Source organism: Cyanistes caeruleus, chromosome 3 (genome assembly GCF_971803275.1).
Source record: "Cyanistes caeruleus chromosome 3, bCyaCae1.hap1.1, whole genome shotgun sequence".
NCBI classification, from domain to species: domain Eukaryota; kingdom Metazoa; phylum Chordata; class Aves; order Passeriformes; family Paridae; genus Cyanistes; species Cyanistes caeruleus.
Genome location: NC_141703.1, coordinates 8,182,848 through 8,253,842, shown reverse-complemented (window position 1 = coordinate 8,253,842; position 70,995 = coordinate 8,182,848). Strand labels below are relative to the sequence as shown.

The following is a 70,995-nucleotide window of genomic DNA, read 5'->3' as shown; positions in this document are numbered from 1 at the left end:
AACTTCTCAGGGACTACTTTACCTTCAGCATTTTTAGTGAAGCAGCTGCCATATTAGATCATATTCAAATAGAGCCCCAAAGAGGTCAGGAGCAGCGTATTAGCTGAACTGTTTATCTGCAGCCAGCCAAGGGGGGATGGTGCTGCTCAAATCAATTTTCTATGCTCCGACTGGCCCATCTTCTTGACACTTAGATGTCACTGTACCACTGGTGATAAAAAGGCCTGCCAAAAAAGGATGGATTTGGATTCACGCAGGGTCCTACAGAGCCAAATGAGAATTGACAATATTAGTCTTTAGGACAATTTTACAGATAAAATTAACCAGAAGAATAAATTTTCAACAGTTTGCTTAATCTAATCTGCTTTCCATTGCATAGAATCTTGCTCTCATCCACAGTTGCCATTTTAATACTTGCAAGCAATGTTGGCTTTTTTCTTTTTTTTTTTTTTTTTTTTTGTTTCATGAAAAAAATCAGGCACATAAACTAGGATTCACATTGCCATGAAATGCCAGTCAAAAAATAACCCACATCTGGTTTCTGTAAAAAGGAGGAGGAAGTCCCTCACAGAGTTTAAAAGCAAGGAGAAAAAGAATCAGCGTGTTAAATTTGGGCCTGAGGTACAGTCACTGATATGATCTGAACCTTAATTTTCCCTAAGTTCATCTGTCTTTGGTCTTAATTTTATTATTTGGGTAACTAAACAGCAAAGGCTGAATCTCAGTCCCAGATCTGGTTTTGAATTAAAAATAACTGACAGAAAGTTCAAGATTATGCATATTCTATCTTACCTTTGTTATAAACTATGCGGGCCCTTGCACATCTGTGACTATCATTCATGGTCCTAGAAATCAGAAACTCTCTGAGTTAATAATAATACATAACACATGTGTAACACTTTCCACCCTTCACTACTGCACAAATGACCAAGTGTCACAAGGAGCCTCTGGAATGCTTTCCCCCTGGCAGGGATAGTGATATTTCATCCAGAGGCTGGGGCTGTGCTGGTCAAGGATACCCAGGCCATGCAGGGGCTGGGGCTGTGAGGCAGAGCCAGGGCAGGTGGGGGTGGCTGCTCTTAACCCTGCACTACACATCAGAGTCCTTGCATGCTTTTCTTTTTCATATTTGTACAGAAGTTTTTCACATCTCTGGATGAATATTTAGGAAAGCATTTCAAAAAAATAATTCAGCTGGCTCTCCAAATGGATCTGGAAAAAAATACTTGGGGTTTGGCTAGGCTGAAATTATTCTGCCAGCACCTCCTTTGAGCATTTTCAGGGCTTCAGTCAGGGATCTCTGTGCTTGCCAGGGAAAAAGGAATCATTTTGTGCTGGCCCTGTGCAAATTTACCCTCATGCAGGTCTGCTCTAACCCTCTGAAGGACAACCTTCATTCCTGTCCCAGCACAGCCCAGGGCAAGTGGTGGCCACAGTCACACAGGTCCAAGGCTGCTCTTGGCCCCAGGGCAGGAGCAGCAGAGCCAGATTTTCCCAGCACTTTCTCCTCTGGGGTCTCAAAGGCAGCAAAGGAGCTGGATGCTGGAGATATAAACATTGTCAGGATGACATGGATTTTCAGTGCCAGCTTCCTCCTGGCATTGCCTGGATAGAAATGGGAAATGCCCAGCATTAGCAGAGAGAGGAGGTAAAGGAAGCCCCAGGCTGGGATGGATGAAGCAGGGCATTAACACAGGGAGCAGATGAGGGTGAAAGCCACACTAATCACCCCAGGGGACAGAGGTCATTTACCACCTGTTAAGAGGCCACAGTCACCTCTTGACCCTGACAATGTGCACATCTCTGGATGCTTGGTGAAGGCTGGTTTGCTACACCATCAGCTCAGCTGGTGGAGACCACTGCCAAAAGCTCTGCAGGGCCAAAGCACCGTTTATAGGTTGGCAGCCGTTCTTCTGCTTGTCTCTTTGCTTGCAGAGGGGTTTCTCCCTTTTGCTTTCCAAAAGCTGCTGACAGTACATTTGGAAAAGGAAGCAACTTGGACCATGTTGAGGATGCAAAAGGAAGTGCTGTCATCAATGCAGCTGCATTTGGTGCCTCTGGGTACAAACCCTAAACCAGCAGCCAGGGTCTGGGCAGGTCCTTTGGGGCACAGGACCACATTCACTGATGAATTTTTACCTCTGCTCCTTTACTCTGACCAGAGCAGATGACAAACACCACAGCAGCCTGGGCTCCTCCTGCTATCCCCACTATCTATCTCCAGTGCTACCCCAGCAAACCTTAAGCCTTTAAGCTGTACCTCATGCTATGCCATAAATTTTCATACCATAAAAGTCAGCTCCGGTGCTGCAACACAGCCCTCCCGTTACTTCAGTTGTTTTAAACTGGAGAAAAAAATAAAAAAAATGTGCAAGGGGTCACAGTTATATTTTAGGACCACAGGGCCTTTGGGCCCAGAGAAGACCCAGTGCTGTATTATTTATGCACAGCCACTTGGCTTTACAGGAAATACCAACATACAAACTATTTAGTGTCCCTTGTCCTGGGGACATGAATCAACTCCTGCACTATTTTATTTAGCAATACTGATGTATGCTTCATTTCTGGATTACAATACTGGGAAAGCAGGAAAGGCAGCCAGGTCTCTTCAGCCTCCTCAGTCCCCATGGCTGGGGGCTGGACTGAGTTCATGTCCTCCCTCAGCACCATGCAGAGAGGCAGCAGGCAGAGAAACTGAGGAAGGTCAGACACTGCTATCTGAATCCCATTTACAGAGCCAGCAGTCAAACCACAGGCACTTCCAAAAAGCAAAAACACGACTTTCAGCCCAGAACTGAACATGTGTTCACTTGTGCACTTGAAAAAAATGCTGCTGTTAAGGGAAAAATACCTTAAAAACCACTGTCAAACAGTTGTCATCCCCTGGTGCTCAAATGGACAGTGCTAGAGGAGGCATAAGGGTTTGTGCAGAGAATTAGGCTGCTGCTAATTAATGAGGACTGCTGCATCCTTCAGTGCCCAAAATGGCCATTGGTAGTGAGGATGACAGAAGGAGGTCTCACAGCTGTGGGATTATGGCAAAAGGCTTGACACACTGATTAGTATCCTTCACCACCACAGGGCTCAGAGTGAATGTTAAAAAAGTGTTTTAGCCCAAGATTTGTACAGGTAGTCAGGACCTGGATAAGGAAGTCCTGGTTTGTAGAGTACCAAGGCTGTGAGATGAGGGGTTAAATGTGCACTCTGTGCTGTGGTGGGAAGCAGAGGAGCTGCAATCTGGACATGCAAAGTGTGAAATACAAAGGAAAAACAAAATCAGACACCTGAAAATAGAGACAAAATTTTCCAGTTTCGTCTCCTTTCTCTCCCCTGTACTCAGCACTTTCCAAAGAGAGTCAATAATCCCTGTGGGGGTCAACCTCTGGCTGCCAGCAAAATGTCTGTGAGCTAAAGTGGTGAGCAGCCTGGCTTTCCTCAGGGACAAACAGTGATGCTGAGCAGCTGCCCACCAAGTGACCATCCCACAACCATTCCCAGCATAACCCACTGAACACTGTGGGCTGGTACATGATAAGAAATCAAACCAGGAAGAAGGGAGAGCTGAAAGCAAGAGACTCCTTGGACAACGTGGTAGAAAAAGGAAGAAAATACCCTTTGCAGTAGATGGAAGCGATTGCAGCAAGTGGACCAGGCAGGCTCTCATTTGCTGCCAGCTCCACTCAGATTGACTTTCCTGCCTCTGCTCTGCCAAGGAACAGCACAGCACTGGGCTCCTGGACTGTTCAAATGAGAAGCACGCCTGTCATGGATTGCTTTTCCTGGTGCTTTCTCCTCCTTCTTCTGCCAGCATGTTTTTCCCCTAAACTGGAGTTCCTCACAGGTTTTGGCAGCACAGATCACCCCTGGAGGGCTTCACCTGTCCTGGTAGGAGCAGTCAGAGGCTTCCTGGGTTGGCAACTCTCCTGGTCCCAGTGTTTTTTGGGAAGGGGTCAGCTGGCAGCCAGCAGTTCCCTTCTCCTTATTGCACTTCCAGCTTCCATCTCCCAGGGTAATTTCCACCCCTGCCTCCACAGAGCCGGTGCCAGGACAGACAAAAATCAAGTCAGAGTGACTGGTCCTCCTCTAGCAGCTCAGTGTCTGTGCCTCCCATCTTGGGAATAGAGGCAGGACCCCATCACAGGCATCCCAGGTGCTGGATCTCTTGCTTGCTTTGGTTGCCAGCTTCCCAGCACGGCTTTCCAAAAGGCATCTGCGCGTCCGAGGTGCCAACAGGCAGCACATGCACATGGTCAGAGTTGGGAATAAACTGCAAGAGAAATGCATTCAGGCTGGAATAGGTCCCTTACACACTGACAAGCCCAGCTGGGGACTCAGTCTCTCTTATTTTGCTCTCCTGCAGCCCATGTTAATGCTCAGGTAGAGTCAGAGCCTGCCCTCAGAGAAATCTCTGTGTGCCTTGTTGATTTGAAAGACATCAGCATTTCCTCAGGGACAGGAGGGAAAGAGCTGCCACCCAGCTGTACCTTTATTAGTGCAATTTTCTGTTCTCTCCCTCCTGAAAGAGATTTTCTGTCTGCCAGAATAACCCCAATGTGCTTATTTTTAGCAGTCCTGACAGGAGTTAATCAGAGCTCATGCCCCCACACTTTGCCCCACTTTCTGGTTTCCAGCCAGACTCCAGGCTCAAATCAGTGCATGAGAGTGGATGAGGAGTCAGTGCTGCAGCGGGAAGGGGATGGAGACAGGCTCCCTGTTCCCAGAACATGGACCACAGAGAGAGCAAGGATATGAGGAGATGCACAAATGGAAATTGAACAGGTAGCACATCAGGTTTCTGAGGCAAAACACAGTATTTTCATGAGGAGAAAGACATTTCTGGTGAAAAATATTCAGGCAGAAACCCTACTGTCCGATGACATCCAGGCTGGCCAACCAATTCCCACCAATCCTAACCCAATGTCAGGGTTTTTTAGTGAAATTTCAGGGAATTTCCATCCTGGTTTCATGGTATCACACAGGTCTGGCAGTTTGGGTTACACCAAGCTCTTCTCAGGCTTGGCTGCATGGATCCCTCCACTCTTGAAGAAACCACAACCATTGCACCCCTAGGGGTGCCTAGGCCTTTGTTTTAAACCAGGGAAGCCTGCAGTGTGATAGGTGATCTTGAGGGGCTCAAATCCTTGCCAGGATTATCAACAAGGAGGTTGTGTTAAGACAAAGAAGTTCTTTGCCTCGCTTCATGAAAGACATGGTGTTAAATAAGACACACTGTGTTGCCAACATGGAATATTAATGGCAGAAATGTGTTGTATTTTTAAAAAAAAAAAATATTTAAGCAGGCTTCTCTTTCTTCTTTGGTCTTAATTATATGAATGCTGTTTAAAGCATAGGTAAAAGCTATTACAGAGTGGGGCAATAGGTAAAGGAAAAATCTTTAGGCAAGACAGTGGAAATACTGTTAGAAAGCCTGTCAGAGGTGAAAAAGAAGACTAAATAAAGGGATGACCACAGAAGGACAGAAAAAGCAGAAAAGATGAATGGTGCAGTGAGGGAAAATGACAACCAGACAGTGTTGCAAGGCTGCAAGTTGGTCTGGAGGCACTGTAGTCCCAGCCTGATTTACACTGGGCTTTTGAAAGGGCACCACCAGTTAATGGCTCACCTTCGAAGCCGGGCTTGACCCACCACTGTCATAGGCGATAACAGAATTACAATCAAAACCTAGATCCCATTCCCAATTTCGGAGGTGTTCGGATGTGAGAGTTTTATTTAAAGGCTCCCTTTTAATGAAAAAGTGGGCAAACTGTGATCAAGGGGAAGGAATTGTCTCTATTTTCGTGATTCACATCTCCTGGCACCCACAAGATATGCATTTCCATGCTCTGATCTGCGCCGCTGTGAAGGACACAGCTGAGAACAGAGCAGGGAGCTGCTGACTTAACCGCCAAAGAAAGAAAGAAAGGAGAACGCAGTTACATTTTATTCTTCCTTACATTTTGTTAAATTGGTTCAGCAAGCTTCCCTGAGTCTGTTGAGCTGGGAAGGGGAGGCAGAGAAACTTCATTAAGTGAGACATTCTCAGAAATAATTGGGGGGCCAGGGATAATAGTGGCAGCCGTCATTGTGCTGGGAAAGGAGGGCGCTTGCTTCGTATTTGTTAATTGAAGAAACCCAGAGCGTCTTTCTGGGGGGCCAGGGCTCGAGCTGCAAGGCTGAAGGGGATGTATATTTTTTCTGGTTTAAATAGACATTAGGGGGCTCCATTTTTTAAAAAATAAGCCTCGGAGCTGCTTTGGCAGCCGATCCAAACGAGCGCCAGCAGCACGGTCTGAATCCTCCCCCACCCTTCGCACCGCGCTCTGGTCCAGGGCACACTCGGCAAAACGCTTCAGCCAGGGGAGATGGGGACACAGCCAGGACAAAGTGGCTTCTGCAGAGGACAGGGAGAGGGAGGGAGAAGAAGGAGCTGCACAGTGGAGCAGAGGTACAAGGAATCTCAGGGAGACACGGCGTCTGTTCTGTGTGATGTGCTGGTCACTGCGTGCCGATTTTGAAAATTGAATTCTCCCCGCAGTGCAAGTTTGCAGCTCTATCACACAGACATCGGAGCTTTGTTGAATAAGTTTGCACTTCTGCTCATGGTGGAATAGATGGAAATCGGGCATTTTTCTAAAGATGGTTTTTTCTTGTAAATACCTCTGTGCCTGGTGATATTATTTGCACATTTATCCACTTGGGCCCTAAAAGCATTCAGATAAAAAGAATCTATATCTGGCTAATTAAAAATCATTCACATCATAATGTCTTATTAGTTTTATGAATACTGCCTTGCCTTCCCTGGCTTTTCCATGCAAATCAGAAACATTTTGGGTCTGATTCTCATTTGCCCTAAGGCCCATTTACTCCATGCAGGAAAAGTCATTAGCCTCACAAGGAGAGCAAGCGAGGGCTGCACCCACTGCAAGCCTTTCCAGCTGAAAGAGAAATTTCAGCATAAAAAAGGAACCCAATTCTTGAGCATGCAATGCTGTGCAATAGTCTGGGTCCCACAAACTTCCCAGGAAAGTGTTTTTGCCAATATCATTTATTGTTCCCCCACAGACCGCTCGTATGCTTAGGTCCATTGTGACAATTAGTGATAAATCACTGCTGGGAGTTTGGGACATCCACTGGAAAAAGCTCCCAACAGCCAGTCACCAGGAGAGTGCCAGGACACACAGCAACATTGTGCCTCATATTCTCTCTGTTTTTAATGGTGAGAGGAGGAGGGTAACATTTTAGTTCTGCATATACTGTGTCAGGATAAAATAATGTTCTTTTCTGGCAGCACTGAATCAGCACACATCCAAAATTTGCCTTCTTCCGCTGCAGATGCTGCCCCCATGGAAATCAGTGAAAGCCTCAAGCAGACATACAAGGGCAGGATTTAGCACATAAATCACAACCCAGATCATAAATACATGCTTGAACCCTCCCTTAATATGATTCATTAAGAAGGAGCTTTTACGGTTGGGGTGGTTTTAATTATCATTGTGTAATTTTATTGTTATTGTTTCCATTAAATATTAACAAACATTCCTTATTTTTGGTTAACAAAGATCTTTCTTAGATTGCACAGTAGTTAATGAAAACCACATAAACACATGCAGAAAGATACCAGGACTCTCATTCAATTAAATATAAAACTTAGAGTAGAAGATCTATAAAAATCCAGATTGTAATGAATCATAAATAAATATGGAAAACTAACAACTGCCTTGGGTAGAGCAGTGAATTTATAGCCCAAAGATTTGCATTTTAAGGTTTGTGTTGCTGTCTGTGTTGCATTCACAGAAGATGCACATCCCCAGTGCCAGAGCCCCCGGACTCAGCTCATTTTCCTGGCTTCTCTAGACAAGCCCTGAAAATGCCATCATGCCCTGAGCTAAATCTGCCTTCACCCAGAGTGACCTTTGAGCCTCTGAACCTGAACTGAAGCCACTTTCTAATCCATGACTGAGAAGCCACAAGCACCCCGGGTTTCCCAGGTGTTTGGCCGCTGGTGGGATGGAGATATTTCCAGCAAAGTTGTCCCCACATACACTGTGGTGGATGCAGCAGGCACCCCCAGGCAAGACTCTCCTCCTGGACTTGTTGGAGGAGGAGAAATGCAGGGAGAACAGCTGGTTCCTCATTCTTGGCTTGTCCCACACCAACAGAGGGGTCTTCAATCGTTAGGCTGAGATTGCTCAGGTTTTCCATATTGGTTTTGGAAAAATCTGCATGTAACTTCCAGCCAGCCACTGGCATTGGTAAGAAATGAGATGGACAAAAGGCTGCTTTGACTACTGACACACAGCCCCTGAACCCACTGAACATCCAAATGAATTGTTGTTGAGAGATATGAAGTGAAAAGGGTTTAGCTGTGTTAAAATAAACCAATAGTTGGGTTTACAGCTGGAAAATCCCATAAAGACCATTACCCTTGGGATAACTATCAAAGCCAAAGCACATCCATGGACTTCTGTCCATTGAATGCTGTCAATCCACTAGTTACTAACCTCAAAATTCATGTTCCAGCCACTTTCAAGATTAATCTTCACATTTTAGCTTTGCAAGGACAATAAAAAAAAATAAATTGGAAGTTCTTCCAGTACCTTTCCAAGCAACAGCAAAGCAAACTGGTCTCCAGACCAACCAGAGGCTTCGCTGGACACACAGGAATGTCAGCATCAAAAGAGTTAATGGGAGAAAGAAGTAAAAGGATTTGATATTGGCAAAACCCTGAGGCATCAGCTCCAGCATTATGGGTGTGTGTCGGTCTGTCTGACACAGCTGTTGCCATGGTGGCAGAGTTCTCCCAAAAAAACACAAAAAGAGGACAAGCTGGATGAGTGCCTGAGGAAAACAGAGGAGAGGGGAGATGGCTGTGGAGGGAGATGACTTGGCTTCTGTAGGTGGGGCTTGGTGCTGATACTGGGGGCCAGCTAATGAAATAATGAGTCTCGTGAACTCCATGGTCTTCCAGCTGGACAAATGTTCCAGGGGCTGGAGCCAGCTGTAAAAAAAATATGGAAATCCCTGGGAGTTTCACCCAACCTAACCTCATTCCCACTGTTCCAAGGAATGCAGCATGATGCAGAGAACTGCTGCCTGCCATATCCACAGGGATGGCTGTAGAGAGCCCTGAGAAACAAGGCTTTCCCAGGCAGCCCAAGGTTTTGACAAATGTGTCCGTGTGTCTGCTGCAGCTGTTTGGACAAGCAGGGGTCTAGATGTGACTATTTAACAAGGAAACCCCTCAGCTGCTGGCAGCCCTGGGAGGGAAGGGCTGGGAGCCCAGGGCACACCAGGAGCTGGGGCCACACGGGCTTTGCAAAGCCCAAGAGGGACAAAGCCTGGACATGCTGGGCAAGCAGGGAGGGGTGCACATACCTTTGGGCCTGAAGGGGCTTGGAGGGATGGGCTGGGGAATTTTGGGGTGAGAGAATTTAGATGAGAGCAATGGGTGGGGAGTGAGCTCCCAATGGGATGGGAACCCAGTGGGGAGAATTTGGGTTATTTGGACTCTAGGGCAGGAGAGAGAAGGACTGGAGGGGCTGTGGGTCATGGGTTGCTGGAGTTCCTGAAGACAGTTGCCACTCAGGCCCTTGACACGCTGCTCCATGCAAGCATCCAAGGAATTCCTAAGCTGGGGCTACTTTGGCACTGACAAAGTGAGAAGCCCCAGCCTGATGCTGGCATGGGAAGGCTGTGGAGTCAGATGGGGGATTTGTGGCCGCAGAGTAGGAGGAGACCTGCCTTCCAACACACTGGATCACCAACACCGTGTCAAATCAGGCCAGTGAGGGAGGTTTAAGCAGGCGGCAACTTTCACAACGCAGCGGGTTTTGACTGCACCGGGGATTGCACATCACATAATGTGCAGTTTTCAGTATCTTTGGCCTTCCCTCCATCCCATCCCTCTGGAAAGAGGAACTCATGGCTCAGTGCTCCTGAAGGAGCAGGCTGCTGCAAGCAGAGAGCTGCCTGTGTGACTGAGGGGAGCACTGGCTGCCGAGCCACGTGAAGCTCCGCAGGCTGATGCTGGCCGGGCTGTAGCTCCTGGCACCAGCACACGGCTTGTGTCGCTCCAGCACAGCCAGCGAGCATTACAGAACAAGCCAGAAGTATGCTCGGCAAACCACAGGCTTAAAAATAAGGGAAAACACATTTCCTCTCCTCACCAAGGTGGGAGAAGATAGTGTTTCCTCAGGCATCGTTCTGCTAACTCTGTGAGCTGGGTCCTAGCTGGTGTTTAAAAGTGAAGCCAAAGCCAAACAGCTTCATTTGGGAGGGCAGGATGGGGCTGCCCGCAGAGAGAAACCTCTGTGCTCATACGCAGCACAAGTCAGGAGCAGGCTGGACATACAGGTGAGCGTTTTCATGGCTCCAGTGCACACCTGCCATACTGTGACAATAAACACTTCTGTACTTTTTCCCTGTTCTTCTACCCTTCGATCAGGTGAAATAATTTTCTAGTCCTGTTACTTTCCTATTATGAACAGAGTTAAAAAAAGTTACCTTGGATGTTTTGCTAAGGATGTTTTAACTGTTTTCTGTTTTTAATCCAGACCTTCAGCACCAAAAGGGGACAACATTACAAGGATAAGTGCCAAGAGCCTTTTCTTTTTTTTAATTGATAGACAATTTCGTTTTGAAAGATTGTTTACAAATTATTTATTGTACTCTCTGGTATCAAATTCCAATATCAAGAAGATGGACTGCAAATCTTTAATTATACTTGTGTGTCCTTTATATGTTAAGAACCCATAAAACAAAGCACATGCACACTTCAGGCTTGTAATAGTTTGATGAAGATTTCTAAATTTTTCAAGCTGCTAGTCCATTTCAAAAGATGGATTACTTCTCTTAGGGTTTCATTTACCTAATTATATCTGTTCTGATTGTGTAACCACCCCATAGTTTTCCTCCTGCTGCTGCCCTGAGTGGCACCCAGAGTTCAAGGGAGATGGTGGTACTGCCTGGCATGGAGGTGCCAGGCAGCAATGGCTGAGCTGTATCTGCAGGAAGATGCCCTTAGGGAGGGATATGGTGCACAAAGCCCAGGGACACCCTCACAGCCCCAGTGTTTGTGCAGGTGGCAGGCAGACACGAGCACAGAAAGGACATGTGTCCAGTCAGGTGGGTTTCATAGGGGGTATCACTGTGCCTAGGGTGTCCACAGCACCTAGCTGGAGAAAAGTCACCTATTTGATTACAGAATTATTTCAGCTCATCGAGTAAAACCACTAACCCAGCATTGTCAAGGCCACCCCTAAACCACATCCCTGAGCACCACATCCACTTGGCTTTTAAATATCTCCAGGGATGGTGTTTCAGCCACAACATGCTGAGGTCCTACTGCACTCATTTTTCAGCTGGACGCTGCAGAAATGATGGGCAGCATTTCAGGTGAGACTTGGGAGCAGAAAGCTGTGCACTGGTTTCAAACCAGCCAAGGGAACTGTGGGAATGTCCAAGATACCTGTTCCACAGCACAGCTACGGTTCAAACAAAGCAGCAGTGTGATCTGAGCAGGTCTTGCAGCTGGCAGCCTCTTGCTCAAGGCTTGAGGGCACACGGATGTGTGAATCTACAAGGAGGGTTTTGTCTGGACAGAGAGGAGGACGAGTGCTTGTCCTTGGATCGTTGGAAGTCTGCATGGCTAAGGGACAGGAATGCCTGCCCCCAGGTTCCAGCTGCCAGCAAGGCTCCCCTGACACAGAGTTTCACACCAACTCCGAAGTTCCCATGTTACAAAGTAAAATATGAGAACAAGAAAGCCTTTTTATTAGGAGGACACCGCAGCTGAGATAAACTTCCACTGTCGATAAGCATAGGCAGGATTCTTAGTATTCTTTCCAGGAAGAAAAATTAGCCCTAACTGCCACAGTTTTCTTCCTGCAGCAAACCATGACATGGATTAAACAACACAGAAAGACAATGTTTTAAGATTCCCTTTTTCCCCTTTTCATCCCTGCCAGTGAGTGGCCTTTATCAGCATTACAGCTGTGTAATTCCTCTATTCCATCACAGTCCACACCTGACATTCCTTTTTGGGGGAAGGAGGAGTTCCAGCAGTTGAAGCCTCCTGGCTGGGGGTGTGCTGGCTTCTGCTCTCCCCACTGCTTGCACTTTTCACCAGGACCAGCACCAGCTTCCCACAGGTGGGAGGCAGAGGTGCCCACAGTCAGAAGAAGGGGTGATGGCTGCTCCTCCTGGCCAGTGAGGTGCAGAGGGGTGCAAAGCAAGGAGAGCAGCTCAGGGTACACTGGTACATCCTGGTGTGGGTTTGATGTGTCAAGATACAGCCAGTCCCAACATCAGTGTAAGATGGGCAAGAAGCGAGTTCAGATGGACACAGGTGCCCCACCCACTGCTCCGTGCGAGGGCAGATTTTGGGACCTGGTGGGTGGAGGTGCTTGGCTCGACCCTACACCTGCCCTGTCTGGGCACCCTGCACAGCAGACGTGCTGCACTTTGGCTGATCCTGCAGCCTGGAGCAGAGCCAGCACTTCCTCCACGGGTCTTTGGAACCCCTGCCCTCCCAGCACAAGCAGAGACCTTAAAGCAGGCAGGGGTGGAGGAATGGAGGGAAGAGCACAGGAGAGGGGAGCAGGGGGAGAGCAGGAGGGGAAGAACACTCCTCACTGCCCAAGCCACAGGGTCCCCTCCTCCTCTTCCACCCTGCCAGAAAGAAGCGTTTGTTCCCAGTGGATGAATTGCAGCCCCTGCACCTGTGGTTATCAGCTTCAATATATTTTAAATTTAACCTGTATCATCTATTTATACTTCCAGCAGAGACATACGTCTTTCTCCAGCCTCGGGGCGGGGGCAGCAGCCCAGGAGAGGGAAGCAGGGTTGGCTGGAGAAGCTTTACAGCCAGGCTGATGATCCAATTAAGTCAACAAAGCGCTCCAGTGATGTGATCTGAGGGTTCAGGAGCTGGGAGTAAAGAGGGAACTGTGGCAGAAGGCAAAGCCAAGCAAACATATGGAATAAGTTACGGGGGAGACGGTTGAGGCAAAGTGCAGAAATGAGTTCAAGAGATGCCTGGGTTTTTCTCAAGAGAAGGAAAAGGATTCGAGGGGGTCTGCTTGAAAAAGCAGGAAGGGGGGATTAAGATAAAACCAAAAGATGGAAGCCTGCTGTGCTGACTGGCCTCTGCTTGTTCCCGGAGAGCATTTTTTCCCTTCTTTTTTTCTTTCCCTTTTCATTTGACTGTAGCAGGTATTAATGTAATTAAAAGATGCAGGAACTACTGGAGAGATCAGCAGTAAGTTAAGGGCACACAGAAGGGAGTAGGAGTGGGAGCTACCTAGCAACCGATGTACAGGAGCCAGTGAAATGTACAGATAGGCAACATCCAGGGGAAGAAAAACAAAGCCCAGGACCATGAAAGACAAGCTCAGATATTGCATTCCCAAAGTCCTGCAGTGGTGTGAGTGGGAGAGCTGATGCAGTGAGCTGAAGGATGCCAAACCAGCCCCAGGGTCCTGACACAAATTCTAACCCACCCTCCCCTCTGTTGCAGTGGCCTTGTGGCACAGCTTGGCCATGTGTGAGTTCTGGGCAGTGCTTCTGCAAGGCCTGGGTGAGGGCTCAGCTCCCCTGGCTCAGCTGCCTGCCATGGCAGTAGCAGGTGAAGGAGCTGAGAACACAGGTGGGTGGCTGACAGGGCCAGCAGGAGTGAGACCTGGGAAACCCAGGCTATAAGTGGAAGGGCTATTTTGGCCTCTGTGTAATCCTCAGGGTTTACACCACCAGGAGAAGTCTGTCTGGTGGCTCCAAAACCCCACCTCAGTGGGAGTGAGCTGTGGAGGAGAGGAAGCTGGAATGCAAAGAGTATCCCTGCTATGCTTTGACCTGCTTAAGAGCTTTTTATAAAACTTATTTACAGCTAAAGCCATGTGACCTTTTATTTCAGGAAAGACCTCGTGTTTGATCCTGTAATTGTGGCAAGATTTGTATTTTAAAGAATACAGTGTTACAGAAAATGACACTGGAGAAGTGCTCATCCTCTGTCTCACTGTGCCTTTGGGAAAGACTGGAGCCTTTCTCCAGCAAGCCAACCCACTGTTTCCTTTTTGAACCTTAAGTTCATATTTTTATTATTTGATGTAAAACTTGCTTGGCTTCAAAGCATGGTGAATTTTCCCAAAAGGTTGAGCAAATCTGGACAGGTTGTCTTTTAAGTCACCAAGTTTTAAAAAAAATGTCTCTTACCCACTTTGAAAATTTGCCCTGTGTATCCTTCCTTTGATGTGGGACTTTGTTTACTTGACTGTTGTTACTGTACTACAGAATTTTTCACCCAGATGAAAAGAGTTGAGAAAATATTTCTTAAAAAAATGGCATAATTAAAGAGCTGAGGGGTAAAGAGTGAGAAAGAAGTTTTAGCCCTCCTGAGGCTGGCTGCTGTTGCTGTCTCTCCCAGTGTCACACGTGTCACCTTGTCATGAGCTTTCTCCCAGGCCCTGGGCAGAAGCAGCTGTGGGACTGAAAATGAGAGCTAGAGCTCTAATGAACGTTTCAGGACTTGACCCCACCCTTATTTTTATTTATTTATAGATATTTATATATTATTTCTATATCTTGCACGCTGCTCCATATTAGCACTGGTAGCTTCTGCCATGACTCCCTTTTGGTACTCTTGAATCGTTAAAAACAAATGCATTCATGCTTGCAGGATCAGGGACTTGTTTTGAAGTAAAGGATTTGTTGCAGAATTATAGCTAACTAGCTGTGTCTTCTGAAAAAAAAAAAAATTAAAAAAAAAAAATTGGTTATGCTGGTTTTGAGTTTCAGGCCATTAAAAATTACCCAGAATGTACAGTCACTCAGTAGCAGCTTCATAGATAAGGATTTAATTATAAGCCCTGCACTCACTTATACTCTTTGAATACCAAATGTATTTTGTGATTGCTTTCAGAGCACACTATTTTTTTTCCCCAGAAATTTGAAGGCAATTGAGCAATTTTACAGTCTGGAGTCCTGATTCAGCAGCCTTCCCTGTTCAGCAAAGAAATGATGTGCTTAATTCCAATGGGACTTGGGCATATGCCTAATTGGGACCAATGTTTAAGACCACATTAAAATTAATATCTTAATTTTTGTACCATTTTTGTGCCCCTCTGTGGAACACAGTTTGGTTCCATGACTCAAACTTTTATATGAAGAGGGTTTTGTTAAATCTCCACTTGGTTGCAGATGTTCTTGCAGGTACTGCACAAAGCCCAGAAGGTTTAATGGAAACAGTAGCTGGTATGTAAAATACTTTGAATATGTCCTGTGTATTACAGCTTATGTATGTATAAATGGTGTTTGAATACCATGTATGTATTCAAAGGACAAGGAAGAGAAAAGGAGAGTTAGGAGATGCCCTTGGGGGGTTTAGCTGAGCAGTTCAGCATAAGGATAGCTGAGAGAGGGCTCATAGCTGCAAATTTTCCCTGGCTGATGACAGCTTCCAGCTTGTCTCTGTTGTGGGGATTTTTGGGGTTTTGTTTATTTTTTTTGGGGGGGGGTTGTTTTTGGAGTTGCATTTAGGCAGGTTTTTTTGCTTTTGTTTTTGCAGCATGCCTTGTTTTCTTTTGCCTTCCCTGTCTCACATCACAATTCTTGGAGAGTTAGCACCCACTGACTGTGTTGGAGACCCAGGTTCCAGGGCAAGCTCTGCTCAGCTAAAAGACTTGTACTCAGTCTTTCTTTGTCCTAATCATTTGGCTACTGGCCAGGCAGGCCTGGTGTTATATCTTCCTCCAGCTCTGGCTTTAAGCAGAAATTCCATCCTTTTCTCGGTGAAAGTTTATAGCAGCTGCTGTTCTTTTGGGGAACAAATCAGATCTGATGAGCTTGCGCTGTCTCATGGAAAAGCCATTTTATTCAAAAATTTCTAAGCAAGCCAGAGTCAGCACGCTGGGCTTCATCCCAGTGCTCTGGATGATGCATGATCTGCAGGCACTGGGGACTGTGCTGGGCTGCCAACACCCTCTGACCTGGGGATGACTGGAGAGCAGGGGCCCTGTCCCTGACATCCGCCCTTTTTCCTGCTTTCTCATCCAGTGGGATCAGGAGAGGAAAGGGTGATGGTGAACAGTTCCTGGAGAAAATGTGGGGAGCATCATGATCATTAAGCCAGGATGGGTTAAACACCTGTGTGCTGAGCCCCCAGCGCTGCTGGACCGTGTTTGGGGGCACTAATAAAGATCTGTGGGGTATGCAGAGAATGCACACAGCAAATGGCTCCAGCAGGTTTGTCCTGCTTCCATCAACTCCTCAGCTTCACTGGAGAAAGGGGTGACCAACCAAGGGATGGGACTCTGGTTACAGGTATGGTTAAGAGGGAGAGTGCATCGGGTAAGAGGGCCTCCCATTTAGACTGGAGCTGTGATCTTGCACACCTGAACATTAAAGGGCAGATAAACTTCACCTGAAGTTTTCCCAGCAGGATTTTTAAATTATTTTTTTCACCAGTGTGAAAGATAACTCCCCCTAACTCTTGACTTCATTACACCAAAATACTTACGGGCCGTTTCAAACTGCAGAGTCCTTTGTGCCTCTGTTGTCTGTGACTTGTCACAAAGAGAAAGATGAGGAGGACAGGACTCTGGAAGGGCCATATCCCTCTGACCCTGAAGTGCCCCAGCTGCACAGCTTCACTCCACGTGTGTTCATCCTCCCTCTTCCCTTGCTGTTGGAGCACCAGCAAACTGAGCTGAGGTCCTGTGAGACTTCCCACGTGGGAACCACAGCTCTGAACCCACACATCACCCCAAAGCCATGACATCCTCATCCAGCAGCCTCTGTGCTGCAAATGCCAATGCACAGCCTGGCATATCTCATGTGCAACTTTGCTATGTGCTGGGTCTTGGGCTCTTTCCAAGCACCCTGCTCACTGAAGACCACACCATCAGGCCCCTAAATCACAGAGCATCTCCCTAGTGTCTGCTCAGATCAGGAGAGTGCACTGCTGCCCAGCTCATTTAATGCCTCTTCCCTGGAGGACTTCAAGCTTTGGACAAGTGGTAATCCCCATGGAAGTACCCAAGGTAAACTCATCTCCATTCCATCCCCTTTGTGAAAGCACAGTTGGGGACAGCAATGGATAAAAGGGTAGCTTTTCTTTGGGGAAGTTATTGCCAGCACATTCTACTCTGCTGTATTGCAAGGTAGAACCTGGATATTAAATAAAGAGTGTGGAGGTTTCCTCACCATAATAATAACACTGCAAACTGCTATGTTATTTATTGTCATATAATTTTTTGCCAAGGGCTTTAGCTCATCTATTGGTCGTTAGAAGCAGAAACATTTCCAAAACAGTTGAAAAAACCCATCTTGCACTCTTATTCCTCAGCTTCCATTTCCAAGCACTCTACCTCAGGAGCACGGTGAGATTGCCTGCGCACAAAACACTGCCAGATGTAGAAAGCAAACGAGCTGAGAAAACAAACTGCTTTTTATCATTTCTTTCAGCAGAGTAATCGTACGTGTTACTCAGAACAATTGCAGGAATGAAATTTTCAGAGAGAAGCGTGATTTAGCTGAATTTCAAATTCTCTTTTTCTCCTTCATACTCCTTTTTGCCTGGGCTGTTGTTTTGGTGAGGGGTTTTTCACACTAGCTGGAACTTGTACCTATGGCTAGTCATCCTGGAGGGTGTCTCGGGCTTTCCATGACACGAACAATCCCAAAACACCAGCTCTGCCCGTCACCCACTTTAGCATCCGCCTGTGTCGCAGGCGCCGAGAGCAAACAGCCCCAGCTCGCCGGCGTTCGCGGCGTGTTTGCTTTTCTCCCCGCCGCAAGCAGTCGACTCGTAATTGCAGAATATTCGGAGGAAGGGCAGAAATGAGGGTCAGGACCCCGCAGCCCACGCCGGCCAGCTGGCCCTGCCGCTTTTACGTGATGTGAATCGGCAGCGAGCCCGGCCTCAGCCCGGCCGAGGAGCGTGGGCTGGGAGGGATGCGGGGAGTGCCGGAGCAATCCTGGATGGATGCGGGGAGTGCCGGAGCAATCCTGGATGGTGTTCCCAGGGCAGAGGGCTGGGGAGTGCCGGAGCAATCCTGGATGGTGTTCCCAGGGCAGCGGGATGGGAGGGATGCGGGGAGTGCCGGAGCGATCCTGGATGGTGTTCCCAGGGCAGCGGGCAATCCTGGATGGTGTTCCCAGGGCAGAGGGATGGGAGGGATGCGGGGAGTGCCGGAGCAATCCTGGATGGTGTTCCCAGGGCAGAGGGCTGGGAGGGATGCGGGGAGTGCCGGAGCAATCCTGGATGGTGTTCCCAGGGCAGAGGGCTGGGGAGTGCCGGAGCAATCCTGGATGGTGTTCCCAGGGCAGCGGGATGGGAGGGATGCGGGGAGTGCCGGAGCGATCCTGGATGGTGTTCCCAGGGCAGCGGGCAATCCTGGATGGTGTTCCCAGGGCACAGGGCTGGGAGGGATGCGGGGAGTGCCGGAGCAATCCTGGATGGTGTTCCCAGGGCAGCGGGATGGGAGGGATGCGGGGAGTGCCGGAGCAATCCTGGATGGTGTTCCCAGGGCAGAGGGATGCTCTGCTGAGCAAGGCCTGCACAAGCCTGCCCGGCCCCTCCATCCATCAGCAACCACCGGCTTTTGTCATTCACATGATGATGTCCCTGTGCCTGCACCGTTATTGGGCTCTTAATATTTAGCAGCCTGTCAGGCAGCTCTAATTAGTTTTTCTCCAGAGTGGTATGTGGGTCGGGGGCTGCTGCAAAAGGCATTTGCAGAGGTTCAAACGCGAGGCACTTCAGGCTTAAATGCGCAGGATCGTGGGATTAAAAGCAGTGTTAAAAATGTGCCTTTTGTGATACGCCTTGCAGCTCCAGGGGCCGGCATGCACGGCGCTGATGAATGTACGCAGCTGATGGAGGGAAGCAGCCTGCCAGCAGAGCCGCAGCAGCACACACAGCTGAGCAGGGGATGCCCCTCAACCCCTGTGTCCCCGCACTGCTTGGAGCCCCCAGGTTCCCCCAAACACACAGGCACTCCTCCCCAAATCACACTCCGGCCCCCGATGCAGATCAAACGCCCAGCTCTGCCCCACGGGGGACACTCCGACCCCAGGGCAGCAGCCCAGCATTGCTCTGCCCCTTTGCTTGCTTCCCCCTGCCCAGCCACCAGTTTCCCTACCTCACTCCATGGGCTCTCCACTCCCCAGTCTCCCAGTCCAGTACCCCTTTCACTGGCTCCAGGAACAGCCAGAATAACACCAAAAGACCCATTTGCCTTAATTTTGTCTGTTCCCGGTCTACCATAAACTTTGCATGCCCCCAACCCCCACCCCTGCTGTGTCCTATGTGTCCTGGATGTCCCATCTATTCCAGACCAATGACACTGGGGAGAGTGGCCATGTGCTTGTGCACAGCCCAGGAATGATCCTGCTACGACCTAGGCTGGACCCATGAGCCAGAAATAATAATTCCAAATATTTTAACCAGCCAGAGGAGACTGGCTGAGATAAAATGTCACAGGGAATTCCCTGCCAGCACAAACAATATGAATTACAGAATCAGTAACACAAAGTATCATTAACTGTTCTGGCCCTTCAAAAATAGGCTGTGTCTCAGCAGTTCGAAGGCAGCATAGGGTGGTGTGAGAGGGGCAAGACTGTTGGCACAGGGATATGGCTGAAAAGAAGCCAATTAGTGGCTTTGTTCATGGCTTTTGTGGTGTTTCATGGCCTCCCTGGTGGTGTATATTCTTCAGGGGTCAGGCTGACCTGGATCACTGGGATTCAGATGTTAATTTTACTTTCCATGCAATAGAGGAGGAAATGGGCAGCCTGGCATTTGGGACATATGCATTGCTCCTCAGCAGGTCAGAAAGGCAGCTTGGCACTCAAGGAAGCATGTGGCCTGGCCTGGCTGTTTCTAAAATGAAGGCAAGCTTACGGTGGCCAGAATAGCTAATTACATCAGATTTTGAATATTTAATGAAAAAAAAATTCCTGGTATGGAGCAGCTCTGGCTCTCCTCATGTTTCTCAGTCCATGCTCACTCCTGTACCATGAGATTCCCACCCCACCAGACAGGGTCATCCGTAGGGGCTGGCTTCTCAGTGCAGCAGAAGTGAAAGCTGCACAGATATTTATATAATAACCCCCACATTTGAGCACTTTGCAGGTATTTACTGCAGGCAGCAATATCTCAGTTCTACAGATAGAGAGTTTAACAGAGACAAGGATAACCCAAATTGCCGAGGTCCCAGAGGAGAAGCGTGGTATGATATCAGAGCTGCAGGTCTAGTGTCCCTCACCTTACAGACCCATGCAAATCCTGTTAGACAAAACCTTTCTATATTGCAAGAAGTCTCTCTATGGGGGAAACCAGTAATCCAACTCCTGTCCTGTGTCCATTTGGCAAATTGCTTCTCACACCCTATGAACTCCATTTGAAATCTCTCCTGAACCCGCATGGTTGTAAATGTTTATCAGTTCCAGGTGACCGCCAGTCAGAGGTATTTTTAAAACTCGTCAGGAATGAATAGTTTATTTTTAAAATGCTGGAATATTCAACAAGATAAAACCCATTTGCTTAGAGACTTCTTGTGCAGCTAATCAGCTCAGTAATGCATCATTTTGATAGAAAGCTCTCCCCTCTTTGCTTGGTAAACACGGCATACATTATTCCTTTCTGCATGATGATGTTAAATAAGGGAAACATGCTGCAGACAGGGTGGTTTCCTGTGCTGCTGATTTGATTCAGGCAGTTTTCAGATGACAAGATCTCAGATCCAGGAGGGATGTGGTGATTACCTGTGGGGGTTACAAGCAGTTCTGCCACTGCCTGCCTTGATGTCCTTGGTCTCACCAGTTAGCCCAAAGTTCATTAATTTTAGGCTTCAGGCAGGGCTGTGGGGTTTACAGATCAGGCTTTCTATGTGACTCCCATTCTGCGGGAAATTGCCAACAACAGCAAAATCTTGTGTGGACCCACCAAGCTTCTGGGCTCCTAAAAGAGAGGCAAACAGAGGGGATCCAGGCAGGCAGGATTAGCCGGCAAACACACCCAGTTGTGATGTAGGACGAGCCAGAGGACGGGAGTTTGTGGGCGAACATGCTGGCACAGCTTAATCGGATGTTCATTCCAAGGAGGGAAGGAGCTGGCTGCAGCCTGCAAAGGATGCTGGCAACAAGGAAAGACAGAGATCCACTCCCCAATCTGCTCTGCAGAAAGCCAGGATGTGATTTGGGGTGTAAAGCTGTATTAGTGTCCAAAGTGCTGCTTGGCTCACACAGGAATCCTTTGTGTCCTTAATGAAGGGAAAAAGCGGGGCTTTATTTCGAAGCTTTGTGTATAATCAGATGCCATGTTGTAAGGCTCTGGAAAACACACCAGAAATAATAATTGGGAGGAAATAAAAGGTTTAGTTCAAAACAGTGTGTGATTTAAATAAGAACTGAAAAAGAAAGTGTGCAGGATTTGAGCATCGGAAGAATGAACTTTTAATTCATTTGCATTGAGATTACAGGGGGAGGGGCAGCATTTAAACTGGTATAAAAAACTAGTTTAGATGTAAATGAGAGATAATGGTCTTTGGTAAGGAAATAAGCAGGGGGATGAACTTTGGCCATCAGGAGCCTGAAGAAAGTCCTGGCGTTGTCGCTGGAGCTGGAAGCCCCAGATGCAGTAATTAGCAATGAGTTTGCAGATCTCAGCACCGGTGGAACAAAAGGGTATCGCTGTGGAGCTGAGTTGCCAGCTGGGAGAAGGGGAGGTGAGCTGGCATACCACAAGGGTTCATTACCCAGCAGTTTGCAGTGGGGAAAAGAAAAGATCCAAGGCTGCAGCCTGGGGCAGGCATAAAAGCAATCTAGGGCTTGTGGGGTCTAACAGTTCCCAGAGCCCCAGCATTTTCAGCTGAAAAATTCCCTCAGCAACTGAGCCAAAGGGGTCGGGATTTTTCAATAGGTCTTGCAATGCCCATGGAGACAAGTCCTGCTATTCTTTAACCCTTAGAGGTTCAGTTGATTAGTTTGGAGCGGGGAAGCATGCTGCTGGAGAGATGTGATTTGGTTTGTAATCATCCCATGTGCCTGTGCTCACCTCCTCAAGAAGGAAGGAGGAGTAGGAAACAGATCACGAGCCTCTACCTGCTGCAGCCATGCTGGTTTTCTCTCCCCTCAGCTCAGGATAGTGCCTGCTGCACAGGCAAAGTTAAAGCTGTGTCCATCCAGCCCTCATTCATCCCACGTCCTACATGGGTGTCATTAGCCAAAGTCTGGCCCAAGATCTGAGGTTTGTTACTGGTATTATCTGTGTTTATTGGAGAAGAGCTGGTCTTAGTTTGCTCTGGGAAAAGCCCAGTCCTCCCCTCAGGGTCCCTCAGCTCATGGAGGGATTGATTGATCTGCTTGTTACTATCATGTCATTATTATTTAATTGCTCTCAAGGATTGGCCTCCCTGGAATGCAGCATTTGTTTCTGCTGAGGCCATCATGGCTCGAATCCTGGGACCCAGGACAGCAGCTCCTGGCGTAGCAACCCCCCTGCTCGAGAAAGAATGTGCCTCCGCTCCCTTCCCTGTGAGTGCTGCAGAGCCTTCACCACAGGCACATCTGATGAATGCTGCTTGTTGCCACCTCTCCATGGCCCGCCTAATCCCAGCCAGATTTGTTATAGATTTACATGCAGAGTGACCTGGTTTCTGGATCCTGTCAGGGAAAAAATAACTCTGTTGTCATCTGAGTGATGCATGAGGCAGGCAGGCCCCAGGTCAGGCCCAGGCTTCACGTTCCCAGGACTGGTGGAAGAATGAGAATTAGGCTCCCGCTCCTGTGCCGCTGCACTTAACACCCCATATGGCATCTAAATACTGGGGGGTTCCACCAGCCAAAGGTTCTGAACCCTCACAACATCACTGAGCAAGTCCTCATCCCTCACGCCAGGCTTTCACTTGCATTTTGCAGGTGCCACTCTTTTTTTTTAGCTTCTTGCCAACTTGTGTCAAGGAAAGCCCACCACAAGGGATCACTTTTGTCCTTTCCTCCCTCCTTCCCTCCCTTCTCCATGCTAATCCCATTTCTCCACAGCTCTGCCTTGCAGCTCCCCTGCCCATGCACTGCCGGCCCTCACCCAGTGCTGCACTACTCTGAGGCCACTGCTCCTGCCCCAGAGTGTCCATGAGTGCATGTGTAAGCAGGAGGGAAGGGAAATAGGCTTGCTGCAGTCTTCTGCTGCTGCTCAGAGCTCCAAGCAGCTCTGGCTTTGCAACCTGGGTGCCAGGGTCCCATCGCCTGCTGATGGATGCTAGGAAGCATTTCTTCATTGCATTGTCACTGCAAAAGGCATGGAGTGCCCTGGCAGGGGTGTCCCCAGGGCAAGGAGGAGCAAAGGAGGAATCTCTCCTCCCTCCTGTACACCTTCCCAAACCTGTACTGGGACACAGCTCACTTCAGGCCTGAGGCTGGAGCCTGGGCCCAGCATGGGGCAGGTCAAGTCCAGCAGAAAGGAGCTCCACGCCCATGGGGAGCCCAGTCTGGGGAGCCACGGGCTGCACCACTGTGTTTTCAGTGGAGTGTGAGAAGGAGGCATAAGGTCATAACCCCCTGACAGCAGAGCTAGAGACGGTTCTTCCAGATATCCAGCCCCTTCCCTGACACCCATGCCCCAGCATGTGCCTGAGCAAGCTGTTTGGTCTCTGAGGCTGGAAGCGTGCCATATGGTACCCCTGGCCTTGGGGAGAGAGATGTCTCTGGTTCAGCCCAAGGTTTGCGAGCAAGCTGCTAGTTGAAAGCACAGAAGTGGATGGAGAATTGATATTTGAAATGCAGAAGTGAATGGAGGAAAAGCACGAGTCCCTCCTCAGAAGAGCAACATGCTAACATGGGCAGCAACCATCTGTCCACCGTGCTGGCTGGCCTGCTCCAGGCAGCGTGCAGCTGGCACTGCCAGGGGGCACAGCTCCACTCTGCTGTGTCGGGCTGGGACGTTTTTAGCTTCTCTGCTGAAGAAATTGCAGACATTCCCAGCCAGATTCACTGCTGGCATCACCTTCAGCCACACGGCTCTAGCAATGCCAGGAGCAGATTCGGCTCCAGGATTTGACTGCCTTCCAACGTGTGGATTGGCACTGGGAAAAGCCACTAAGGAAGGATCCTCCTGGTGTGGAGCAGTGCAAGCTACTTCACCAGAGCTGCCCACAGCTGGGGGAAGGGAAAGGCCACGGACGAGAGTAGAAGGGAGTGTAGGCAGGAGAGGGCTGTGCATCCTGCAGAGCTGTTTGTAATAACCACTCTTAAAATGCTGCACTGTATGGATTGGGATTGCAGGTGTTTCCCATACCTGTCATGTAAAGCTCTGCTAATTTGGCAGCATTATAATCGGCTTTTTCTCCCTCAGTTTGCTTTTCCCAGCAAGAGAATTCTGGATCAGCAGACCCAGTCTACATGACACTTCACAGCCCTCCCTGTGTGCATTTGGGAAGAGCAGGCAATCTTCAGTCTGGGAGACAGAGCTTGCTTGGAACCTGCACCTCATTCCCAGAAACCCAGAGCTGAGCAGCCCGGCTCAGGGGAAGCTTGCACTAAGATGGGACATGCTGCATTTGTTGACCTCTGTTCCCTTTCTAGTCCTCTTTCTCATTGTCCGGGTTTTTTTTAGGCAATTGAGAAGTGCTTTGTCATCCAGCAGGTCAGAGGAGCCCAGTCCTTTGTAGCTGAAAAATCTCAGAGCCACTGGAACTCCCAGCCAAGTTTTCCCCTTCACTCCAGCACAGATCTTATCCCTCACTGCTAAGAGGACAGTGAGTCACACAGATTCATCCAGCTCTGGGGCAGAGGCAGCCCCTGCCTCCCCCTGGCCTCTTTGCCCACCACTGATTTTCATTTCCAAGCTGTCTCTTGATTGCTAGTTTAAAAATTCCCCACAGCCATTTCTAATGCGTCTCAGGTATAATCTCTCCAGGGAGGCTGCGCCCCCTCACCGCACGCTCCCTGTGCTCCTGGAAAGGCCGGGCTGATTGCATTCATGCATCACCGTGCAAACCTACGTACTGCCACTTTCCTCCTGGGAGGATTTCTCTGTCTGCAGGAGGATCCCTGAGGAGAGGAGGGCAGGGGAGGGATGAGCAGGGGAACAGCGGTGTCACCCCTGGCTGCTGGGGGCACGTGTCAGGCTACTGGAGCAGGGGCAAAGGACACACTGAGGAAGGAGGAGAAAAAGCAGGTAAAAAAGGAAACAGCTCAGGTCCTTTCTCCATGTCTCAAGTGGGCTACATCACCTATACACACCCCAGGTGAGCACACCTGACCATACTTTGCTCATATGTGTGTGTGTATATAAGTGCGTTTGTGTTTGTGTTTGTGTTTGTGGTTGTGGTTGTGTTTGTGTTTGTGTTTGTGTTTGTGTTTGTGTTTGTGTGTGTAAAAAAATAGACAAAGCTCTTGCACATCTCTACCCTCCTGGGGGTGAGAGCACATCTGCCAACACACAGTTTCCACAGAGGCTGGATCAGAAAGGGATGGCCTGTTGCCATCCTCTGTTGGGGGCACAGCAGGGCAGCAAAGCTCTACATAACCTCCTGAACTCAGGGCCTCACAGCAAACTCTCCTCCTGCCCCAAAGGCAGCATGGGCACCATTTAGAGGCTCAGCAGGCACCCCCAAAATAACTCTAAGGCATCTCCCTGCCACAGCCACATGTCCATCCCCACTACCAGCACAGGTGCATGCCCCAGCTGCTCCCATCCCACTCCTCAGCTGCTCTGCCACGCAGGGGTGAGCCAGAGAAACCGCTGGCTTCAAACTGGCTCCTGGAGAGACCTTCCAATTTGTAAATTTTCCAGTTAATCGTGTCCCAGTAGAGAGGACACTCAAAATCAGCAGTGCCCAGCACTCTGGAGCAGCACAACCTCCTATGGGTACGAGTAATTCTTCAGAAGAGCATCCAGGGGAGAGGGGGGTGCTTTTCCCTGTGTTCTTCACTCGCTAACTGCCAGCTCTTCCAGCGCCACTGTTATCACCATTCCTTTTCCAGAGGCAATTAGCCTCCTTCCCCTGCTGTTTGCACAGGCCTCACAGGCAGCAACAGGGAGACAGGAAGATGGGAAGTTAAATGTGATTGCAGAGCCACAGAATCAACAGGAGGACAGCAGGGGCTGGGTGTTGCCTGAAATGGGATGTAAAGCCCGTTTGCTTTCATTCAGCGATGGACTGATTCCCAGCCCAGGGAGAGCTGCTGGCTGTGGGTCAAACAGCACATTGTCTTCTCACCACTGGGCTTTTGCTCTGCCAAAACCAGCTTTTATTGAGAGTGATAACAGATCTCCTGGGTCTGGAAAGCAACAGTCCTGCCACACTGTTCCCCTCCAGGATGCAGGTGATGGTATCCCACACACCTGTGGAACATGGGGCAGCGGTGACCGGCCCCTGCCCAAGGGCCATTGGGTTCCATGGCAGTCTGCACCTCCTCTGTCAAAATGTCCCTCCAGTCCCTCTGTCCTCTTTCTAGGGTGTGAGTGGGTTTAGGGTACGCAGTGCTGGACCAGTGGGAGAAGGCCAGCACAATGCTGAGGTGACTCTTTGCACTTTCGTTTTCTGCTTTGTTACATTTTGTTTCCCTGCATTGTCAGAATCCATAAAATGCATGAAATGACCTGGATCCATGCTGACTCCATTCCAGTCCCACTCCCATTGTAAGCAGCAGCAGGATGAAATACTGAGCTTTGCCTGAATTTTAACTTTATTCCTGGTTTTGTTAGCCTTCTCCAGCAAAGCCAGGGGAAGATTCTCACTTCTTCTAGCGCTCAAGGGACACCTGAGAGCCAGGTTGGGACACTTCTGACACTTGTCCCACCCCAAGCCCTCAGCAGCCCAACTCCTGCAAGGAGCCCAGAGATGCCCACTGCCTTGTGAGGAACCCTTGTACTGGGTTGGAGAGGAGGACAGCCCCCTGTCCTTGCTGCCACAAGACCAAAAGGGAATGAACCAAGCAGCCTTGGCATTAACCCAGCACATCCACCGTGGCTAGCTGGGAAAGTCCAGCCTGGCACCCACTTCCCATCACTCATCACCAATCTCACTTCATGTGCTGGTTTGGGGTGGGCACAACCCTCGGCACCTCCCCTGGATGCCAAGACTTGCAGAATGCACCTGCAGGCAAACCAAGGGCCTCAGGCTCAGCCCTTGCTGTATTCCAAGTGTGGGTCCCTGTGCCATTCCCCAGGCATGGCTTGTCCTTGCTTGAACCCCTTTAGGGACCAAGCCCTGATACCAGCAGGCTGCTGTCTCCTCCCCCTCTAAATGGACCTCATCATTTCTTCCAGCCCAAAGGCTGAGGAGCATCTAATCCCAGACAGGCAGCAGGCAATTGTGGAGGGGATACCTCTTTTCCTCTGCCCTCTTGTTCCCTCTGTCCAGGCAGGCAGAGGAAAATGTGAATGTGTTCATGCCTGCGCCCACGCTTGCCTGGTCTCTGTGGAGATTGTCCCTTGGCAAGGGGAGGCAAGTCTCCTCCTGTTCTGCAAGGTTAGAGCTGCTGGGACATTCCCATCTCCTCCTGCCAGAAGCACTGCCGCTGAAATCGCACTGCTGCAAATAAAACCATCTCCTGGCTAATTACTGGGGAACAGTTCACCTTCTATTTTTAGACCAGCTTGCAAGCTTGCATTGAAGATTACCCTGCTCCTGTTTTTCTCTCCCTGCCTCTCTGCTGTACGTGTTTCTCTTCCTTTCTCTCTCTTGCTGCAAATCGTGCTGAACCAAGCTTGGCTTCCCGTGGGGTGGGGGAGCAGGGGGCAGCCTCCTGCCTGCACGCCAAAAACAGTCATTCAAAAGCCATCGACACCAATTGCTTTAGCATTAGGTGGAGAGGGAGCAGTGTTTCTCAGAGCCAGGAGCCTCTTCTCAGCTTGCCATGCCCAGCCTCTGCCTGCTGAGTGCTCCCTCCACCTGGCCACAGCCATGGACCTGCTTCCATCTGCTCCACACGCTGTTCAAATTACCCTGTCCAAGTTCTACACTCTTGCAAGACAAGGGGGACTGGTAAAGCAAGGAAAAGACGAGGGCCTGTCAGAGCCCTGGCCTGCGGAGCGATCAGAGCGTAACACGGCAGCAGCGGGCAGCTGGACGGGGAACAGGGGTGAGAAGGGACGGCCACACAGGCTGTAAATCCTGCACTGAGCTGTGTGGCAGCCTCAGGAAGGCACAGCCACGGCACCTCTGCTTGGCACGGAGACGCTCACCCTGCTGTGCCCATGGCTGAGGCTGCTCCATCTGCCTGCTGAGCGGGACCGGCTGGCATCACAGCGGTGCTGGAGCTGCCTCGGGGTGACAGTCCCCCCTGCCAGGAGACCTGAGCTCACACGGCCTCCAAAGAGCAGGGGTGACATGTTCAAAGCCGCTCTGGAGCCCACGGGCTGCGGGAGGCAGAGCCCAGCCAGAGGCAGAGCGTCCAAGCCGGCCTGGCAGGGTTGACCTCGGTCCCCAAAGCCGGTTAGGCAAATTAGCACGGCGTTTTCCCCGAGCTAATTAACTTCTCTCACAGCAGGACTAATGAGCTCCAGCTCAGCACTTGGCTGTGGCAGCCCAGGAGAGGGGATGGCCTCCGGGACTCGCTGCAGCCCGCGGCATGGGCTGGAATGGGCTCCCTGCGGGAAAATCCCACTCCCCAGACCCATGGCACAGCTCTGCTGGCAGGAGCCTCGCTCTTCTCCCCTGCCACTGGCAGCCACTGCAGCCTGGGGAGCGTGTGGGATTTCCCCTCCTGCCCCAGGCAGGTCTGAGATTCTCCAAAGAGCAAGGCAATACCAAGCACAAGGCTTGGCACCTCTGGGCAGCTCTGGAGGGACACAGGTGGGATTCCCTGCAGCCCGGGACGGCTGCTGGGGAGTTGTCTTTCAGCATGTCTCTTGACTTCTGGTGAACATGGGCACAGTCCTGCCCTATGTCCACTGCAGCCAGTGGCCAGTTTTCTGTTCATTTCAGTGGCCAGTGAAGCAAAATATCTTCAGTATTTTCCTCCTCTCTTCCTGTCCCAGGAAGCCACATTTATTTTACCCTCCACTCGACTCTTCCAGGGATCGATGGGTCATCAAAATGATGAGTTAGTGCCTGTAGTGACAGTGGCACTTTCCATTACTGCTGATATACCTGGGGGACACATGTCTCCCAAAGACTCATCAAGGCTGGGAAATTCAACACAGAGGCTAAAACTGTCATTTGCAATGAAGCCACCCCAAAGCACGAGACGTGCAGTGCAGGCAGGACCTTCCCAGACCTACAAAGACCCCCCTGAACTCCTGGAGAGCTCCAGGGACACCAGCGTGGACAACATGAACATGGAGCAGAGCACAGGATTGCATCTAGGCTACTACTGCTTTTTGGGGTATTCCCTCTCCCTTTTCACCTGATTTTCTCACAGAGAGCAGCATGGATAAACACTTCTAGCTGGGGAATTATTCCTTTTCTTGCGTTTGTCTCATAACTAGCAGACGCCGTGTCTTTTTTTGAGATTGCATTATTACGACATTTTAATTGGCTCAGGACGATGTGAGTCTCAAAGCCAATTTGGCCCCAACCTTTTCAGGCAGATCTGTTTTCTGTCTCCATTTTGATAGGTATTTTACATCGGCCAAAATGGCCTCGCGTTAAATAAAACAAAACCTCCTCTTATTTTAGAGCTCATGGGTGATCCATTCCCTTTCCTTCCTGCTTTAATTTCGGCCTGAAACCTGAAGCCCACCTGTCCCCCCGCCATGGCCGAGCTGCCCGGGGATGGCTGCGGGGCCGGCGGCAGCTGGGGCTGCCTGTTCCCACTCGCCTTTGTTTCTCTGCCGAGCGGGAGCCAGATCTGAGCCAGCGCACGAGGTAATTGCAGGATTCCAGGCAAAGACGAGGCTGCGAGTCGCCAACTGCTAATGAGTGGGTGTCGCTGGAAGGGGCTGGCCAAGGGACACTCGGGGCCGGCGGGGCGACAGCCGGCCGTGTGTCGTGGCAAGGGCAGCGGCTGCGCTGCTCCAGCAGAGCCGGGGGATGTGTCAGAAATGTGCCCCACGTCGTGAGAGCAGCGGCAGCCGGCAGAGAGAGACGAGCGCCCGGCGGCGGCGGCACAGCGCGCACGGAGCATCCCCGTGCGCGGCACCGCTAATCTTTCATTTGTCACACCTGCACGGCTCCCCCGGCCTCCTGCCGCCCTGCCTTCTTGTTTTTTACCGTCAGGCTTTGATGATGCCCGACAATCCGATGGTCCCGCTGCCACTCCGGCACCCTCCTGCTCCCGCTGGGCTGCCCTTCCTTGCCACGTTCCCCGGCCGGGGGGCTGCCAGCCGCAAACCCCGCTGGCCCCAGGGGCCTCTCCGCCGCCCTGTGCCACACACACACTCACACACAAATTCTTTGGTCTCCAGCAAAGGTACGGTGCTCGCCCACCCCCCGGCCTGCCCTCTGCAGCGACAGTGACAAGTGCCCGCAGCCAGCAGCGCGCTGCCCGGCTCGCTAAGGTCACCGCCGGAGGGCTCTTCATCAGCGCTGGCCAAAAGCCGCGGCTCGGAACAGCACAATGGCCCGTGCACGGCTCTAAATCCAGTGACACAGCACACGCAGGCACCAGCCCAGGGCCACAGCACCCATCGTTTATCTGCTCCCCTGCTCGGCACCTCGCTCACCTGGCAGCAGCAGGGCTGCGGAGACTCGCCAAGGGGCACAAGGGGGAGAGTCACCCGCTAATACCATGCTGCTGCCCCTACAGAGCCTGTCTGCCCCAGCTTTCCCTGGACTAGAAATACTTTTAGTCCATAAAACTCCTCCAGTTTGTGGCGTGTCTCAAAATCTTTCGGGTTTCGGCACGTTCCGAGCTCCGCTGCTGAGAGGTTCCTGGGAAGGTGCAGGATGCGGTGTCAGCCCTGCAGCTGGAGGGCTGGGTAAGCCCTGCCCTGGGCTTGGGTGTGACATACATGCTGCTGTCTGTAAAGTATCGCCCCAGGATCTTGTGTCAACAATTTTCCTAGCTTTTCTCTCCTTTTTTTTTCACCAACCTGCCAGGTGTTGCTGCAGTTCATGACCCGAGATCCATTTTTTTTCCTTCGTTCTGACTTTACGCTTTCAATATGATTTACAAAAATTGCTCATAATAAGGCTCATTCAGCAGCTGGATAATGGTTGTCAGGAGTTAAGAGACACTGTGGCATGTTTAGCAGAGAAGCATATTGAGTATCTGGGTCCCAAAGCTCTGTGGTTTGTAGCTAATTTCTATTAAGGGTAGGATGTGCAAAGGTACCTATGGAGTACCAAAAGAGCATTCTTGTAAAGGATACGAGGGTTGCAAGATGGAGGAGGGGCAGTAAATCAGCAGTGAATTCACAACTGTAAATCCTGATTAAAAGAGTTTGAGGTCTAGGAAAGGCTGTGTTAATCCTTCCCTAACCTTGGCCTTAAAAACTTGAAAGACCGGCTCTTTCCCTACCGCATCCGCTTTGGGCAGCTGCGACCTGCCTGCTGGACACTGAGCAGGGCCGGGGAGGGATGGTCACAGAGCAGCTCCCCCATCCCTTGGGAAGGTCTCTGGTACCTTCACAGCACTCAGAGCACGGTGCTTGCAAAGCCACCCCTGCGGGTGAGGGCTCCTTCTGAGCAGGAGGGGAGGTCAAGACTTGGCAGTGGAGACCCTTCCTCAACAACAGTTTCCCAGCAGGACCCTCCCTTTTGGCTCCCCTTTTCTTCCTGCCATCACCTCCACCACCCCTGCTCATTTTGATTTTTTTTATTTCACTGGGTTTTTTTAGAGTAGGAAGAAGAGATGCTTTTGTGGTTAACAGGTTTTGGGTTTGCCCTTCTTTCTACCAGGCTGGCTCCATATAAGCCAGGGCAAAGTCTGTGGGCTAATTGACTTTATTTATTGCCTCTTTCAAGTCTTTAAATCACACAGGGGTTATTTGCTGTTGCTGCTGCTTTGCTGATTTGTTTGGAGCAGGGATTTTGTTTTTCTTTTTTGCCTTCCTCTCAAGGGCCTCTGTAATTCTCACCTCAGGCACCAATTATGGCTCAGCAGTGTTTTTGGGCACCGTCCGAGTTTGGGAATTGCACAGCCTTGGGAAGGGGGAGGCTGGGCAGGAGGCAGCCTCTGCAGGAGGTGATGCTGCGAGGAGGGGCCCGGAGGCACCGCAGGGATGAGCTCTGGGGTTTCATAACCAGAGCTGTTGGGAGGTTTGCTGTCGTAAAGGTCTCCCCGCTGAAGCTGAGCTGCATAAACTGCTGGATAATCTGTGTTAGAGGCTTTTCCTCCCCGGCAGGGGAGCTGCTGGATGCCAGCCACATGAGCGTTTCGTACTTGCAAACCTCTACTTTGCTTCCCAAATTCAGCTGCTCTAAATTCTGCCAATTTTGCAAACAAGAAATTAGTGAGGGTTTTTTTGCATTGTTTATTACTAGCAACATCCTCTTGGGGTTTTGGGGCTTTTTTAATTGCCAAAAAAGTGAAAAAAATGTTTTATTTCTCTTGAAACAAGCAAAAACCACGCTTTTAAAATTATTATTTGTTTGTTTTGGTGGGTTTTTTTCCTTGTTTTCCCTGAAGTGGGCGATTTCCATTGCAGCTGTGCCCTGAGTTATTTTCCTTTCCAGAGGGCAGAGGCTGGATGGAGTTACCTTCCTGGAAGGTTGTCTGAGGCTCAGGGCACCCAACTCAGTTACACTACCGTGGAAATATCACTGGAGACCTTCTCAAAGCATCACTTGGCAGAAAGAAATGCTCTCACATCAGCTGTTTTCCCTTTCATCTTCCACCACGGCGTCTCTTCAGAAAATCAGGGTAATTAACACAGCCCTGTCTTGTCCTGCCTAACGCTTTGCACGGTGCTCAGAGCCTCTGCCTGATTCCTGGTTAGTGGAGAAGGAGGGGAAAGAAGGAAGAAAGGACGACCAAAGGCAGAGCTTGCTGTGCAAAAGACCTGAAATCACATCTGGGCTCCCCACCACAACCCCACAGAGAGGCACAGCCTGGCCACAGGGATGCCTGGGACCCATCTGTTTTGGAAGTCACGTCCTGGGAGTCAAGGGATGGGATTAAGAAGTCAGACAGGCTGCTGTCCACCGGGTAACATTAGTCCCTGCTAAAGCGTTTCCTAATCCTGGGCGCAATTGAGATAATCTAAGCACAGATTAACCAGGTCCTGCTGGAGTTAAACTCCCTGCTTCTCATTTATTTTTGGCAGGAAGAGACTGCTATTGCTCGGGTGCCTCACCAGACCTTTGCACCACTCAGGAGAATGGGACACAGGAACTCAGTGTAGCAGATCCACCGTGTGATAGACCCCAAACCTCCAGTTCTAACACAAGCTTTGTGATATGGGGTGGCATTTTGTTCCTCAGGCCCCCATGCCTCAGATTTCTCTGACTGCACAATACACTATTTTTTCTCTTCCAGGAGAAAAAATAAAAATAAAGCAAATACACTGCCACCACCATGAAAAATGTTGGCCTTTAAAATGCAAGGGAAATAATGTCAGTGTAAAACTATCTTCAAGAAAGCTCTTCCCTAGGGCTTTTCTGTGGGGCTCAGGAATTGTCTCCATCAGGCTTCCATACAGCTTTTTTCTTGAAAAGCTACGGGGTTTGGGGAGAAAACAATACTTCATTTCATGAGTCTCCTTTTTACTTTCCCAGCTGAAGGCTTGTATGTGGCTGGGGCTGGACACAGGAGCTGAAGGACATTCTGTTTTCAGGATCTGTCTGCAGCAGCATCTGGATTGCTCTCAGTGACACTATCAGCAAAGGCCTGTTGGGTTTTTAAAGCTTTGAGAATGTTCCTATAATTCTTAGATATTAAAAAAACTGGTTTTTTCAAAATAAAATACAGTCTTTGCCAAAATTTCTTAGAGAGAAAAGAAAAGAAAAGAAAAGAAAAGAAAAGAAAAGAAAAGAAAAGAAAAGAAAAGAAAAGAAAAGAAAAGAAAAGAAAAGAAAAGAAAAGAAAAGAAAAGAAAAGAAAAGAAAAGAAAAGAAAAGAAAAGAAAAGAAAAGAAAAGGAAAGGAAAGGAAAGGAAAGAAAAGAAAAGAAAAGAAAAGAAAAGAAAAGAAGTTTAAACTGGTATTCCCAGACCATTATAGTCTCTTCCTTTTTTTTGTTTTTCTTTTATTTGAGATGAAACATTGAATTCACTGTCTCAAACATTTCTGGATCATTTTAAGGTGTCAAGAGGACCATGGCAATGACTCATATTACTGCATTTCAATACATCCAATGCAGGATGCTTTGCATTTTGGCCAAAATGTCACTTTCTCACAGGCACATGTGTGTCTGTGTCTCTGCACAGGAATCATACACTGTGAGAAAGTGTTGGGTGTGGGATTCTCTTGGAGGTGGCCGCTCCAGTGTGCTGTTCCAGGGGACATAGGGAGCTGCAGGTACCCATGGTGGGGGTGGGCACTGGGTGCCTGGAGCACTTCTTGGATGTGTCAGATCCCCTCATGAGAGGGGATCCTCTGGGAGATGTGGAGCACCTTGGGCCTCTCTTTGGAGGAGGTCTCTGCCTGGGGAGGCCAGTGGCAGGCAAGAGTGGGTACTGACCACCCCCAGAGGAGTATCTCTGTACCTCACATCTAACCTGACAAGAGCAGCCTTCCTGGCCTGTTTTGTTGCTTCTATCTTAATTTCTCATGGTAGCAAGCTGGCTGAGTGAGTGGGCACCTCACTGAGCCGTGTCACTATGCTGCATCCCTGAAACTTCTGCATAGGTTTTAAAAATAGGGACAGGTTAAAATGATTGATTCACTTTTCCCTACAAAGGCCATCTCACCATTAGACTGCAAGATGATTGATCAACTGACCTTTATTCCCATTTACTGCCCTTCCCAGAAATGTGTCGTATCCGTGCGCCGCAGACGCCTCTGACGGGATCAAAGAGCCGCGTGGCACAGGCAGCTCAGAGGCCACACACCCCAGAATTCACAGTGCCTTTAAGCAGCCCCCTGGAGCAGAGGGCTGGGATCAGACACACGCTGTCACCACAGTCCTCTGCAGTCCCCCGTGTGCCCTCCTCAGCATCCCAAACACGGAGCTGCCACTCCCACAGCAGCTGCAGGCAGCAGCCAGCATTGCTGTTGTCCCAGCCATCCTGCTTCCTTTAGGTGCTTGCTTCCCTTCTCCAGTGTCTGGTGGGATGAAGCAGAGGGCATCCAATCCTAGAGAAAAAAAAAACAACGAGTTTCCCAGGCAGCAGCGCCTTTCCGCCCTTGGGGAGCGCAGCGCCGTGGAGCGTGCTTATTAAGCAGACAGTCCTGAAGGACACTTTATAATAAATTAAGAGGGCTGTTCCGCTCCCACAGCTGATTACAGGCATGCCTGTTTTGTTGTTTGGTTTGGTTTTTATTTTTTTCCCAGAGAGTGGAAAAGAATGCTTGGAAAAAATTCTCTAATTTTCCCTTTTTGCCAGAGCAGGCCTCCGTGTAATAACAAAACCACAGCGCTCGCCACTCGCTGCTCTCTTTGGGACACCCAGGCTAAGAGAAAGCACATAAATCTGCTGGAGGCCTGGGGCCAGCACACAGCTGTCCTGACATGCTATCCACCCCCTCCCTCCCTGCCACGGCTTTAGCATCCGAAAAACAGGAGACATGCAGATCTGGAGGTAAGCCCTGGTGGGAAGGAGTGCTGCAGGTCACCAGCTAAGCAATTCAGCCCAGAGCAGATCTCTCGTAAGCCACTTTTTGGAGATAAGCTTATCTAGACCCGACAGCTGAATTTAACCCTGAACTCTTGATCTTGATTTTTTGCCTCTGCAAGCCAATAGGTTTCCTTGAAATTATACACACCAGATTTCAGCTCACTTGCTACAATGGCTCCACGGCTCCCTTAAAAGAGACCTGCACGGCTGTGCATGACAGCATCATCCAGTAATGCCCTTGGTTTCACAGCCAGCCCTGTGAGTTAGACAGGCCCCCGGCCGGGCAAAGCCTTCGATTAATGACAGTGGGGCTCCAGCGGGAGAGGAGTCGGGATTTTACACTTCCAGTGATAACACATTTGAAGGTAATATTGCACAGGAGTGGATTATCACCCCAGCACTTTGCTGTGTGGGTTTCTGGAAATTTGTTTTCATTGCATGAAAGCAGCTAGAAACGCTCTCTCTCTCTGCATGAAAAATGCACTTGGTAATGGTCTTTCTATTGCTGGACAAGCTGCCTGCGTTGGGGCTGTCAGCGCCGTGACAGACTAGCCAGGAAGGGGCTCGCTAATCAGTTTTCCCAGCATCAAACCAGCATCTGCTACACGCGATCAAGGAAATTGAGGAATCTCAATGTTTTTGCAATATTGCTTAGTTGGCCATGAAATATGGGTGGTTCCGAGAGGGACGGCTTGTTTCCCCCTCACGAAGATAAAGCAACTTTAGCTAACGATGAAGCATTGCTGCACAATGAAGCCAGCTAATAGCAGTGCTCTGATGAGAGCAGACACACAGCAGCACCCCGGCAGGAGGGGAGGGGAGGGAGGCGTAAACAGCTTTGCAACCAAGACATTATTAATATGCTTGAACTACAGAGGGCAGAAAGGATTTCTTTTCTCCTCTTTCACTCCGAAAGCAATATTCCGAAAATGTCTGGGTTCCCACGTTAAGTCAAGAAATTAAATTCTTAGAAGTTTAACTGTGTTTAGCTTGATTTTAATTTGCTAGCACATAAGACAAGGCTTCGTAGGCAAGGTGGCTGTCTAGAATCTGGCTGAGGAAGCCACTCTTCTGGCCAAGAGGTGGATATACAGTATTTAAACAGAGTAAAAGTCCCACTTCTGGAAGTTATTCGGGGCTGTACTTGCCCACATCACTCCTGATAGTAGGGTCTGAGCTCGGCAGGCTCCCTGTCACTTCTGAAAATGTTCCATTTTCATGCGCCTAAAGAGGTCTTTTAGCTCTCCCCTGTTTAAATCTGTGACGTTTGCCACAGAACAAAAAGCTCGCGGGGTCAGCGTGAAGCGGCATGACTTCGTGGGGATCCACAGAGACCAAAAGGGTCCCAGCAGGCGAGGGCCAGCCCCTTCTGCCTGGAGGCACAGCAGATATTCCCACTCCCACGCGTGCCCCCAGCCCGCCTCCGCACGGGCAGCACCCAGTTCACACGCAGCTTTCCCTGGCCTAAGTGCTTTCTGTTTTCTTTTGGCAAGACAGCTGTGGCAGCAAAGAGAGAGGAATTTGCTTCCTTCCTCCCCTCCCTCCCTCCCCAGCATTTTTCCTAAGGGTAAAAAGCAATAATCCCAGAGCCCGCCTGTGCCTCCCCTTCGTTCCCATCCAGTCTCTGCCCTGCAGCGGTGGGGCTGATGTAGGGACAGCGCTCCCGAGGCTGCCATGGCAGAGCACGGCACTTGGGTGCCTCAGAAAGGCAGGAACAGTCTAGTTTTTGTGGCCTTTGTGAGATTTTCAGACCAACTGCAGGTCTTTCAGTTGAGATCCGCAGCAAAAAGTGCAAACCTGTTCCCGGGACCGAAGTGCATAAACCCTTTTTATGTAACAGCCCTGTGAAATAAGTGGCAGCCGGGGATTTATGCTGCCTTTGAAGTAAATTGCATCCCGGTGCACTATAGCATGAAAGTTAAGATTTACCATTCCCGGGACACTAAAGACCCCGGTGGAAGGCAGGGAATAAATAGCGCGGCGCTCTCCTCGCTGCCTTCTGCTGCGCCACTGGGCTCCACAGACCTTCCTCCCCTCTCCGCCCCTGCTTCTGCTCGCATTGTGGCGGGGAAGCAAATTGGTCACATCTGCATCCGGCCAGGGACGAACAAATGTGCTGCCTAGGCAGCAAGGCGCTTTCTGAGCGGGGATACCTCAAAGTGAAATGAAAGGCTGGCCATCAAAGGTAGAAAACAGACCAGCGGATGAAAGGGATTCTTTGCTTAGCTTTGGTAAAGCTACTAGGTATTAATAAAATAAAATAATAAAATAAAATTTTAAAAAAGCACTAGAAAACTGGGGCATCCAGAGAAGCACGTTTTTTTTCCCCTCCCCTTTTCCTTTACTCATCCCTCTGTCATCAGCCGAGGGGAGGGATCGGCGTCCCCCCATGCTGCGGCAAGGACTGTTTATCTTCACTCCTCAGGACGCTGCCATTAGCAGGGCTTCAATGTGTCGTGATGCTTCATCATTAGCTGGAGGTGCTTGATCTGGCTGCAGAATAAATGAGCCGTTCCTCCCAAAGAAACCCTCGCATTTCGTAGCCAGCTGAGCAAATATTTTGAAATATTCCAGCTCTGCAATTTCTGCGGCCAGATAAAAACAAAGGGGGATCTGATACAAAAGAGCTGAATTCTTCTGTTTGCTCTCCAGCAACCCCACCGGAGTCGGCAGTGGTAATGGGGAGCCGTGCTCTGCACAGCAGGGAAGAACATGCCCAAGTCCCATGGAAAATCCCTGTGGTCTTTACAGTTAATCATGTCCAGTTAATCACGTCCAGAGGTGGACGAGTGCTCAACTGATGCGCTGAATCATGACATACAGGCAATTACCCTAAATCAGAGCAGTATCTTCCAGTCCCAAAAGGCTCCATTACACTTCACCAATTCCTGAAGGGAAGGCAAAAACCCCAAGAGGCAGGACAGCAGAGAAGGGAGGAAGAATCTGCCACCTCCCCAGTACTTTTCTAACCTCGTGAAAAGTTCTGGCAGCTCTTTAAATCCAGGTTGTGGAGATTTACAGCTCCAGACCCTCCGGGCAGCTTGCTGCGTTTACTCTGGGTTCCTCCCAGCTGGCTGGCTCCAGCCCCACAGACAAGGTTTCACAGACAAGTTTCAAGGTTTCAGAGGCTGAGACTTATGGGCCAGGCAGTGTTCAGCCTCCTCCTTCTCTGACTATAAATTTGTCTTCTCTTCTGAGTGTCCTGGCCCTCTTCTTGGGCACTCAGCTGGAGCACAGCCCTCTTGGCACTCTTTCATCACCTGGGCCCAGAGTGGCAGTGGGACACTTTCCCATGCACACCAATGGATATCCAGAAGAAGCTGCTGCCTGCTAGGAATAGCCCTACCCCTGCCCTGTGTCACTGCCAGCAGCTGGGGCTGCCACTGAGCCTTTGTGTCCTAGGGTATCCCAGCCTCTGCTCACCCAGCATCCGTGAGGAAAGGGCCCTGGAGGAAGGATGTCTGTTAGCTGCAGCATCTCTCCTGCTGCTCAGGCTCCCATGGCTGCACAGCCAAATCCCGGGAAAGCCGGGTTTGTGTGCCCAGGGACAGCAGTGCTTCCATTGCCTCCAGGCCTTTAACTCAGCGGGATCTCCTGCTACACAGCTCTGTGATTGGAAGCATTTCCCAGCCCACTGCTTGCTCGGAAAAGAAAAATACCCAAAATGGGAGGCTTTGTGGGGAGAAGACACAATGTTGGGGTGGGTGGATCGATGTCTGGGTAAAGGAAAAGGAGAGCCCTGCCCATGCTGGATACACTGTCCCTAAAACAGGTGCTCCTCTCCCAGGAACAGGTTTGGTATTCATTTACAGGAGTAAATATTATCACATATTCAGATACAATCTAAGCCCTATTTTTCATGTGTGCACAGGGAGAAAGGAAAGGTAGGTGGAGGACCTGCATATTCTTTTTTTAGGAGTCAAAGACTAATGTGCCCAGCAAAGCAAAATTAACCCAAATACCATGATTATGCAGAAAAATACCTGCCAGAGAATGCCTTTTCACCAGCAACATCCTGCAGTTTTCCACCAGCGAGAGTTCGAGAGGTGGCGAAGTAACAGAGTACATCAGGGCAGGCATTTGGCTGGAAGCATTAAATACCTCAGAAAGGTGAATGGCCAAGGTCTTCCCGATAATTAAAATGTGTGCAGTCTTCATAGACCAAGGAAGGGACAGAGCTGTTGTTTAAACAGGTAATTAGAGCTGTATTTTAAGCAAACTCGAGGTGGTAACAAGCTCCCTCAGATGGGGAAAGCAGCACTCCTGCTCCTGGTTCCAGCGTGAGTAACTATTGCCTTCCAACCCGCTGCCAGAGACAGCCACGGTGTTCCCAGCCCCACTCCCTGGTGACTGCGGCTGGTTGGGAAAAAAATCCCATTTGATTTCACATTTTTCACTCCCTGTCTCCTTCCTTTTGCGTTCAGGTTCAAGAGAATTGGCTGAGCCACTTTTTTTTTTATTAGAGCAGCAGCAGAGGAAAAAAATGGGATCCAGTCAAGCCCCAAGGGAAGGGAGGAAATAGCATGAGCCAGTGCTCCATTCTGTCACACAGACACACACACAGGCACGCTCCCCATCCACACAGGAACAGAGGACAGACATCTGGTGGAGCTGGCATACAGGCAAAATCAGCCACCCCTACCCCACAACCCAACTCCATGAGACTATAAAGTCTCTTCATCAGCCAAACGTGGAGGAGTTCCAGAGAGCCATAATCTCTTTCTGAACAGCCAAGGATGCACATTCTTCTGCTGGAGGTCCTCACTGGAACTATGCAGGGTATGACCCAAACCCTCCCCATGCTGAGCATGGGGCCAGGAAGCTGCACTCCCTCCACCCTGCCTCCTGCAAAGAACTAATCCCTGCCTCACCTCCCTCTCCTGATCAGCTGGCTGGAGGGAAGGAATTACCAACTTCTTATTAACCCACTTGTACACAAAGCTGGAGGAAACAATCAGACCTGGGGAAAGGCAAAGAGTACCTCTTTGCTCTGTACCAGCAACACAACCTTCCATAAAAAATATGTAAGGGCTAGACACCAGCGATGAGGAAATGAGCATTCAAAGAACGGCTCTTGGCTGCTTGGCTTTACTGCCCACGCTAGCTGGGTTGCTCTGACAGGTCAAAAAAAAGCCTAAATCAAAACATTTCAAGCTGCAGAGGGCTTTGGGAACAGCAAGGTGAGGGCACACTGCTCTGACACAGTGCAGGCTGCAGAAAAAGCCCCGGGAAGGCAAAGAGCAGGTGACGTCTGGGAACAGCCCACGAGGGTGTATTGGCCACAGCCAAAATCTTATACCCCAGGTTGTCTGCAGCCTGGCTTCTGAATGCTGCATACACTTCCTGAGTTTTGTATGGGAAACACATGCAGAATTTTTGCTCTGTATTTTGCTCCAGAGGAGAAGACTGATACCAAGGAGTGTGGAAAGACCAGCCTGTTTTGAACCTGGCATTTCTCACCCCTTTGGGAGTAGAGCTGGAAGACAAGGCACAACACAATGAAGTCCATCCTTACCCCTTAAACACATCACCACACTCAGAGTCACCTCTTTGACAGTCAAGGAGGGTGTCCTGGTTTAGGACCAGTTCCCTGAAGTAGATTTGCTTGCTTACACTTTTTCATAAATGCCAGGTTAACTTATAATCATGAAAATACCTGCAACATGCAGAAATCTTTTTCTTTTCCATACCATACATATTTTGAACAAGTACCTCTGTAAACTTCCTATAAATCATTATTACCACACCCAGCAAAATAGCTATTCTAATTTGTGCCCCTTTTTGGTAAAAGCTATGTGTTAGGGACAATACTGGAGTTATCTCTGGATAAGAATATAAGTCTAGGGACCAGAAAGGTATTAAAACTTCAAACAGGCCTGGGGACCAGAGGCACATGAAGGCCCTCACCCAGAGAGACATGAATTCAAGCAGCACGGCTATCGACTGCTTTGTCCCAGTACAGAGTTAAGAACAAAATGCAATCTGTACAGGTTTTTTCCATTTTCTTTGAAAGTGTGGGAAAGGATGAGTGAGAGTGTCATTGCTGGTTTCGACTGCCCACACAGTGGTGCATGAGCTACAAAGATAATCTCTGTATTTTGTGCCTCTCAGATATCGGGAGGTTTTGTTGCAGCCCCAGTTCCCGGAGCCCTGATAATGTGAAACTTGCTGCTCCTTGGCTTCTCTAGCCGTACTTCTTTCGGGAAAGCTGTTAAAATGTTAATGATGGAGTGAAAGCAGTGGGGAATACTCATCTGCGTGGTCTTTTAAGAGCAATTAAGGTCAGATTTACTGTCCTCCATGCCTGGAAGGGCTCAGCACTGCTCCCCAGCCAGGGCTGTCGTTCAGGGGGCTGGCAGGACCCACGATATCAGCTGGAGCCGGCAGAGCTCTGGCTGCTCCCACTACAAGGAGCAGGAGAGGATGCAAGGTTAGCCCAGGTCTGGATGAAATTTTCCCTCCTGCTTGACTAAAAGATCCCTTCAGGAGCTGTCCTGTAGCTGTCGGTGTGGCTGCAGCCGAGAGTGTCTGCGGCTGCCGGGGGTCTCAGCCGAGCCCACGGGGAGGGGAGATGGGTTATGGGTTTCATGAGTCTGGCTCGCATCACTCGAGCATCTCACGGCTCTGTCCCAGCACAGCGGCCCCGGTGACTCATACTGCGAAACTGGAGCTTTCACTTTTTTTTTTTTTTTTTTCCTTTCTTTTTTCTTTTTTTTTTTTTTTTCTTTTTTTTTTCAGTAGGAGCGCGGCTCAATCAGTCAATTACTTGAAGAGCCGCTCTAATTTGGCACCCAATTGTTCCCCCAGCTGCCGCTGCGTCTGATCTCCGCTGTGGGCGGCAGGAGCAGGCTGCCTGCGCAAGGGATGGAGCCCAGGCGCCCAAGGGAGGAGGAGGAGGAGGAGGAAGAGGAGGAGGAGAAGAGGAGGAGGCAGCAGCATCATCAGCAGCGGCAGGGAGGCCACTCTGCCTGGCTGAACAGCCCCGCGCCCGCAGAACAGCAGCACTAAAAATGCAGGCATTAAAAATATCTCAGGGTCACAGGTGATTGCTGGATAATAAAAATTACTTCGGGAGGCGGCAGTGGGAGGGACAGATCCTGGCGGCAGGGGAACAGCCTGCCAAGGCTGGCCCGGCCACAGCGACTCGCTGCGAGCCACGGCCGCAGCCGCCGCTGCTCAGTAATGAATGTGATGTGACATTTATGGCTTTTTCCACTGTGGATTTTAAATCGCTTCACAAAGATTGCTTAATAGCACTGTCCTCTTCTTCTCTTCCTATCTCTCCGCTCATCCTATATAATATAAAAAATAAGTGACTTGCCTCCCGTCACGTGAGAATTCAGCGGCTGAGCCAGCAGCGGAGCACAAGCACTCGACCTACGTCTCCTGCCCTTTAGCCCCTACAAGCAGTCCCTTTTTTCCAAGAAATCCAAGAATAGGATCTGTACCGTCACAGCTGTTTTTATGTCAGCGAGGATTTTTTTTTCCCGAAGAAGAGGAAGCTTGCTTTCAGCGAGGAGCCTCGATTAAAGCCGCACAGCGCTGCGAGGGGCTGCGGTGCTCCCCACTCCAGGATGGAGGTACCCAGGAGCAAGGAGAGGTGTGGCTGCAGTCAAATGCGTGTCCCCAGGCTATAGCTCCTCTTTCACCCTTCTAGCACAAGCGTTTCCATATTCTGTGCGTTCACACACACGCAAACGCCTGCCTCAGCCTGCGCTGCTGCCATGGAGCTCCTGCAGCTGCACCCGCAGGCAGGCAGGCTCCCCGTGTATCCCGGCAGAGAGCATTCCCTACCTGCACACCTCCCAGCCCTGCTCCTGCCCCTCTGGTTTACCCTTTGAGGCCTGTTCAAATTGAGGTTCCAAGCAGCACACTCATTTTGGAGAAAGCCCATCTGCGCTGTGTGCAGCACAAGAAGAGATGCTTGTGGATGAAAAGGCTGCAGCAGGATGGATATAATATTCCTGCCCTCTTCTGCCCCGTCCAGTTCTTGGACTATGCAAGTTTTTTATGGTGTATTTACAGTTCATAAACTGACTCCTGGTACATGGTGGTCTTTTACTTCTTGGTGGGGAAATTGGGATTATTCAAGGTACGCACATGCAGATGTGCGCTCACACAAGCACACGCACAAATCGGCACTGTATTGCTGTATCAGCAATGTATCAGGCTCTCAAAAGTCATTCCTTCATGTTTGCTCCACCAGGCTGGACCTTTCCTGTTTATCAGGACATTGCTGAAACAGCCAGGATCCCCCAGACAAGCTGTCACACCTCAGTCACAGAGCTCTCCAGGAGCTCCACGTGAACCTCCTGCAGTCCTGGATTGGGGCCACTGCTTCTGCAGCTGGGAGACCTGAGATTCAGGACTTGTTTTGACATGCTCTCAGCAGCTCCTGCTTGAAGGCACTTATGCTCACCATCAGCTGGCATCCTCTGAGGGCAGGTGGCTCCCTGCCAGAGGGGCAGCAACACTGACCCATGCCCCTGGGGCTCGGTCACTCTCCACCAGGCCAGGGGAGAGAGGCCCAGCCAGATGGAGCCAGGAGAAAGCACTACCAAGTTGTTGGCCAACTTAGGATGTGATGTTGGCTTCACAGGAAGCTACTTGGCTGCCTCTCCCTGAATCAAGATTCAGCGATGCCAGGAGACAGGCACAGCGGGGAAACTGAAAGCAAAAAATGGCAGAGTGGATGGCAACTCGACATTAATTCATTTTTACCATATGTCTGACTATTCATTACACTCCACCATTCTGTTCTACAAGACTCCTGGGGGTCTTCCATGCCATTTTATGGCTAGCGGGGTTCCTCTCCGCTTGCGGCACAGCGTCACCACACGTGCCCCGGCTAATGGCTCACGAGGTCCTGTGGTGGGAGCAGCCCCATCCCACTCACAGGCAGCCCCTGGCACCAACGTGCTCTGGCACTCACAGCCCATCCCCAGCACACCACAGGTCACCTGGCACAGGGGCCTGTCCCCCAGGAGCCGCACAGGCAGGTGACACCTGCTACAAACGCGCTCTGGCACCTGCTGAGAGACCCGCGCTGGGAAGAGCTGGGGTTTTTTATGGATTTGCAAATTATTCTGTATTTCTCTGCGGTCTCCCTCCAGAGTGCGCTCCTGGCATGGGACCAAGCCCCGGCTCCAGCAGCAAGCGTGACTCATCCTGGCAGGCAGCGGCCCAGGAGGGGGAGGATCACCCGGGCTGGGAAGCCAGCATCATGGCTTTGCTGTGTGCTCTGTCTGCACTGGCAGCAGCAGCTGTTTCTCCTCCTAGGTGGGAAGGTTGAATTAGCGGCCCCCTTGGCTGGATCCAGCTGTCCAGCCCCCGGTACGCTGTTGTGGCCTCTCACCCTGGCTCCTGTCACACGCACAAGTAGCAGTGAGCTGCCTGCACTCCGCCTGCACTCTGACTGCAGTGCTCCCCAGGCTGGGATCCTGCCCACAGAATGAGCAAACCCCAGTCTTCTTCAGTCTGAAAGAGCCTGGACCAGCTCCTCATGAACCAGCCCCTCATGAACCAGCCCCTCTGAGGGACTTCAAGGGGCACCAAAGGGCGTTCTGCACAGGGAGGTGCAGGGATGTCTCTGGATGTCAATGAGGAAGGCACAACGGCAAGTAGTGTAATAATAAAATTTCTTTATTAATAACATAAAATAAGAAGAGGAATGTAAAGTAATTCTTATGTCCCTTCAGATGCTGGAACCCCATTTATGAGCTACATTAGTTGGCTTCAGATGAATTGCCACAGCTGTCAGCATTGTGGTGATGGGTCTCCCTCCTGCACCATGGTGCCTTTAATCTCCTTGACAAACAAAATCATATCTCTTTTTCTGACAGATGGGGAGGTTCTCTCCTTAAGGATGTCCCCCAGAGCACAACACCAGCAGCACGAGGCATCTCAGCATGTTCCCTCATACTGCTGTGTACACAGGTCTGCAGCCTGCCCGGCCCCTGTAGTGCAGACTTGTCTTGCCCAGTGTCACTAATAAATGTCTTCCACAAGGCTCCCAACAGGGAGAAAGCCCTTATTTTTCTTTCTGTCAGACACATCCTTTTCCTCTTAAGTTTTTGTGCTTGCTACTGACCACAGACTGAAGTCAAATCAATGGAGCTGCTGTCATTGCTCCTCCCAAGGGCACATGCAATTAAAATCATCAGTGCTGCTTTGCCTAAAACACGGGGGCAAACTCTGCCTTCACAAACAGTTTTATTTCATCCCTTAAATCAGAGCATCAGAATTCTCTTACAGAAAGACTTCAGGTCTCATATATATTTTGATCATACAGATGATCAAAATTTACTTCAACATGCTGTTTTTCTTTTAAGAAGTACCAGGTGGATGTACTTGCAGAGGTCAAGCATGGACTCAGCACAGCAGTGAACAAGTACACACATTTCCTGGAGCACCCTGGGGATACTCAAATCATATCTGATGTTGATGACCATTCACTGACAACTTTATCAAGGCAATAGACTTCCTGTGCCTGCTTCCTCTGACTTCAGGGACAAAACATAGCTCCTCTCAGTCTGACACTCCTCAAACTTGGAGAAGAGCACCCCAGCAGCTGTGTGGGAAGTCCTAGAGGTCTGCATGGGGAGATCTGACTCCCAGTTGTATAAGATGCTCAAAGCCCAAAACATACATGCTTAAGTAAATAACTGATGCTTCTGAAGTCTATCCACCCCTAAGGCCACTCAATAATCCTCTCCTGGAAAACTTTACATCTCCTTCCACTCTGCTGAAGTGTCTGCCATCCTTCGTGGCCAGTTTTCCAAACGGTGTTCTGCTGCAGAGTACTTTTATTTGAGATCCTCATTCTGTCCCAAACCAGGAACTGGGGCAGGATGGAGTGCAGAGAAATACTTAAATGCAGTATTGATGTTATACTCTCACATAGAGACTTCTGTGACATTAGGACAATCTCCAGAAAAGGGGAAAAGGCTGCAGTTATTCCCCTCAGTTCACCTGCCCCATATACTTCCTTTAGTTTACCTGGAAACCCAGAGGCAGAGTTCTCTGTAGGAGACGCTTTCTGGGGACGGTCTGAGACACGGCAAAGACCTCTATAATCGAGTTAGGTGTTAGAAGTTTATTTCAGGGCATGGGATAGAGAGAGAGAGAGCCTGCTATGAGCCAGCAGATAGAGCTCAAAGCGGGCTCAGAGAGAACAATACAAAAGAGGGTAAAATATGAATACATGAGTTTAAGACTTAAGATTGCTAAGAAAGTAACAGAACAGAAGTGAGAGAGCCGGGGAAAAAGAGAGAGCTAAGAGAGACCAAGTGAAGCAAGAGTTAAGAGTTAAGAGAGACCAAGAGTTAAGAGAACCAAGAGAGCTAAGAGAATCAAGAGAGAGAACTCTCTTTTACAATTACTTATATAATCTATACATATGAATATTCTATTCTTTCACTAACCAATCTTTCTAAATATACTAATACAGTAACATTTGTGTGTGACCTATAGAAATCGCTATTTTTGCATATTTTTGGTTATCTCAGGGTCCTTCAGACCTTTCCTTATAAGGCTGGGATGAGGGGTCTCAGCTTGGTTTTATTGCAGGAAAGAATGTGTTCTGGTATACCAGCCCGGTTTCTTTGAATTATTCAAACCGTGCTATCATTTGTATTTCTTCCTTAGCCTTTCTGGCTAAGGAGTCATATTTATAATTTCTTTCTAATTCTACCTTCCCAACAGTTCTCCTTGTGCTGAGTTTGATTTTTACAATATCACCTCCACGTAGTAGCGCCTTTTTCTGCTGCAGGAAAGGAAGCGTCCCTGTTGAATGTCTTTTGCATTCATGTCCCGTGCAGCTCCTTGTGGCTCCGTGCTCCCTTCGGGCAGCGTGCCAGCGGTGCGAACCAGCAGCGCTTCCCAACGGAGCCGGGAAATCACCGCTGCGGCTTGGGGGGCTGCGAGGCTCACCCTCCCTGCCTGCCAGCGGGATGGGAGCTGCTGATACACCCAGGGAGGGAGCCACCCATCCAGCGCTCTCCCTCTTCCAGGTCGCCAAGTGTTCGCCAGCAGCCTGCAACCACGGCAGGTTTATTAAATTTAATGAATGAGTTTCACCAAGAGGCGCTGTGAAAATTCCACATATAAATCAGTATTTGTGTTCGTATTGGCACATTTCCTAAGGAAGCTGAAATCATTTGCGTTGCTTTATTGGCTGCCTGCTATAGCTAATTAACAACACAAATTAGCATGGAACAATCCCAAATTCAATTTTTGGAAAGGCACCCCATTTTTGTCCTTGAAATTACCAAATCACATATAAAGCATAATGCGTATGACACATATGATAGATATATGTGTGATGCACATCTACCACATACAAACCTAAACAAACATAAGAGCTTGCCAATATTAATCCACTTCAAATCATTGTTCCAGCTACTTGAGAAACAAATATGCATTCAGTGACCTTGCAGAGCCTGCATTTCCTTGGCTTGACATGACACAGAAAGCTCCTAAAAAAAGTGATGACTGAATTCTTACCAGAGAGATATACAATAAAGGTGGGTTAGAGAGGTACACAGATAAACAGAAACAGCCACCAAGAATATAGGAAAGGAGCACATCACTTACTTCTTCCAATAGTGTAATGGTAGTAAGACAATTTAAATATCTGAGCAAGACTTTCATGAAAGATCTGCTTCTGAGGATAACTCTTGCTCCTTGAGGAGCCACTGGGGACCAGCTCTGAAGTCATCCCATGCCAGCAAGAGGGAAACCTGCAGTGTCTGCAGGAGACCTTGCCAGTGGGAAGCTGAGCACCGAAGGGAGGGCTGGGAGAGTGAGCGCGGTGACCAGCGTGACACAGTGCTGGGACAGGCTCTGTGTTAGAAGCGTCTGTCAGTTCCTTGGAAACGACCGAGAACTGAAAGCATCAAAGAAATAAAGCTGTTGCCAGCTGGAGGAACAATAGGCGAGCCAGAGCTATCTTTAGCTCACGGGATTAAATTCAAATTGCAAATGCAAAGGCCTGGAAGAAAAGGCCTTCCCGCACTACTGAGCGCCAGCCTAAGTGCACAGCACAGCCCGGCACTGACGAGCATCCGCAGCCCCTTTGTCATCACCTCACCCCAAGGAAGGGCAAAAGGAGAGCTAAAGAGGAGGGTGAGTCTGTCCCTGCCTGACTGCAATGCTTCCAAATCACCAGATTTCTCCCTGGGAGGGATGCTCCTGGGAGGTTGCCATGCTTTGGCGGCTGCCCGGCAAACTTCGGCATCGGTAGCCATCCAGCTGCAGCCGCACAGACCTCAGCACAAGCCAGTTTTTCCTGCTTCTCATTCATGATGGGTAGAGCAGGCAGCAGCTGGATGTACCAGCACTCAGCACAGCCTCTTGCAAAATCATCAAGGGACGTGTGGTGGCTCCAGGATGGCAGCATGGGGCCCAGTTTCATTGGCAGTTCTAGGTTTGATGAGAGATGGTGAAACCGTTGTACCTCTTTCCTCTGACACCTTCATTCTGTGTGGTAACTCAGACCTCCCCATCCTATAGGCAGTGGCCCTGAATCCTTGGCCCACCAATTGCTCCTGAGAGTCCCCCACATCACAGCCAAGGAAAGCAATTCCTCATCAGCAGTTTTCAGGCTCTGCCCCTTCACCAGACAACCTGTACAGACTGAAAATTTAAAAACAGCCCAGTACAGCTCTGTGGCAACCAGGACATAAAGGACTGCTGGGAACACATCGTTGCTGCTGCCCCCCGATAGGGAGTGCTGATGGGCAAGCCTAAGCCAGATTTGGCTTTTAAGGTTTTTAAGGTTTTTTTAAAGTTGTATTAAGGAACATGACGTCTTGCCTTTAAGACCTTAGGATGTCTTAAAGCATTGTCTTGCCTTAGGATGTTAGCTCGTGTGTGTTGTCTAAGGGGCTGACAGCTTACTTAGGTCTGACAGCACACATCAGGCTGGCTGACCACAGGGTACATCTGCAGCATGCCCTCCAGACAGCTAAGCTTGCTCTGAGCCAGCTCCCAGTGCTGCCAGCTGCCAGCTCGGCTGATAACCCTGCCATGGAGCACAGGACACGGCCCCAGCAGAGCTCTGGCCACCGCGGCTACACCGCTACCCAAGGATCCATTTACAGCCGTCCCCAGTGGCTGCAGGGGGCTTGGTAAGGGGCTGGATCCCCAGCACTGAGGGCAGCACTGTCAGCCCCCACTCAGAGAGACTCACACTCGACTAATCGACCTGCATGGCCCTAAATAAAGGGACTTAGAATCTCCCTCCCGCTACACCAAACTGGAAAAAATCCAAGCTGTGAGCTAGGGATTGCAGACACACCAAAGAGCGAGCAGGGGAGGCTGTTGCCTGATAAGTTGTTTAATGAATTGCAGGCTTCTGAGCTGGTCTGTTTGGCTAGGGAAATCCAACAAGCACCTCACACCCGAGCACTAGGAAATTGGTTTAATAGTTTCAGTGCTGTAATGAAACACCACTGGGGAGCAGAGGTCCCAGCTCTCACCTGAGCGTGCAGTTTTCATGTTGTAAAAAACAAACTTCTTTCTGATTCCACCAAGTGTTTTGAGGTGTTGTTATACAGTCACAACACTGACTTTTAATGGCAGTGCAAATGACAGTCGCAGAAGATCAAGCGTGTACCTGTCCAGCTATGGCTTTCTGCAAAACCTGCCAGCAGTGCAGAGATTTTTAACTCCGTGCTGCAGTCATCTGCGTTTTTATGTTTGTTATTTTGTTTTTAAGCAGCCTCTTAGTGGTATCTGGAGGGCATTTGCTACTCTAATACTCAGCATGAAAAGAAGGGCTCGAACAAGAGGTTGAGCTCTTTTAGAAGAAAGAAAAGGAACTGCTGCAGCACTGGAGCTGGAGGAGCAGGCAGTGAAAGCTGCACCTTCAGCCTGGCCCTGCTGGCCAGGGGAGGGCAGGGATGCAGGGAAAGCCTCTCTGAGCCAGGCAAGCTGCAGCCGTGACGCAGCCTCCGTGCCTGGGCCGCCAAGGCAGAGGTGCCGGCACACAGAGGGTTACGGTGAAGTTATAACTTTAGCTGTTAAAATTCATGAGGTGTAAAATACAAATTGCACGTGGTGGATGAGCTGCCTTTAAAGTTTATATATTACTGTCCCCCAGCCCGCTCCAGTTCAACCCTCTGTTGGCAGGAGCTAATTAGAGCTCGCCAAAGCGGGAAGCGCAGCCCTGGTGCGGTGGCACAGGTTAGGCAGGGGGTCAGCCAGGGCCCATCCAGACTGTGTTTATAAATGTTTGGCTACAGGAAACTGGGGGAAACCCATGACCAATGCATGCATGCACAATCACAGATCAGAATTCAACCTTTATTCTCATTTCTTCATCTTTTTAGACTTCTCTGTTTGAAAGACATGAAGCTCTGCCTTTGAAGTTTATTTTTTTTCTTTTGTTTGATTATTCCCATAGCTCAATTTATGTAATTTTCCCGTAAAGAAAAAAGAAAGGAAAATATTTTAAAATAGTTTCCGCAACCCTAAAGCTTCTGCATTTATTTTTTTTATGTCAAACTCCAACCTCATTTTTATATGCTCCATACAACTTGACACACATACATCTTCCAGAGCCAAGCTTTCTTGCATTTCTGTTCACACTGAACAGAAACTCTGCCCTGAGTACCAGTACCAGTACTTTCACCATCCCAGGCAGAGGGGGAGAAAATCAAAAAGGCCCAGATAGACACAAGCATTTGGGAACACCAAACCTGTTTGTAAGGGTTTCTTCATGTCCTGGGTGACCCTACGTATCCTCACCCAGAATTCAGCCCCTGAGGGAATTTTACTCACATAATTCCTTCCCCACCCAAGAAAGACTTAGGGATCAGAAATTCAGTGGAGAAAAAAATATGTAAATATCCAGAGCACAGAGAACGAGCATCGGCTTATGCATAGCTGACTGAATTGAACACAAACAATGATTGAGAATAGGATGGGCTGGAAGAGGAAATTTAAATATTTATCCTAAATGCTCTTTCTTTGCATTTCTTGAAATAAATTACTCCCAGCAATTGCAGGCAGAGATTGTTGATTAATTCCAGCAAAAGCAGAGAGACGGGAAAAATTACTGAACATCATCTATTTCTGAGTTTCAGACGGTCTTTTCATATTTCATTGTAGTCTTTGTGATTGGGCTTTTTGACTCCAGGGTGATTTGTGGGCGGTTTGCAGAGGAGCTCGCTGCTCACGTCATATGTATAGATACAGATCGTGAAGCACCGCCACAAATATGAGAAGGAAGTGCTTTCCATACAGCAGGGTGGAAACACAGGCTGTTACCTGGCCAGAAGATTGCAAGGTGATCAGCACAGATGTCCTGAAGATGTTCTGCTGAGAAGAACTCACAATAGGGCCACTTGCGCCCTGATCCTGCTCAGCCACTGGCAGAAGCAGCGAGCACCGAGAGGAGAAGCAGAAACCAGGATGGTGTTACAGCTGGTTGAGCCTCGGCTGACAGAAATGCCCCGGGGCTACTGGCAATCGGACATAAATTAAACCAGTTGTGAAGCTGCTTTAGTTTATACTCGGGCACCAGGCCAGCCCCAGCTGCCTCAGCAGTGGAGGAAGGTCTTAAAGCTGCCTGTCCTTCCTCGCACGCAGGCTGCCAGGCACAGGGGCCCGTGTGAGTGTTCCTCCTCCCTCGGCCAAAACAGGTCCACGTGTGTTACGGGACCAAACCCCAGACTGGTTGTGCTGCTGACTCAGTGGCCTCAGGGAGCCTGCAGGAGACACTCCAAAGTATACAAGAATATCCAAAGTAAGGTGTTGTAATTAATTTTGTGTGAATTCACCGAGGGAAAACATCCATGCAGCTGTGGAAAAAAGTGGTTTTACTTTATTTCTGACTCTAGGAGTCAGAGCGGAGGTTTGCACACTCTCTGAAACTCCATGAGCAGCTGCACTGCAATGCACTAAATGAAAGAGTGAAATGTTTAAAAATGCTGCCGTGCAGGATAATCCTGCTGAAAACCAGGGAAAGCCTGAGCTGAGTCTCACTTGGCTGCTCCCTCCGTGTCCTGTGCCTGCTCGCACATCAGTGGAGCCGTGGAGCAGTGCTTGGCACAGGCCAGCCGCTCCCCACTGCCAGGCTGTCCCTGTTCCTCATGCAAGGGGATTTCCTCGTGTGCCAGCTCAAGAGCCACCTCTGCATGACCTACAGCAGGACCTGCACGTGCCACCATGTCAGCCGTGAGCACCGAGTGACGCCTTTGAAAGGCACCAAAGGCAGGGCAGGAAATCAGTCCCTGCACCCAAAGCCCCAGGGCTGCCCTTACAGCCCAGCTGCAGCAACGTGCCCCAGGCAGGCACGGGGTGGGTGGCTCTCTCTGCTGCTCAAGTGGCACTGAAGGCTTGGGGACCAGGCAGAATGGTGGCCCATGGATGGTGCCACCAGGTCTCGCTTAGGCCTCCCTCCTTGGGGCTTGTCACAAGTGCCCAGGTTTTTGCATTGCCTGAAAAGGAGACAAGCCAAAGCTTGGATTTCCCTGTGTGGGATCTTCAGCAGATGACATCAGAGAAGCTCTACAAATTCAGGAAACCATCACAAACCAGAGGCACCAGCTGTGAAGAGCAGTTGTGAACAGAGCAGGTACATTTTGCTGGCAGCTCTGCAGGTAAGCAGCAGCACACACCATAAGGGAGCCAGAGGATGGCTGGAAGCTAAATGAACCATCTTCCTTGCCTTGTGGTCACTGGGATTCAGTAAAAGTCACACTGCCATTTGCAGCTGAGCCTTTGCAGGCAGTTCCATTCCACTCAGGAGATCTTGCAGGCTCACAGTGACACAGATAAAGATCATGTCCCAATAGCTGAGACTTTTCAGTACGAAACAGAGTTCCCACACTCCCCTGAAATATTATTGTCTCTACAGTACATGTGTGAGTCTCACTGGTCCTACAGCACCTTGGAGAAGGAAAGCCTTTCTGGTTTGGGCAGAGGTTAGAACCATTGTGGTTACATTAGTAGCACATTGGGCCCAGAGCATTGCTTTCTTCATTTTCTAGCTATTGTCTTGGGGCTTTTAATAAACAAATCAGATAGATAAATAAATAGGTAGATTAACAGATCAGAGAGGTGATCAGAAAGTCCCCACACTGGATGCCAGTGCCATCACTTGACATCTAACATACAAGACAGTGTCCCCTGCCCCTGCTTCCATTCAAAATCCTACGCTGCTTTTCCAGTCACAGTACATGTTGAGCTCTCCTGCCTTCCTCACAGCCGAACTCACAGCCATTGCCTCCTCCAGCACAGCAAGAGTAGACACCAAGCACCAGACAACAAAAGCATAAAGCCTTTGGAAGCCCCCAGATTTCCACAGTAGGAGCTGTGGCCACAGCAGCTGCCCAGTTAAGACATCAGAAGGTAAGACCTGCTTTCCTATCCAGAGAAACCTCCATTTCCACATCAGGACAAGGCTGTGCCTGTGGCTGTGCCTGTGCCTGTGGGGTGGCCAGGGCTGTGGGGTGGCTGTGGCTGTGGGGTGGCTGTAGGGTGGCTGTGGCTGTGAGGTGGCTGTGGCTGTGGGGTGGCTGTGGCTGTGGGGTGGCTGTGGGGTGGCTGTGGCTGTAGGGTGGCCAGGGCTGTGGGTGGCTGTGGCTGTAGGGTGGCTGTGGCTGTAGGGTGGCTGTAGGGTGGCTGTGGGGTGGCTGTGAGGTGGCTGTGGCTGTGGGGTGGCTGTGGCTGTGGGGTGGCTGTGGCTGTGGGGTGGCTGTAGGGTGGCTGTGGCTGTGGGGTGGCTGTGGGGTGGCTGTGGCTGTGGGGTGGCTGTGGCTGTGGGGTGGCTGTGGGGTGGCTGTGGCTGTAGGGTGGCTGTGGCTGTGGGGTGGCTGTAGGGTGGCTGTGGCTGTAGGGTGGCTGTGGCTGTGGGGTGGCTGTAGGGTGGCTGTGGCTGTAGGGTGGCTGTGGCTGTGGGGTGGCTGTAGGGTGGCTGTGGCTGTGGGGTGGCTGTGGGGTGGCTGTGGCTGTGAGGTGGCTGTGGCTGTAGGGTGGCTGTGGCTGTAGGGTGGCTGTGGGGTGGCCAGCAGCATGTGCAAGGCACATCTGGGCTCTGGTGGCATGAAAGCTCAGGTGGGTAGCACCAAGCAGACCCAATGGACCAAGGATTTTGAGAAAGCAGCCCTTGCTGTCAGAGCCAGCAGCCAGTGGAGAAGGTGCATAGCACAACTGGGGAACCAGAAGTCACTGCCTCCCCACCGGCGTTCTTCACACATCCAGCTTGGTAAGGCGGGGACTTAAGAGAAACAAGAGGCGATTTAACTGCTAGCAGAGCCTGGGGGGAAAGAGTCTTGCAGGTTCAAGATACACAGAGGGATTTTAAAACCCAGGCTTAGGAATAAAAAGCAAAAAGAGGTTGCTCAGAGGCAGCGCTTTTCAAGAACCGTGCAATGTAGTGACCACCTGAGGTTAATCCAGGCAGAGTGGGTGGCAGGCGTACGGAATTACTTGATGGCAGGGGGACGGACCAGCTGAATAAGGGATTTACTTGTGAGAAGGGCAGAAAAGAAGGGCTGGAGGAGTAAGCAAGTTGGTAGTGAGCCTTTTCACAGCAAGTGATTAACCGCAGTTTCTAATGAGCAGAGGGGGACTAAAGCTGACTGCTTTTTTAAAGCCATTTCGATAACATTGGCCCCGATGTAATAAGCTATTTGTTTGTGCCTACTGGCAGGGACAGCAAGTCGCTACTGAACATAATCCTCTAGAACCGGGGCTGTCAGCTCGTTCAAAAGTGTCAGCAGCAGCATCCAAAAGGGCCCAGGCCCCATCACAACAACCATCCCAAACGCTATTTAAGTGCCTCAAGCGCTTTTGTTCTCTCTCTCTCTTTCTGCCCTCTCTTTACCCTATTCTTCTTCTCCCTCCCCGGGCGGCGGTGGGGCTGATTCCCAGCCCTCTGCCCCTGGGCTGGCCGGGGGGCCCAGGGTGGGCTGGCCCGTGGCTGGGGATTCCTGGATGACCTTCGAATCGTGTCCCTGCCAGTTCACTGAGCTGCCCTTTCCGATGAGCGTCACTGCTGGCCAAAGCAGGCAGATTATTGATGGGGGGCACAAGGAGGGCAGAGGGGAGCTGTAGGGAGGGGGAGGCCGATCAGCCTACCCGCTCGGGATATTTGAGGAGGTTTGTCCGCTCCTTTGCGACGAGGGCTGCTTCTGGGAATCTGTGCTCCCCTGATAATGTTGATGAGTACACACGCTTTCCTAGAATAGCATGAAAACATGGTGCAACAACGCAATTAAACGCAGCCCACAGAACAGGCTGAAAACAAAGCTGAACTCGCAGCCCCAGCCAAGCCCTTTCAACCCGGAACGAAATGCTCCTTTAAAGCCACAGATGCACAAATAAACAACACTCTTTTATAAACTCCTCTTTCTACTTCAATGCCACATCATTCCTGTTTTCAAAAGAACCCCAGATCACCCACGAACCCAAAAATCCCCAGGTTCTGCCTGTTTTCCTGGCATGCCAAAGCTGTTACCATCACTGCCTGCAGGGAGCCTGGCATCACGGAGACCTCACGGTGGGACATGGTGGCTTGGGCCAAATCCCTGGGAAGCAGAGGGACCACTTCTATGCCTCTTTCAGGCCATGGATGACAAGGCTGCTTGCCTGAAACACTGTCAGAGCCTGGGTGGCTCTCGAGTGGATGGACACAGGGAGTGGCAGTATTTTATTTTTGCTAATTATTATTTATATTACCATAATTCCTTCTCCCAGCAATTTCTACAGCCCTCTCATCTGGATATGTGCCATCTCTGACAGATGAAAAACTCATAGGAGATGGTGGTCTTTGAAGAGGCACACTCAATTTTCTTTTCTGGATTTGCAAAATTCCCTGTTGCAAAACAAAAAGTCAATTTCTCATGTGATCCCAAGTTCAAAACTACTAAAGGCATGCAAAGTACTCCATTCCAGTGTCTCTGCTCTTGAATCCACAGTGTCTGATTTGATTGGAGACTTCACATATACACTGACTGCCTCTGGAAAAAATTGTCCCGTCTTCCTTTAGCTCCCTTGATAGTTCCTGGTACATCCCTCCCTTCTCCAGAGGCTCCCCCTTTTTTGTCTGAGTCCCCAATTCATTATTCATCCTTTTGGGATGAAGAATCACTTCATTTTAGAGTGCTGCCAGCTTCCTAGCACTGGTGGATCTCCAATCCACAGGACCCCTGTGAAAATGGGTGACTGCAAAAAACAGCCTGCTAAGAGCCACCTTCCCAGGGCAAGCTGATGGAACCCAGACTCCCAGGCTCAAGTCAGGGCAGAAAGCAGAAGACTTTGCGTTTTTGAAGGCATTTTTGTCAAAAGTTAATTCCGATTTAGTGCCATTTAATCCCATGGCCAGAGAGAACAGCGCAGCTGATGCTGAGCTGGGCAAGAGGCCTCACCAGGGAATTACCGACGTCACTCAGCGCTGGCAGTCTGGATATAAATAGGCCTTCCTGACAGCTGCTGGGTCTCCACCCTTTTTTCCTCGCATGAACTTGTGTTTCCTGTTAAAGTTGCAGGATTATTTGAGGTTTGGCTGGAAAGGAGCAGATGTTCTGCAAATGACACCGAGAGCCACACACTGTACGGTGGTGGGGATCTCCCAGGGCTGCCCCTTTGCAAGCACTGGGCTAGAGGGGAGGGTTTGCAACAGGGACAAGGTTCCCTTTCCTGAAAAACAAATTTTCCCACAAGAAGTTCTCATTAACAAAGTCCAGCTCCTAGGGGTATTTTTAAAATGAGGCTGAAGTTTATACATACAGCTGTGGAGAATAACGCTGTAAAATTATGAGAGGGTTTGTGTCTCTGGCTGTGCCTCCCTCCCTCTCAGCAAAAAATCCTCACTTCAAAGGGAAAAGGCAATCCTCTCCCCCTCTTCCTGCACTAATTTTTTCCCCTGAAAATATTTTTCCTCCACATTTCCAAAGCATTGCCCAATTAATTACTTCTAGACGGCATCTCGCAGCACGGCCGAGCAATAATGAACGAATCCTTGTGGCTCACGTGCTGGTGGCTTAAAAAAAAGATTACTTTTAATCAGTGGAATGAGCAGAGGGGCAAAGCCTATTGAACTCGAGCATTCACAGGGAGCCCAGAGCAGCTCCAAGAGCTGGGTGTGACTGCGGTCTGCTCAGTCTGGCCTGTGGCAGGAGACTTCTCCTGAGCACATTCCTGGGGAAGAATGGCCAGGGCACTATCCCATGTACACTGCAGCTGATGCCAGGCTGCTCATCAGGCAGGTGAAGTGGTTTGTAAAACATTACAGTTTTCATTAGAGTTTTTTTCTCTCTCTCTCACTCTGTCCATTTTAAAGCTCCACCTTTTGAGCTGAGTGATTCCAATGAAACCAATTTTCTTAAGTTCTCCCCTCCTCCACCAGCACAAGGAAAGGTGCAGCAAAACTTCAGCTCTGCCTACAAAAAAACATGAAGCAAAAGTTGTGCTTTTTGGGGCAAGCACTATCTTTTACTCTCTGTAGAGCATTAAACAGTAAGATCAGCATGCTCTCTACTGCTGCAGTCTGAGTAACAAGGAGCAGGAATAATTCCCATTCCGTTTTCCTTCTAGTTTCTGAGTAGGATGGATGAAGGCTTCTGTGAAGCACACAGCTCTTAGTTCCTGCCTTCCCTTGAGGTGTCCAACAATGAGATCCTTTGACACTGCCTTGCTACCCATTTCAAATGCCTTTTCTCCTAACCAGGACCTGCCATCGGGAACCAGCTCCCGACACTGCATACCTATCTCATTCCTGTTATAGTTTGTTATAGTATAACTGTATAATGTTAAGGCACAATTTACTAATATTTTGACAGTTAGCAGCACCTAGAAAATGCCTCAAAGCCCCCTACAATTCTACTTACAGACTGCATCTTCCTTAATCTGATTAGTGAAATTTACTATACTGGGATAGTAGGAATTTTATACTTGGGGTGAATTCGAGAATTCTTTAGCAAAGGAATTTCCCATTCCTTGCTAAAATTTCAACTCTCTGCAAATGTTGACTGATGCATATGTTGAAGATGAGCAACTTATGATGACATTGTCACATTTTCCTCCTCTCAAAATTTCAGCAGACTTTTCTGTCAGCTCCAGAAGAAATTACAGCTGGCTCCTCTGATCACCAATGAATCACCTGGCCCACACATCAGGCATTGCCTCCTCCAGGGTGAAATGCAGCATGAGACGTTATGCAAAATTAATTACTATTGCACAGGCAGATTAAAAGCACTTCCTAGGATAACAAGCTGCTTCTACTCTTCCCTATTTTGTTTTATTTTTAACAGAAAAGAGTGGATGAGTTTCCCCCCAAAGTCACAGATAGGAACAAGGCAGTGACTTTGGTGAGAGATTTGTACTAGCTCCTGTTAAAGCTGATCTCCACCTGACAAATGATAGCTCTCCTGTGAGCCCTAGGCATTTTACTCCCAGAACTAGCTGTGATCTTTCCCATGTTTCTGGCACTAGCTGAGCGTGATAATACCAAGCCTTGGACCTCCCATTTGAGAAATTGCTGGTATTGTCTGCAAGTGTCACAATCACATTATCATCCATAAATGGTGCTGTACAGAGGAACTTCTTGGGGCCCTTCTAGCTTGCCACGGTCTGTCCCTTCTGCTTTGGTCGTGCTTGATGCTGTACAGGGAGTACAAATGTGGCTTGATTGGATTAAGGCCTTTATTTCTGTGAGGTCTGCTACTATTCACTGAGGTTTAATTAAATTTGTGACCTCCAAGTGGTCGGGGAATGTGTGTCAAGTCAGGCACATAGGAAAACTGATTCATTCTGCAAAAGCTTTGTAGGTGGACAATGCCATTTGAATCTTTCATGACACCGATACCAAGAGAAGGGCCACAGAATTATCAAGTATTATGCTTTTGCTGAGCCTCTGGGACAAAGGTTTAAGCTGGGAAGGTCCAGGTGAAGGCAAGTCTCACTTTTTATCCATCCCTAGTTCCTACTGCTTAGTTAGTTCAGTTTAGAGGGACAGTGGAACCCCTCCTGAGAGACTGCATCACCTGGCAATACCTCTGGAGCACGTGGCACCAGAGGCTTGGTGCAGCCTCTCCTTTTCCTCACACCCCAACCCCTGGCAGCTCCCTTCCTCAGGATAATCTTCTCCCTCACCCACTCTCCCCTTGGTCTCCTGCCTGCCCATGGGCTCTGCCCACCTCCAGCTTTGTGGGGAAAAAGAGGAGCAGCAGAGGCTGGTCTCCATGCAGATAAGGATTCCCTACTGCTGGAGACAGAGGCAAACAGAGTCAGCAGAGGAGACACACAAAGCAGAACACAAAATTAGTATTGTGGACTTTGTGGCCTCAGGACCCAGTAATCCTGGTAGCATTGAGTAGGGCACAGTTTTCACTGTGTTTGCACATATTGCAACCCTGCCACAGTCTAATTGCATTGACCATCACTACTTCAAACCCCATGGGAGCATGGGGATGAGCTTGGTAGTAATATTTTCTAGTCAACTACTTTGGAAGTATTCTCCTACTTTGGCAGCAGGTAGTCCTCATATCTCAGCTGGAGGGAGACTCTCTGTCTGGTTTTCTAGAGAGCTGATGTGTGATCTGTTCCTGCTCATGACAGTATGGTAGGGGCCCTTCCATTGACAAGAATTTCACCAGCAGGAGAGACAGAACAGTGATGCTGCTCCCAGAAAGATGTCTTGAAGCCTGTCCTGTCTGAGAAGACTCTCTTTGAGTGGAGGAGAGGAGACAAAACAAATGTATCTCAGGGAGGAAACCAGGGAAATTATACCTCAGCGTGCCTTTGCCAAAAAGTGTCAAAGAGATGTAGGCAGGGGTAGCACCTTTCATTAAACAAAATAGTATATCTGAGGAAAACAACCCAGCTTTAGGGAATGCAGGCACTCCTTCAGGCCTAGAAACAACAATCTCCCCAAGGTAAATAGGGGTGAGAGCACCTGGTTGATGCTGATCATTTGAATGGTCTGAGGGAAATGCTGGCTGGTATCTGCAGGGCAGGCTGGGGGATGTGAGGAACAGTAACGAGGCAGAGGTGACAAGCCTGAAGAGAGCCAGCTTGTCTTTCATTCCTCCTCTTCTCCTTAGGGTCCAAAGCCAGGAAGGCTGTTCCTTGTGCTGAGGAGGGATGGGGCTGCATCCTCCCCTGAGCCTGCAGCTCTCTCCCCAGGCAGCTCGCACAAGGAGAGGACTGGGGGATGCTGGGGTGGCTTTGTGTTTGATCCAAAGGAACAACAGACATTTAGGGTATTTCTGACAAGGGCCAGGAGGAGATAAGAAGACAAGAAGACCTGCCCAGGGTAGGAAGTCAGGTAGTTCTGGGTCATAGTCACAGTACAGAGGGAAAAGGAGGAGGCAGAGGAACATCTGTTACAAGAGGGATGTCATGATGGCAAAGGAGGGAAGCAGAAGATACAGAAACAGAAGAAGAGCTAGGGAAGACAAGGAATGACTGACAAAAGCACAGTGGAGTGGGATGAGAGAAAGCATGAGATGAGAGGGAGTTGTAAATGGCTGACAGATTGTAAAACGATCTGTAGGTGGCAAAAGGAAATTATAGAAAAGAGGACATGCTTTTCTAGGAGAAAGGCATTGGATATTGCAGCTAAGAGAGAGCTTGTAAATACTGAAAGGGTTGAGGGGAAGACACCTAAGCAATGGTTCCACCAAAACAAGGCTCTGGTCTGCCATAGCAGAAATATTTTCTCTGACAAAAATGTTTCAGGGATCCAGAAGGAGCCGTTTAATCACCAAGAAATAGCTAAGAATCCATACATATTTCTTAGTCTAAAATGAAAAACAACAGAATACTGTAAAGAAGCCACAAGAGGCACCAATTGAAGTATTTCCAAATGGGATAGGATAGGACCACTATGAGGACTTTATTCCAAATGTAAATAAATACACCAAAAATGCATCATCCAGAGCATCCTGCAAAACAACAAAGGACACTCTACAAAACACTGTATTATATCTGCAGGTAGCCCCTGGGCAGATTTCTTGTTCCAGCTTCTTTGAACAGCTATGGTATTAAAGGAAGAGAATCTGGGCAAATCTCATCTCATTAGAAGACATTCAGGACATGCATCTGTCATTTAGTATGAATTAAAACCTCGGAGATTAAATTGCCTGCTATCCCCAGGCACACACTGAGGAACATCTCAGCAGCATTTTCACTCTGCTGATGTATGGTGGAGCCATTTTTTTGTTTAGATAGTCAAGAAAAAAAATAGTCTTAATCATGGCAAAATTGTGAAATTGCCATATTTTGAGTATTTGTTGTAATATGAGTGCCTCTTCTTCATCTTTGGCTTTGTGTCATTATTGAGTTGGAGTTTTTTTAACTGCGATCCTAAATCTTACTGTCCTTACTCCTTAAATACTATAATCACTCTTAATGTGGGGAAGGAGGCTCAGCAAATGGGCCTAGAGCTTTAAGATTTCTCTTCAAGGGCATTATCAATAGTTTCTTGGCAAAGGAGCTCATGGATTTTCTTCTGATGATGGTGCCCAAGTGACTGTAGTTTAAGCAAATAGCTCAGCAAATGTGTTTCTAGGCAGCTATCCCCTACACCATTCCCCGAGCACCAATGTCAGAGAAATATAGCAAGTACCCCCTGGTCAAAGGATCTGATATATCCTGCTTCATCCTCCTGAGCCTGCAGTTGTTAGTAAATGCCCAGTGCTATTGATTCTGTACCTGCTCTTTCCCCCTCTCCCCACTGTTGAGGTCCTCACAAGGAGTGCCAAAGGGCAGTGGTCAAGGCTTTTCGGATAAGTAAAGTTGTACATTCCAGGGACCCCAGCTCTGCCTGCTCCTGCTTAAGCAGGGAAAGCAATTCCATGGCTTTTGGTAATAAGGAGAAGGGTCAAGATGGTGCTTAGACCTCTAAGCTAACATTCTACCAGGACAGCAAAACATCTCACCTGGCTCACCTGCGAGCTTGGTCTCCATCATGTCTCAGAGGCACAGGAAAAAACTCCATGTCTGAGCAATTCCTTCTTCTCCTGAGACCATCTGTGCTGAACCTGCAGACCTTCCTCACTTTCAGAGGCACCAGCCTGTTGGCCAGCTGGGCCTCCACTCAGCTCCCCCGTGTCTGCAGCAGATGGCCGGATCCACGGCCCGCGTGGTGGCTGCCAGCACCTTCCCCGTCAGCAGATCAGATGGACTCTCACACATGGCTCTGATTCACACTGGATGCCTCAAGGTCAGGGATGGCTGGAGATCATGGAGAGGTCTTTTGATCTGTTTGCTGTGTCTCTCTTTTCGCAGCATCCCTGCCGTGGGGGCTCTCCCCAGACAAAGCGCAGGAAGGGAGATGGGCTGTGCCTTTCGGCAGTGCAGCAGGGGAAGGAACACGAGAAGGCATTGGAGGGATTTGGGATGAGGTCCATCTCCTCTTCTTCCTGGTGCCTTGCACATGCTGATCTTATCATTCCATTTTACCAAGATGTGCCCTTGTTCTTGGCTGAGAATTCATTCTTTATTTAATAAACTTTAACATTAAAAGCCACTTAGCTGCAGTTGTAAGAGGTTCATCAGGGCAGAGTCACATCTGCTGACTTTACAAGGGCACATCCTGCCATGTGATCCACAGCCCTCCAAGAGAGGGTACGCAAGGGGCTGCAATATCAATTTTGCAGGTGGCTTGTAGCCTCTTGTGTTTTTTCACCATTGTTGCTGGATAACATTAGGGAGGATGTTAATACATAACTTATCCAAGGTTTCTGAAGGCCTGTTTGGCCTTCAGCAACAAAAGGGCTCTCTGTGCCTGTCCTAGGTTGTGTAGCATGGCAGACGAGTACCCTCTCCCTTAGTGCCCTTCTCATACTTCATAGACAGAGAAGAAAGATTATTCTCTCCACTGAATACTTTAATACCTTCTATTTTTATTTCTGAGAAAGTTTGGAGGTTACATTTTCCTTAACAACCCACTGAAATCTGAGGCCTTCGCTCTGTGCTTAATAAATCTTGCTGAACTTAAAAATACCTCCCCTGAGTGAAACCAAAATAAAAACTGAGTAGAGTCTTTGGGATTTACTTCCCTTTTTTCTGATTTTCCTATTATTGTCTGTGCCATTTTGCCTTTGACATATTTTTCCATCTGCTGGGTGTTGTAGGAACTTCTGCATTCTTCCTATAATGAGTCCATGTGAAGAAGATGAAGGAGTACAAGCGAAGTTCCAAGAAGCCTTGTGCTGTTGTCGTGGTTTTAAGCCCGGCTGAAAATTAAGCACTCTTTATTGCTATCCAGGCTTCTTGTAGCTGTGATGCTCAGGGCTAATGTCCTGAGCCCAGACAAGACCAGGAGTGGCTACAGAGATGCGATGAGCCAGCTCCTCCATGCCCTGCAGGACCAGCCTGCAGGCTTGAACTGAAGCAGGCACCGGGAGCGTGTCTTCTCCTCCTGGTGATCCTCCTCCCCTTGGGGCTGGCTGGTGCTGTGCAAGCTGGCCCTGGCGGGATCAGCTCCTCTAGAGGGTACCGCAGAGGAAACAGGAATGTTGTTCTTTTAGCTGTCCCTTATCCTGATGAAATCTGCCAGCTGCACAGCTGCCGTGTGCTGGTGGATGTTCCTCTGCCGGGAGGCGAGGTGTTGAACGCCAGCCTGACTGACGGCCGTCGCCAGGCTCCGGCTGCTGATCAGCACCCTCGGTGCCCCTCAGATAATGATGACTTACCTCTTCCCGGATTGGAGAAGAGCAGGCCTGTGAAAAGCTCCACCGCTTGTAAGTAACTGCTCCTTTCAGCTTCAATGACATGTCACATCCATCCTTGAGCTCTTCCAAAAATTCCCTCCTGGGACTGTGCTTTCCCCATAACTCGGAGTGACATGCATTGGCAAGGGGGGAGACGAGGGTCTCGCTCAGCTCAGTCCTGACGTGTGGAAATGAAAAGGCTGGGTGGCGGGGATGGGGTAAGGAGAGGCCTGTGGCAGACTAAATAAATTGCACCCTGCCTGTGTTATGCCAGCAGGGCTCCAGAACAGTTCCACGGGCTTTTGTAAATGGGAATTTGCCTCCTCCATCGCTCAGGGCAGTGCTGTCAAACAGTGTTGCCAGGCTTGTGCCTCATCCAGAGATCTCAAACATTTCCCAAGTCGCCCCACTCCAATTTACTCTCACAAAATGATGTTTCCCTTTTGGGGAGGGGGGAAAGAAAAAAGCAGAAAAGTGAGCCCAGAAAGGCCCACCGTGAGGCTGGGGGAGAAGGGGAGGGGAGGCAGCAGGTGAGTGGGAAGGGATGGGAGGCTGAGCAAGACAAGGGCTTTCACAACACAGGAATTCAGGCTCTTCCCCCCCTCCCGGCTCCCCCTCTCACCCTTGTTTGAATTTAGCATGTGTCCTCCTATGGCGTCGTAATTACTAAGATTACCGAATGAATCTTTGCTTCTGTACACACCGGGCATTCAGCGGAGCTCTAATAGTTGTCATTAAGTTTTCAGGGAGGTGGGAGAAGATAGATTGAATGCATGCACTCCAGCGCTGCGCAGAGCCCATTGATGGCTGCTGAGTAATGATTTTTTTCTAATTGGTGGAGAGCAGCGGCCCTAATGGATGGAGCCTCTCTGTGCATTTGCACTGTCTCCTCAATCAATAACCCTCGCTGTGCCTGGCACGGAGGAGTTCCTGAAAGCCCCTTTGTAATAATGGATTGCTGGAGGTTACACAAACCGCTGTCTCCCGCTGAGTCAGCCCTCTGTCAGGCACCTCTCGCTTCCCTGGGCCCCAGCTTTCCAGACGGGACACCCGCAGGGGTCCCTGGCCTCGGCCCCCTGCGCCCCGCGGCTCCCCGGCTTGCGGGGCGGGTGCTGCTGCCCGCAGAGCCCGAGCTGCCTCGGAGCAGCGGCAACAGCTGGGAAGCTTTTTATTGCCTTTGGCTTGGGAAGTTTGGCTTTTTATAGGAGGCTTTGTGGGAGTTTCTAACCCCCTCCCCCCCCACACACACTTCTCTTACCTTCTTAAAGAAAAATCCCCAGGTCAGATGCTGACTATGGAGGCTGAAAGCACAGAGAGGTCAGGCCGTGCCAGGCAGGGCTCTTGACTCGGCCAGAGCAGGAGCCCAGCTCAGGGAGAGCAAGCTTTGACCACCCAATTAACCACCAGGCATGCACAGGCTGCTTGCACCCTAGCCCTCAACATCCCCCCAGTTCCTGCTTTCTTTTTGAGGAATGACATGCAGTGAGAGCCACAAGAGAGCTCTCAAAATTCAACCTTGCCAGTGCGTTTCCAGGAGGCAGGCAGGTCTCAGGCTGGGGGAGAGATGAGAAATGGGATGTTACAGAGAATCTTAAAAGGGATGCCTCAACACTGAGATCAACAGCTCAGCCTTCCTCCTCCCAACACAAGAGAGCCTTTTACTGGAGAAAAAGAGGGGATTTCCATGGTTTGATGAGATTTACAGATGGCTGAGGCTCGGTTTCTTCACTGTTACTCTGCTTCAGCTCTGTGTCCTCAGAGCCCACTGCAGAGCACTTCTGAGTGGCAGCCTGTTGTCACTGTAAACTCTGAGCCCCTCAGAAAAGGTTCCCACTACTGGGACCTTCTGGAAGTGGCCCTGCCCTGGCTGAGGGACCCAGATCCCCATAGCTCAGGGCTCCCAAGTGCCCTGCACTGTGTCTGCTCTTGTTTGCTTTCTAGTGAGGTTTTCACATTTCATTGTGTATCTGGGCTTTACCCAGCTGCACCACCCAGGCCATCATCCACCCCAGTCTCTGGGAGGGACATTACTGTGGGCAGGAGAGTTTGGGATTGCCCAGATCGGATGGCTGGCTGCTGTCAGTCCCGCTGTCAGTCCCGCAGACAATTTGGATCTCCTCCAGCACTGAGGTAATTGGCATTTTCTGTTGTCTTCTCCAATGTTTTGGGGTATTCATAGCTTGTAATGATCTTCAATGCTCCCTGAGATCAAAAGTGAATTTAAGGTCTGCCCCCAACTTGCTTTACTTACAAGCTGAAAACACAAAAAGGTAAGGTAGGAGAGCTGATCTTGCTGGTAGGGAGGATCTGACCTCAAAACTTCATATTGAGCCCCAGACTGAGTCCCTAGAAAGTGGCTCTGTGGGTCTGGGTGGCAGAGAACATCTCAGGATGTGAGCAGCATCATCTGCTGATCCCTCCAGGGCTCTGGGCATACCAATGAGCAGGTCCCAAAGGACCTGCATCATCCCATTAGCCTGGGAACATGAGTGAGGGCAGGAGGGTGATCTGAGCCTCTGCAGTGAAACCTCATGCCCTTGCTTGGCAAATGACCACTGGAAAACATCCCTGGGACGGGCTTCAGCAAAGGCTCTTTCTATGTTGCCAGGTACACCTTAGTTGCAGCTGAAGAAGTGGCAAGTAAAGGGTTGTAGAAGAAGAAATATATTTTCTCGGTTGATGTCCTGGTGAGGGAAAGACTATGGAATTGTTTAGGAGGTGGAAGTCCAATTCATCCTCATTGTCACTCCTGACTCTCCATCTGAGTGCAGTGAGTGATTTTCTCTCCCTTTCACAGGGCCAGTCAGTCATACATAAGCTGCTTTCTCAGTGAGCAAGGTGTCAGAAGGAGAAGGAGACAGGTGGCTTTGGTTCTCTGTTTTTCAGCAGAGTCTCTCACCAGGATGTGCAGAGGTCCAGGCAGGAGTGAGGTCAGTTCTTCCAGGATCTGTGTCCATCCCATGACCACAAGTGTTTCACCCTTTATAAGATCATCCCTCAGATCCTCCTGATCACTGAGATCAGCCCTGAGATGATTGCCACAGAATGAACCAGCCTTGTTCAGGGGCCTGTGGCTGCTCTTTGCCAGTGCCTGTGCCCAAGGTGACAGAGAGGGAGGACAAAGTGGTGAAACCCCAGTCTGAGGAAGGAGGCACAGGAAGCAGGTTAGCAGGCAGAGAGGGGAAAAGAGGAAAGAAGGGGCCAGGGAGGTCCTTTGGGGACAGAGGGTCTTGGAAGGGAAACCAGAGTGATGGTGAGGCAGAGCTGAGACATCTCAGACAGAGACCCACAGGAGAGCACATGTTTGCTCCCTGCTGCTGCCTTGGGAATGAGGGAACTCCCCAGCCATCAGCAGGGCAGGACTGGTTCAACAGAGACTGGAGACAAGGTAGACCAAGGCATGCTTACAGAAAATCTGTGTGCAAAGTTTCAAGGAAAGAAAGAAGTATTTTCTGTCTTTTATGAAGATGTTTTAGAATCCTTTTGTAAGGATTATTATCACTTAAGCAAAGGGGCAGGCCACTTCAGCAGTGTAATTTGAGCTGGAGAAGGAAGCTGTGCCCAGGGCAGGGGGACTGGAGCCCCCAGCAGAACCCTGTCCCTGCAGCATGGGGGGAAATGTAGCAAGAACCTGGGATTGCTGCTAAACAGGGCTCCATAAAGGGAAATCAGGAAAAGTTCCTTCGCTGTCAGAGAGGAGAACCCAAAGCAATGGCAAAGGATCAACATTCAGGAGCAGGATTTGGCCCAGCTGTCAGTCCTGGCTTGCCAGTGCAGACGGTGGCAAAGGAGAAGAATTTGTCTCTTCCACTTTCTCTCACAGCTGTGTTAACTCATCAGTGCTGCAGGAGTTAAAATAACTATGCAGTTTTCAGAGCAGGACCATGTTTCACCTGTGCTACAACCAATGGGGGGATTAGGGCAGCCAGTGCCCCATGTCCTGTCACAGGCACAGAGTTCCTGGCAGTGGGGCTCTGGAGCTCCCCCAGCACAACTGTGCCATACCAGAGCACAGGATCACGGGGCCACAGTGCAGCCTGAGGGCATCCAGCTGCTCATTTGTGCTGCTGCTTCTTCACAACCCACTTACTAGAGGGTGTCTCATAAAAATCAGACTGGAAATATTTCCATAAACTCTACTTTCTGTGTAGTTTTGGAAGCAGAGAAAACCTCTAGACTCATCCAGGAGCTCTGGTGAGGGGGATTACAATGGCTCAGGTGGAAGTGTTTCCTGTTTTCCTGAAGTGCCCACCTGCCTGTCTGAGAGTCAGAACAAAGTGCCAGATGCCCTCTTTTGCTCATGGGCATAAACTTTTATTCTTTGTTTATTTACTATCCTGCTTAATCTAGAGGAAAACATCTTCATATCGGAAGTATAGCTTGCTCTTCATTTACAAAAATCAAAACCTTCTCACCTGCACTTGTGATTTCTCACCTGCCCTGACAGCTCCTCAGGGACTCCAGACCTGTCCTCTGCAGCTTCTTTTCCTGACTTTTCTGTGTTCTTTAGGAAAACAATGTCAGGCAAATCAGGCAAGCCAGGACCTTTCCAAACTGTCCCTATGAACAAGTCCATATTGCCATAATTTCCACAAAAGAGCTTATAATGAGTGACGTGAGAATACCCATTCCTACTATGGGAAAAAAAAAAAAAAAAAAGAAAAGAAAAAAAAAAAGCAACAAAAAAACCCAGGAGCTGTCTGAAAGAAAATTGTCACAAAGGAAAGAAGCGAGGGCTCAGTTTCTCTGACAATCAGAGTGATACAGCTTGCATGAGAATTTATTTCAGTATGCTTCTTCAGCACACACCAGACTCCCAGGAGGGTGTTTCAGATCTCATTTCCTAACTTTCCTGATTGGAACTGAGGCTTGCGTTTACTTGGCTTCTTCATTTCACGCTATCATTCGGAGTCCTGCTTGATTTCTTACAACCTCCCTGCCTGTTGTGCCTCACCCTCTTCCCCAGACCCCTCACCACTGCCCAGAGAGATAAAATACACAGGACATGCCATTGACCACAGCTCCAGCAAACTTGAGTTAATCCCTGCTCCTCTCCCAGCAGGACACAATCCCTTCCCAGAGGCGTGACACAGCCCATGGCTATTTACAGCAGTCAAGAGTTCAGCTTGTTTTCCCAAAGCCTGTTCTCATTATAGCTCAGGGGAAAGGCTTCCTAAGAAAAGCAAAAACATCTCTTCCATACTTTCCAGCTCTGGAAAAAACAGCTGAACTGGCCCCTCTGAGGGTCTCCAGAGCTTCCTAGAACATGGAGTTATAGAGTCATAAGAGGAGCCAAGGGATAAGGATCCTGGTTGAGTTTCGGAGGCACTCACACACAGCAGCTTTTCACTCTGCACAGAATCACTGGCCAAAGGACTGCAGATCCAAGGCCCACAGCTGGCCTGAGGGTCTGGGTCCTGGCATCTCTTCCAGCTTTCTCCCCATCTTACTTTAATTTGACACAGGACAATTTCTTCTTCCAAATTCTGTTTCAGTTCAATCTTGCTTCTTTTGGGCTTTTTTCAGATGATGTTGGAATACCACTGGTTTGGAGCAAGAGATCCCTGCGTTTGATTACACATCTTGGAGCAGAAGACCAAAGTGGTATTTAATAAACCATCACCTTTGCCAAAAGCAGCATAATCAAATCCTGTGAAATGGGCAATTGCTGCAACGGAGATAGCTTGAGCTGGTGTGCTGGCAGAGCGACAGCTGCTTGTCTCTTGGCTACTGCTGAGCCAGGTTCAAGAGCTTGAACACGGCTTTGAGCTCTGGCAGCGAGTCTCAGAGGCACTGCATGCTCAAGCATCCCAAGGGCAGCAAACCCCCCTTGCATCGGTGCCTGCCACCCAGTCTGTGAAGTGGTTTTGCATCAGCTCCAAGAGCAAGAGGCAAAAGAGTGAGTGAGAAAGAGAGATGTTCACTCAAACTGGCAGCTGCCTTTTGTTTCACGATGGCAGCTGCCAGCAAGAGACAGGCAGGGCAAGGGAAAAACACACAAGAGCAACACGCTAGATGCAAAGCATATTACACGCTAGATTTAAAATAAAATAGCATGCATGAGGGGTAAATATTCAGCATAATGCATGACGACTCAGCCCCGTCATTCTCCTTCCATTTCCTAGGAGCTGTGGGACTGGATCTCCCAGGGCAGAGCTGGCCATCCTGGAAGAAAAGACAGGGCCAACACTCAAATTGTATAAGCAAAGGAAGCAAGTGCCTAAACATTGACTTTTTTCATCCACTTGAGACAGGTGAAAGGAGAAATATCACTTCAGTGGAGAAGGGTGGTCTGTGGATGATCCTGTACAGTGGGCTTGTTGTTTCTCTCACTTCTGACAGCTCGCTTGCTTCCTCTCCTTGCGGGACTTTATTTCAGTCAGTTTGATGTTTCTGGCAGGGTGATGGCTTTGGAGCCTGATTCCCCCCTCCTCTGCAGAGGCAGTGCTGGCAGCAGTGCTGCACATCTTTCTCCTCCTCCATCTCAGCCTCCCAGCACCACCTCCTGCGCCAGGGGAAGCCTTTGTCACACCAGGATCCACTGTCAATCAGCAGCCGGGACCTGGGCAATGCTGAGCAAGGTCTGTACCTGCATCCTTCAGGGCTGAAGGATCATCCCTGGTCCTTTGCCTCCTCACCCACCCCAGTGTTGTCCCTCAGACAGGCATGTCAGCACGTGTGGGCATTCATTTCCCACCCCTTTCCCAAGTGCAGAGCTTGACAGCA

At 49.6% G+C, this 70,995-nt stretch overlaps 2 long non-coding RNA genes across 2 annotated transcripts; one reads left to right on the top strand and one right to left on the bottom strand.

Annotated features, from left to right (window-relative positions):
• Nucleotides 1-34,750: 34,750 nt before the first annotated feature.
• LOC147653926 (uncharacterized) lies at nt 34,751-38,778 on the bottom strand. The gene is made up of 2 exons (XR_015284072.1): nt 38,573-38,778; nt 34,751-35,120 (listed from the first exon to the last, which is right to left on the bottom strand). It is a non-coding gene; the product is annotated as an uncharacterized LOC147653926 (long non-coding RNA).
• On the top strand, nt 35,398-43,679 carry LOC147653925 (uncharacterized). The gene is made up of 2 exons (XR_015284071.1): nt 35,398-35,566; nt 42,410-43,679. It is a non-coding gene; the product is annotated as an uncharacterized LOC147653925 (long non-coding RNA).
• The last annotated feature ends 27,316 nt before the right edge of the window (nt 43,680-70,995 follow it).